We start from the raw sequence: 72,089 nt of genomic DNA on the forward strand, positions 1-72,089 counted from the left end.
CCCCCTCAATGGGAACCAGTGACGGACCTCAAATATCAAAATGTATAAGATCAAAATGTGTAGAAGAAAATGAGTCACTATTATTAAAGGGAAATTTTGTTTGTTTGCCAAAATGACAGAAAGTACAATCAAATTTTAGAAATTGAATTGAACCTAAATGACCTTGAGAAGCTAACAACTGAAGACGAGATAAGGATGTATGACTAAGATGAGCATGCCATAAATTAGGCAAGAGGGTGGTAGTAGTAGCAGCAGCAGAAACAACTTGTGAAAGAATCTTCAAGTCATGAACCTCAAACATATGTCTAACCTTACGGCTTGTCCCTAGCACTTGACCCGTCCAGGGATCCTACACATCCATACCATGATTAGTAAATAAAATATCTACTCCTAATTCATAGAGTTGAGGGACAATTTTGGAATATGAAAAGTGTCACTGATAATGCCTTAAAATGAATACTTGTTATATATTTATGTGGGTGTTATCTCTATGCTTAATTTATATAATTAAGTCATGATTTGCATTAGTCCCTGCTATTTATCTTTACATAATTTCTTGAATAAGATGTCACTCATTGCGTGTAATTTTCTACTTTCAGAAAATCATGTGAAAAAGATAAATTTACAGGAGTTTGTGAGAGAATGGAGGCCAAACTAGAATAAAAGTGGAGCTAAAGGACCATGTTTAAATGTCTAAGAAGGTGCAGCTAGAGTGCTTGGGTCGTCTACCATGTTTGGAAGCTTCAAATAAGGAAAGAAATCAAAGAGGCAGAATCTGAAAAGGAAAAATCATATTTGAGCACTGATCAGAATTTTGGACGTATCTCTCTCCTCAGAACTCCAATTGACACAAGGCTAGGCGGGTTGGAACCGTGACTTAAATATCTACAACTTTCCAGTTTTGATTTTTCCGAAATTCACAAGTTTTGAAGGCTGAAATTAACTCAGAAGTTACTGTTGTAAATCTGGACGAAAATTAAAATAGTAAAAGTTTTATTTTCTTTGGACACTTGGACGTTAGGGTTTTGAAGGGAGGCTATGTAAAAAAAAATTTGGTAGAGAAAACCTAGTATTTTCCTTTCTCTAATGGCAGCCTTAACTCTTTGCTAGGGCTAGGGGTTATGTTTCTTTTATATGGTATGAATATTCAATGTGATTCTCTCTAAGATTTTAGACAATAACATATTTGATTGTTCAATTAGATCTCTTTTGATGTATTAGTTCTTCCATGCTTTCAATAAGTTCAATCATGTTTTTCTTATTGTTTAGATGAATTTCTAATAGTTTCAAATAGAAATCACATTTTAAAGTGAATGGGTTTTTCTGAAAACTATTCTAACCGCATTATTAATCGAGGTTATCATGAGTTTTTGAATTGTCTCAGTTCAACCAAATCATAAGTTTTTAATTGTAGAAAAACAACCAATTATGAAATGTATATTTTCTTAGATCACAAAGAATCTCATATCGATATAGGGAAACACCCCTATGCCCAGGTATTTACATTATTAATTTAAATAAGTTTTTATTATTGTTCTTGTAAACAATCACCAAGAAAAAGTAATTTTCTTCTTCACCCAAATTGTTGTTTAGTAATATTATCTTTGAATTTACCCTGCTTCTTGTGGTTCGACCTCGGTACTCCGAGAATTATATTGCTACGATATCCTACACTTAAGAATGATCAAGCAGTCACTAAGGGATAAACTAGGAGAAGGGTGTCTTATCAGAGAATTGTAATTCATCAGGGGTCATATGGTTACGACATACAGTATCAAAAAACCCAGAATGGTTACCTGAAGTGACAAAAATGGCAGCGAAAGTTCGGGATAAAACTTGTTGAACTACTATCTCAATATCAACTGTAGTAAGTGAGGAAGTCAAAGATGGACCTATAGGAATCGATAGATCTGAGGGACATATAGTAGCTGCCCAAGGAGAAGGAGCTTTATTCTTCTCTTGCATGAATTTCTGCAGTTTGTGACAAACAGAGATATCATGGCCCTTAGCACGGCAAAACTCACAGCGAGTACCTTTCGAAGACTGAGAGGAGGGATGCCCAGAGCTGAATCTTGGAGGAGCAGTGATAGCAGCAATGGAAGGTTGTGGGGGAAGAGAGGGGTGTAGCCAATACATGGTCAGAGAATGACATATGATAAGTAGGCCGACAATTCTCCTCGAAGATGAGCTCTTTGACTGCAGCATCAAGAGAAGGAGTAGGAGACCGGCTAAGCAGCATAAACCCATCATGAAATGCATAAATCGACGATGATCCTGATATTTGGCAAAGAGATCAATGTCCCCAGGGTACCATAATGGAGGATCTGCAGCAAAAAGTTGTTCCCACATAGAAGAAGTCTGAGAATAATAATCAGAAAAAGACTAACTTGTCTCTTGGCGCATTTGATAAAGTTTTGATTCAATGTAAAACTCCAAGCTTCAATCATTAGTCTAATTGTAGCGATTGGACAGAAATATCCAAGTAGCCACAGTAGTACCAAGACAAGGAAGAAGACTATGAATGGAAGTTACAGAGGTATTGATAAACCAAGACAAGATCTTACTATGAATACTTTTCCATTCCTCTGGTCGTGCTTCATAATCATTCTCCGCAACAGTAGTCTTGGAGACATCAGCATCAGTTGTAGCTTTCGATTAGGTATTGGCACTGGCTTGGGAATCTAACCAGTTACATAACGCCACAGTTTGTGACCCTTGAAAAATACAGTCATATTTTAAGACCATGCATGATAGTTAGTAGGACCATCTAGGATAACAGTGATAGGACGTACAATGTCTCGTTCAGTTTCTTAAACCATAACGAAGAAAATGAGCAAGAGGAGGGATTTAGAGGCCTTAAATGAAGAAACGGAACCCAAAATCAGAATCTACGTGACAAACTGAGCAAGATAGGACCTATTGAAAAATTTTAACTTTTTTTTAGTCAAAAGTCAACAAAAAAAGTCAACGATCAACTACAGAAAAGTCAACGACGTGTGCTGACATAAGCCGATGACACAAGGTGCTAACGTAATCTGATAATGCAGATGCTGACGTGTGTAGGATGACATCACCCTAGGGCTGACGTGGAGTGACGCTAACAGGCTTAGGCATGTGGAGTGTGTGGTGTGCGTGGAGGCAGGTGGCTGCGCAGTGACCGGCACGTGTAGCGCATGTGAGCTGCTTGTGGTGCGTGGCAGCGCGTGGAGCGCATGTTCAACAGTCAGAAGCTTCAAGCAGGGCGTGTGGGCGTCCGATCCTTTCTGGTTGTTCTTAGTTAGGTTTTGCTCAAGATTGGTTGTTCAGTCACGCTATGCCTTTACTTCGGTAGTTTGATGAACACAACGATGAGATCCAAGAGTTACAGGGATTGTGGACGTGACGGCAGTAACTCGCTTCTGACAGTGGCTAATGGACGAAAGTGAGGGCAGTGGAAGAGCGTCGAAAATGACCACAGGAACCAGAATGTCAGAGTAATGACTCTAATACCATGTTAAGAGTATAAAGTGAGAAAAAGAAAGACTGAATAGTCTGTATATTATGTGTGAATAACACTGTACAATAGAGAGTCTTATATAAGCTAAGTATGTGTGAAGTACAAATAATATAAGTGTGCTACAAGAACAGTATATTGGGCTAAGCCCAATGGGCTAGACTAAACTAAGCTATATACTAACATCAACCCGTCCCCATATTGGCATGTTACCTCAGCACCATTATTTGCTAAGGCATAATGTCGAGAACAGTGTTTTATATTGTGACCAAGTAATCCACAGTAATGACAATACATGGGAAGACGCTTGTGCTTGAATGTAACCCATGTGCTTTTCCCATCCAAACCAGCCAAGAAAGCACCTTTACGAATGGATTTAGCAATCGGCAAGGCTAATTAACTCTCATAAAGCGGCTCTAGACCTCAAGTTTCTGTCTTTTTTTGACATCTTCCACCGCCCTGAACCGGCTACCCACCTCTGTTGCTACTTTTGGGAAAACCATATCAAATGGTGCCCACCATATTTGCACCCACAAGGAAACAACATCGAACTTTACATTTTTAGCAGTCATTTCCTTTTTTCCACCTGAGCAACATTAAGACCTGGTTATCAAAGATCCACGGTCCACTTCTAAGAACACGATCCATATCAAACTCCGATTGAAACTTGAATCGGAAGAGGTTCGACCCAACCTCCATGACTTGTACTCTATTCTCCAGACCCCACACTCTCTTTAACATACACTGGGCTGCTCTTTTGTTAAATGGTTTGCATGCGAGAAACTTCCCAATTAAGCTCTGAGAACAGTGCTCAATCTCTTCCTTGCGACCTTCATCCGAAATAGATATGACTTCTTCTTCCGTTGTCAGTGTCATCTTTTCCAAATTATTAATCACGTCGTCCGCCATAGTAAAAAGCAATGCAAAAGATAGACCCTTAGGTAACCCAAGGGAGAGAGGGACTCAAATCAAAACGAGAGGGAGAGCTCCTACAGCGAGGAGAGTTAATTATTCTCTGTGATTGATTATTATACTATTAAGCAAATAAAATTTTACGTAAGGTCAATGAAGAATTATGGTGTCAACAATACACCATCCAAGTTCCATTACTTTGACTTATTCGGCCTATATGCCTACTCCAAAATCGCGAGATTTTGATCCAGTGTAACAAAGATGCTTTGTTTTCTTATGATGCAAGCACGAAGAGACTATGCAAGATAAAAAAAAATTAACGGCCTCCCACTTTCATTCAAAGCAACTCCTCTCTTGTTGAAGCTGGAAATTATCAAATCAATGCAGGAGGAATATCCTAGTAGAAACTGTTTTGCATGTTAGTCTATTAGTACGAAATTATTTGTTGAAATTTCAATTTCTGGGATTTTAAATTTCTAATTTTTTTTTCTTGATATCCTTTCATAATATATTCTATATAGTAAGAATTTCAAATTTTAAAATCAATCATACAAAGACAGATTCCATTATTAGATAACATAAATTGCTTACTTTGAAAGTTATAAGGGTTGAATAATAATGGAGATGATTAAATTCAATTCAATCATGTGCTTAAATTTAATTGAGAAATATGATATATATACTGCATCTAAGTTACCTTATGTAAGACTATTTCACAATCCATACATGATCTTGAGATGTCTTTTTATCCAAGATATAGATAATCAATTTTACTACAAGAAAGTATCAACTTTTTAGGTCCATTTTTCATGAGCAGTGAGAAATCCATGTGCAAAGAGGATAGCTTATCTAGATTTTTATGGATTTCGTATAATTTTTCATATATTTGTGACTTCACTTTCTGGCCTTTTTTTATCTACGTTTGATTTGATGTATTGTTAGAAGATCATGATTTCTGTTTTCTAAAGACATCCACTTTTTGGTTCCAAATTTGAATTTGGTAAGCTAGATGCTTTAGAAGGTAGGGTCAAAATAAAGTTTGTAATTAAGTTTCAACTTTAATGTTTTTAAAATTATTTTGTTATTGGGCCAATGCGTGATCATATGATTATAACTCAATCAAGATTAAACTATAATCAAGCTTTGAACACTTGCTTTAGTTATTGCATTGTTTTAAATCAAATATGGCCCGTGAGTAGTCATTTTAAGAGAAAATATTTTTAATATGAGCTAAAATTCATCCTGATCGAACCGTTAAGTTTTTCGTCAAACTCGGATTAACCATGGTCAAACTTGAGAAAAGTGCTTGGAAACATATAATTTGATGTAATATGATAAAATTTGGTGATTGGATAAAAATTTTCCTTTTCAAAGTTTGGTCAACTAAGGACTTTTGGTAATTTTAACTTTGGACCCTCAAAATTTGATATTGGATTCGTAACGGGCAACCCAAACTTAACCAATATAATCAATGGAAATAGGCTTGATAAATATATTTTATATTTTTTGGTTTTATAGGATAAGAAAAACACTCAATAATTTAAATGATAGATAAGCTTACCACTAAAGTAAACCCAAAGGGATACAGATAACACCACCCAAAAGAATTTAGCTAAGGATACAAAACTAGTTTGGCTCACCACTTAATGGGATACAGATTAACACCACCCAAGAGATTCAAAAACCGAGACTCGCCACCTAAAGGAATCCACCCAAGGGATAAAATTTGATTTAGAAGAAATCCATCTTTTAAAAACACAAGGTTTAAAATTATGCAAATACACTCTTATTTTTATTTGATTCAGTCAAAGGCTTAAATAGAGCTTGGAATAACCCCTAAGCATAGGAGAACGTAAATAATAATAAATACATTCACTTAACCTGATCAAAGTCAGATATGACTCTTATGAACTTAGAAACACAATAAAGTACTTGTGTGCCAAGGAGAAATAAATCATAAAGTCTGATTCATCCTAGGAGACACTAAATAAAGACTATTTTACTTAATTAATAATAATAAAAACATTTCAAAAAAAATGGGCTATTATTCTGATCTTCAAGAAAATCTTTTGGGCTGGATTGAAATCAGATTGGGCTTGTTGGATCTTGGGACACTCTAGTACTTCTCATTCTGCTTCCCAATCTTATTTTGGACCTGTTCATGCAATTTCTTTATTTCCTTCGGCCTTTCTTCAGCCTCGCCATTGAAATTCTTGGTAACAGAAAGTGGTGTCAATTCAAGTGGTCCAGTAGGGTTAAGGCCAAAACTAATTCAAAAGGACTAAGACAAGTAGTTTGGCTAGTGGATCGATTATAAGCAAACTCGGCTTGGGCCAAAATAATATCCCACTATCTAATGTTCTTCCCCACAAAACTTCTTAAGAGATTTCCTAAGCTTCGTTTCACAACTTCAGTTTGTCCATCTGTTTATGGATGGTAAGAAGAGGTAAATTGCAGTGCAGTTCCAAGCTTCCTCCAAAGAGTATGTCAAAGAAGACTTACAAACTTCGAATAATGATCAGAGGTGATAGTTTTTGGAACACCATGAAGCTTGACTATTTCTCTGAAATACAAATCAGCAATAAAAGATGCATCTGCAGTTTTGTTACAAGGAACAAGTGAGCAATCCTTGAAAATTGATCAACCACCACCATGATAGAATCCTTATTTCTTTGAGTTTAAGGCAAACCCGAGAGAAAAAACATCATGAGTCAGCTTGTGCCAATAGAAATTTTCTTACACAAGAGCCAAAGTTTTGTCTCTTCCAAAGTGTCTAGCAAGACCTCCTCTATGAGCTTCTTAAATAATTGCTCTTCATAAAGAACATTGGGGAATGCACAATCTGTTGTCTTTGAATAAAAAACCTTCTTGCTTCAAGAAATGATTAACAGAACCTTTGGAACAACTTTTCCACACATCACCCAAGTTTGGATAATCATTATACAACTCCTTGAGAACTTCAAAACCTAACACCTACACCTCTATAGTGTTTAGTAAAGAATGTCTTCTACCCTAGGCATCTGCCACTTAATTCAGCTTTCCAAACTTGTGTTTGATAGAAAAAAGTATAGGATTAAAGAAATTCAACCCATCTGGCATGTCAACTATTGAATTTCTACTTACTATTCAAATACTTCAAAGCTTATTGATCAGATTGAAGTAGAAACTCACTTGAAAGAAGATAATGACTCCAATGATCCAAGGCACAAATAATGGGATAGAATTCTTTATCATAAGTAGAATATTTTTCTTGCATTCATTTAGTTTCTCACTAAAGAAAGCAATAGTCTTACCCTCTTGGCTAAGCACAGCACCATCCCACACCTAAAGCATCATAATCAACTTCGAACAATTTGTTGAAATCTGGAAGTACAAGGATTGGAGCTTCTATCACTTTCTTCTTGAGTAGCTCAAAACTCTTTTGGGCTTCTTCATTCCACTGAAATTTTCCTCCCTTTAAACATTCTATAACAGTGGTAATAAGCCTGCTAAACTTTTTGATAAAACGCTGATAAAAGGAAACAAGCCGATGAAAACTTCTAACATCATGGAGAGACTTTGGCATGGACCAACTCAATATAGCCTTTGCTTGGATCTATCTTAATTCCATCACCTAAAATAACATAGCCTAAGAACACAAAGCTATCAGTTAAGAAACGACATTTCTTCAGATTCGCATAAAGCTTCTGCTCACAAAGAGTTCGAAACACCTCATAAAGATGATTCATATGCTCCTGGTGAGACTTTTTGTACACTAAGATTTCATCAAAATACACAACAACAAAGTGCCCAATGAATGGCTCAAACGTGATTCATTAAACACATAAAAGTACTAGGAGCATTAAAGAGTCCGAAGGGCATCACCATCCACCCATATAGCCCTTCTTTAGTTGTGAAAGCTGTTTTCCATTCATCACCTAGCCTCATTCGAATTTGATGATAACCACTGCATAGATCAATCTTAGAGAAAACTATAGCTCCATAAAGCTGAACAAGAAGATCATCTAACCACAAAATAGGAAAGCAGTATCGAATCGTGATCTTGCTTACTGCCCTACTTTCAATACACATTGTGAGAGACCGCAAGGGGTGCTCTAAAAAAAAGAGATTTGGGTGCTTAGGGCACCTCTCTTTTGGGTAATTTTATGGAGTCGAAACTTATTTTTTATACAAAAAAATTAAGAAGAAATAAGATACAATTACATGACCAAAAATTCCTCAAATGTTATTGATTGATTATGGAAATACAATTACATCATGGTAGAATAACTTTACAAGGCTTTCGTCCTAATACAATGTATGTAAAAATTACAAAACTTTGATCCTAGTTACAATCTACCAAAAACAAAATACAAAACACTAGTCTACCTATCCAAAACCTAAGTTCGGGGGCTAGGTTACGGAATGGGAAGGTGTTAGACGCCCATTCCACCCAAACAAAGTTTGGTCTTCTAGACTCTAATGACCATTATATACCATTTTGTGTGATGTTGGATGTTATGGTATAATACATGTAACAAGCACTTACTTGACAAAAATTAATTTAAACAAATTCATATTATGAATATGACCTCTTCTCAAAGAAAAATCAAATCTATTTTGTAAGATTGAGAAAAATGGAGTTTGATGAATAAAAATCAAATTTATTTCGTAGAAGATTAAAAAAAATGGAATTGGTTAATAAAAATTAGATCTGTTCTAGTAAAGGATACAAAAAAAATTGAGATTTGGTGAAGAAAAATCATATCTATTTTGGTAAAGGACAAAAAAAATGGAATTTGGTTAAGAAATATCAGATCTATTTTGTAAAGGATAAACAAAATGATTTTTAAGAGAGGATTCATATTCATAATTCAAATCTATATTGAATGCATCACATATTTATAAGAAAAAAAAAAAAAAAAAGAACTTTATCCTATCTCTTAAGTCATTCTTTGAAATTTCAAATCTGCAGCTTTATGTTTAAGAAGAAAAATATTTTAGAAAAATTTCAGATCTGTATTTAATGAAAAATCAGATTTGTTTTGTGACCAGAAAAATTTTCACATATTTATTTAATAAAAATACAGAACTGTTTTTTACTCAAAAAAATTTTCAAATTTGTATTTAGTGAAAATACAGATCTGTCTATTACTCCAAAAAAATCTTAGATCTGTATTTAGTGAAAATACATATCTTTGTTTTACTCAAAAAAAATTTCAGATTTGTATTTAGTGAAAATACAGATCTACTTTTATTAAAAAATGTTTTAGTGATTAATTGAAGATTTTGAAATCAAAGAAAAATTAAAACATATTAATCAACTAAAGAACATGTCAAAGAAAATTTCAACTAAACATATAAACATGGCAACTATGAATTATGAACAATATCATGATTAAATCAAACATATATAAACAAAATTCACGCAATGAACAATCTCAACATATTACTTGATGGAAAATAAAAATAGACATAAGAATGAAACTAAATACCTCTTGCATAAGTGTGCCCTTCGATAGAAGAATATTTTAGAAATTGAAGAGAATAAAATTAAGGTAAACGGACTCGTTCAATAAAACCTATCATGGGCGACAGTACTAGGATAATGGATGATCAAAACATAAGAAGAAGACAACGAATCATGTCCAAGGTGGACGGACTCTCCATGATGGACGGATTCCAAGTAGACGGATACAAAGTGGACATGTGGCAAAGCCATGTGGCACCACATGGCTTAAGTGGTCTTCAAGAAACTTCAAATGGAAATGTCTTGTGCCCTACGATTAACCCTAATCAACAAAATCTCTATATGGAAAGGATCCCGTAAAATACATGTATTTATGAGGATCTTCCCTACAAGGAAACATCTTCTTCACCAAAAAACAAAAGTCGGTTCTACACTACTATAAAAGCTCAAAATCCTCAGAAATCAAGGTACGGATAATTTACCCCAGCTCTGGCACTCTAAAGTTGTGAAAGTTCTCTAACTTAACCTTCGGAGGATATTTGTCCGGTACCACACCGGTACTCTCTATAGGGTCTTCTTCTTTTTTGTTGCGCAGGTCTTGTCTAAGAGCACGTAGAGGCCGTATAGCTTACTGACGATTTTCAGCATCATCAATTGGCACTGTCTGTAGGGAATGGACAAGTAAATCATACTACCGCTTCCTAGACAAAGAGTTGCATGGTACTTATTCGCTCGATGGTGACCACCAACAATAATCAAGGAGACAAACTACGCACCACCATCCTTGAGAGACAAGTTCAGACTCTCATCGCGGCAGTAGAACCATGACCTAGAGGAACAACTACGCCAAAAGAACGCAGGGCATAACACTCAAGATGAGGACCAAGATGGTACCAACGCTGAGAAAAAGGACCAAGAAGGGTCGGAGGGCAGTAATGGCCCAAGCAGACAAGAGCGATAGGATACAAGCTGTCCATCCAACGCGGATACGACTCCACCATACATGGTTGCCAAGATGCAGATGATGAAAGAACGGATGGACTTTATGATGAACGCTCTCAGAGGACGGGTGTCCAGCGACCTCGACAAGTTCATCCATCGAACAGATTCACCTTTCACTGCATCTATCACATCATTCTCCCTTCCACTGAAGTTTTGCATGCCACAGGTAGAGGCCTATGATAGATCTAGGGATCCCTTAGATCACCTAGATTCTTTCAAAACCCTGATGCACTTGCAAGGTGTAGTAAATGTGATCATATGCAGGGCCTTTCCCACCACGCTGAAGGGCCCCACAACGGTATGGTTCAGCAGGCTGACACCAAACTCCATCAGTACCTTCAAGGAGTTAAGCACCCAGTTTGCCTCGCACTATATCGGGGGGGCACATGTATAAGAAGTCCACTACCTACCTGATAAACATCAAGCAATGGGAGGATGAGATACTGAGGTCTTACATCACCCGCTTTAACAAGGAGGCCCTCTCGATTGATGAAGTTGACGACAAGATACTCGTGGTTGCATTCACCAATGGGTTACGAAAGGGGAAGTTTTTGTTTTCCTTATACAAAAACAACCCGAAAACCATGTCGGATTTACTTTACAGGGCTACCAATTACATGAACGAGAAAGACGTGTTGCTTGCTCGAGAAGAGAAGCCCAAGAAAAGGGAAAGACAAGAACAAGCACAGCAGGACAGGAGACAGAAGACGACAAGGACTGGAGACAGACGAGAGGATAGGCACTCCAAACCCCCCACTGGAAGGTTCGCAAGCTTCACCCTGCTAAATGTCCCAATCGATCAAGTCCTGATGCAAATCAAGGACAACAAAGCCTTGAAAATTCTTGGCAAGCTGAAGGTAGGCCCCAGTAAGAGGTCCAGATACAAGTACTGCCGTTTTCACCGTAATCACGATCATAATACACCCGACTGCTACAACTTGAAGTAACAGATAGAAGCCCTTATCAAACAAAGAAAATTGCAAAGATTCATCAGCAAGGAAAGGATAGACCAACCACAAAAGCACACCACCCGTAGGGAAAACAAGCATCCTAGGCCACCCCTAGGAGACATAAAAATGATTATAGGGGGTACCACAACCTCCAGTTCAGCTAGGAAGGCATGCAAGACCTACCTTAAGATGGTCCAAAACTTCCAGCTAACGAGTTTAGTTCCAAAGATGGCACACATCGACAACTTTGTAATTGGGTTCACAGAATAGGACGCTCGACATCTCCATCACCCACATGACAATGCGTTTGTAGTTAGCATACAGGTTGGGGACTACAACAATCACCGACCCTTGTGGACAATGGGAGCTCTGCTGATATCCTCTACTAACCGGTGTTCCAACATATGAGGATTGAGAGAGAACAGCTGGTTCCAACTAATGCGCCACTCGTTGGATTCGAAGGAACAAAAGTATACCCCCTTGGTACGGTCACTTTGCTCGTAACTGTCAGTGATTACCCTCAGCAGATTACCAAGGATGTCACAATCCTGGTTGTTGACTATTTGTCCGCTTACAATGCCATCCTAAGCCGTCCTACCCTTAACTCATTGAAGGTCGTGACTTCAACTTACCACCTAATGATCAAGTTCCCCACCGAGTACGGAGTGGGAGAGGCACGAGGAGATCAAGTAGCAGCTCGCGAGTGCTACATTGTCATGCTGAAGATGGACGATCATTTACAAACCATGTGCATTGAATAACAGCGGAAAATGGCAGAGCCCATGGAGGGGTTGGAAGGGGTACTCCTTGATGACTCTAGGCTTGAGTGAATGACCAGGATCGGCACTCTCGCTAGCCTACCAGTCCGTCAGGCACTCACAGCATTTCTAAAGGAGAACTAGGATGTCTTCGCCTAGAGTCATGAAGACATGCCCGGAATTGATCCTTTGGTCATAATCCACAGGTTGAATGTATCACCCTCTTTGTCTCCCATCCATCAAAAGAAGCGAGTGTTCGTACAGGAGCGAGACAAGGCCATAACAAAAGAGGTTCACAAATTACAGGAAACAGAATTCATACGAGAAGTATACTACCCCGATTGGCTAGCCAACATGGTGATAGTCAAAAAGCCAACGGGAAGTGGAGGATATGTGTGGACTTCACGGACTTAAACAAGGCATGCCCCAAGGACAACTACCCACTTCTGCGGATTGACATCCTGGTGGATTCGACAGCAAGACACCAGTTCCTGAGCTTCATGGACGCATTTTCTGATCAAGTTGGATGAAGCTGATTAGGAGAAGACTTCATTCATCACCAGCTAGGGTCTCTTCTGCTACAATGTAATGCCATTCAGACATAAGAACGCGGGTGCCACGTATCAAAGGTTGATGAACAAGATGTTCGCACATCAAATTGGGAGGAACGTTCAAGTCTACCTGGATGACATGCTAGTAAAAAGCCAACAGGAAGATGACCATCTGGACGACCTCAAGGAAACCTTTGATACCCTTCGCTTTTACAACATGAAGCTGAATCCAAATAAATGCGCATTTGGGGTGACGATCGGAAAATTCTTGGGGTTTATGGTATCCCAGAGAGGTATTGAGGTTAACCCGCATAAGATACAGGCAATAATGAAGATGACGCCGCCAACAAACATCAAGGAAGTACAAAGCCTCAATGGCAAAGTAGCCGCACTAAACAGGTTCGTCTCAAGAGCAACAGACAAATGTCTACCCTTCTTCTGCATATTGTAGAAGTCATTTGAGTGGACGGCTAAGTGTCAGCAGGCATTCGAAGACCTAAAAGCATACCTGTCCTCCCCATTTTTGCTAAGTCCCTCCAAATCGGGGGAAGAATTGTTCCTCTATCTAGCCATCTCCCCGGTGGCTGTCAGCGCAGCCTTAGTCTGAAAGGAAGACATGGTGCAGAAGCTTGTATACTACCCTAGCCGAGTGCTCCGAGGTGCAGAAGAGAGGTACTCCCCAATGGAGAAGCTCACTTTCGCATTAGTGACTACGGCTCGTAAGCTTAAGCCATACTTCTAGGCCCACACTATGGTCATCCAAACAGACAAGCCTCTATAGAGAGCAATGTGCAGCCCTGAAGCCACTAGTCGAATGGCACTATGGGCAATCGAGTTAAGTGAATTCGACGTGTGATATCGCCCATGGACGGCCATGAAGGGGTAGGTAGTCACTAACTTCATCGCAAAATTCTCCAACATGGAAGGCTAGGGGGTAGAAGTGTAGCCTTAGTGGAGTATCCACATGGACAGGTCGTCCAACAGACAGGCAGTCAAAGCTAGTATAGTACTCCATTCCCCAAAAGGGGACGAGATTAAATGCATGGTCCGACTTGATTTCCCTACAACCAACAATGAAGCGAAGTACGAAGCTTTAGTAGCAGGGCTGGATCTCGCCAAAGCAGCAGGAGCCATAAATGTGGTCATATACTGTGACACTCAAGTAGTCACGAGTCAAGTAAACAGCAACTATAAGTGCAAGGGTGAATGGATGAAGAGGTACTTGGAGCAAGTGAAGAAACGAACGAACGACCTTCAAGCAAGGTTTATTCAAATTCCAAGGGAGGAAAACGAGCGAGCCGGCCTTTTTTCCAAGACTGCATCAGCAGAGCATATGCACATCCCAAGTCAGGTACTATCCTTTGTCTATATCTCACCATTAATAGACAACGTCAGTGTATAGAAGATTGGTTTCGAAAGCAATTGGACTACACCAATAACCTCCTACTTAAAAGAAGGCATGCTACCGGACAGCAAGGAGACCGCTAGGAAGTTAAAGATTCAGGCAGCATGGTTCGTGCTAATAAAAGGCGTCTTGTACAAAAGGGGCTTCTACCGTCCGTACTTGAGATGTCTTAACTCCGAGGAGGCAGACTATGTCATGAGAGAAATCCACGAAAGAATCCGTAGAAACCATTTAGGATCACGTTCTTTAGTGCATAAACTGATTCGGGCAAGATACTATTGGCCTATCATGCAAAAGGATGCCCATGCATACGTCAAAGCTTGCGACAAGTGTCAGAGGTTTGGCAACCTAATCAGACAACCAACAGAGGAGCTCACCCAAATGACAGCCCCATGGCCTTTCGCTTAATAAGGGTTGGATATCATGGGCCCGTTCCCAACAACAGTATGACAGTTGAAATTCCTAGTAGTCGGTATAGACTACTTCACCAAATGGGTAGAAGCCGAGGCCCTGGCCACCATCACAGAGAAGAATGTGTGAAGCTTTGTATGGAGGAATATCATCTTCAGGTATGGTATACCTAGAGTACTGGTCTCGGACAACGGGAAGTAGTTTGACAACGATTCATTCGGGGATTTATACTCACAGTTGGGAATCAAGAATCACTACTCATCATCTACCCACCCTCAAGCCAACAAACAAGTCGAGTTCATGAACCGATCATTGCTCAAAATCATCAAGACTTGGCTCAAAGGGCCAAAAGGAATATGGACAGAAGAGTTGCCAAGCGTTTTATGGGCTTACAAGACAACGGCAAGGACGCGTACAGGAGAGACTTTGTTTCGACTTGCATACGGAAGCGAGGCAGTCATCCCGGTCGAGGTCAGACTCACAAGCTACAGAGTTGGAAACCATGACGAGAGTAGGAATGATAAGCTATGCATCTTCAGCTTGATTTGGTGGACGAAGTTAGAGCAATGGCTGAGCAAAGGTTAGCGCAATACCAGGAACTCATGGCCAAGCAATACAACTCCAGAGTCAGACATAGAGACTTCCAAATTGGAGATCTTGTCTTGAGGAAGGTAACAGGCGCCACAAGAGACCCTTCCCAGGGAAAGCTAGGACCTAACTGGGAAGGACCCTACAGGATCACTTCATGGCAAAGGAAAGAAACTTACCACCTAGAGATGCTAGATGGGCAAAAGTTACACCACTCATGGAACATGGAGCACCTGAAGAAGTACTACCAGTAGACAAGGGCACGGACAATGACACACCTCATTTCCAATTTATTTCCTTTTAGTTAATCTTTACTGTCTACATTACTTTTTAAGCCCGAAGGACAGTTTTTCATTCTTTAAGAACAATTGCTACACGTGTATTTATCACAATAAGAGGAGTTATTCAGATATGTCATGTGTATGTCTATGTATAAAACTATGTCCATAATTATTAAGTCCATAAGTGGACGGGTTCATCCCAAGGGATGATTTGAATTTATGAAGTCCACAAATGGACGGGTTCATCCCAATGGATGATTTGAATTTATGAAGTCCACAAGTAGACAGGGTCATCCCAAGGGATGATTTGAATTTATTAAATCCATAAGTGGACAGGTTCATCCCAAGGGATGATTTGAATTTATGAAGTCCACAAGTGGACGAGTTCATCCCAAGGGATGATTTGAATTTATGAAGTCCATAAGTGGACGGGTCCAGCCCAAAGGGATGATTTGAATTTTGCAAGTCCACAAGTGAACGGGTCGATCCTAAGGGATGATTTAAGTCTAAAAAAGTCCCTAAAAGGACGGGTTCATTATTAAGTGCTCAAAAAGGATAAATTAGTTACAAAAGATACCATCAAAATGCAAAGTCTAGAATGGATGAAAGCAACAAAGCGAACAGGTGAATTTGCACAAACATATATTGTTAGACATATAATCAAAATATAAGCGACAGATATCAAAATATTATAAAGGCCCATAAAGGGAAAACGTCTACATGCAAGGCCTAGATAACAATAGGCAACAGATAAATTAACAAAAACATTTTTCTCCCAAAAAGATCTTTACATTCAAAAGAGGAAAACACTAATTAAATTAAAATAAAATAAAAAATTTACTACTGGTCCACTGGGCTCTCTCCATCCTTCCCTTCAACCGTCTAGTTCCCCTCAAGTGGACAAGCCTCATCCCCGATAGATTTGGCTTGATCTTCATGAGGAATAGTCTCCCTGTCACCTTGAGGGTCGGTAATGGCGTCATCAGCAAATAACTTGTCGGTGCTTTCGCAGTAGACGAGCTGGGCTAAAGTCTAGGCCTTGGCATCAATAGTTATATGGGACACGTCCAGATCCAGGAAGGAAGCCTTGACCTGACGGAGGCAATCATCGAAGCCATAAGCAAAGGAGCTGCCTAGCTCGATTAATAGAGTGTCAGAGTCACGGTATTCCTTTATCGTGTCCTCCTTAGCCCGAAGGAGTTGCTTCTTGGACTTAGAGATTTCATCTTCCTTGTCCTTAAGCACTTTTTTCAATGCCTCTATCTGCGCCTCCGCCTCCTCTAGGAGTTTTTTCATTAGATCGAGCTTGTTTTCTTGGATGACCTTCCAAGCCTTCAGCTCCCCCAACTCTGCCTCCGTCGCCTTCACCTTCACCCTTACTCAATCCACCACCATGTCCTGGGATAGGCAACGATCCATTAGGCCCTTCATCATAAGCATCCCCTGCAAAAATCAAAAAACAAGGGTTAGAAAATTAAAGAGACAACTTGACGGAAAGGAGAAAGGGACTGATGTACATACCTGTGCAATGCTAAAAGGACTTGTCTCTCCCATAGCCTCGGTTGCATGGTTGCCCAAGTCCTCATAGTCATCATCTTTGATGATGAACGAAAGTTGCCCAAGTGCATACAAAGAGTCCTCACGGAGGAGGATAGGGAACTTTTCAGTGATGGGACCCTGACCTTTCCCTAGACCAGGCAGAGGAGGCAGCTTCTTTACGTCAAGATTCTCCCCGACGATTGACCCTGCTATCATTTTGGGTTTCTTGGGGAGACAGTTGGCCTTGTCTGATGGTTTCCTCTTTGTGGACAGGTTGGCCGGACCCATTCCCTTGGGAGGCAAGCTTCCCTCCTGATTCTTCCATGCAGCAACCTGTTGCTTGATGAAAGCCTTCCTCTTGCTGTCTTCCATTTCTGCATCAAAATGGACTGGAAGAAAGAGTTGGGTAAATTACAATAAATAAAGGAAAAAGTAAAGAGCAATGAACTTACATCTGCGTGCTTGACTATCATAGCGTTGGGCAGCTGCATTAGGTTCAGGACCATTATAGTACCAATGGATCGTGTCCAAGGTAACAAGTTTTGCCTAGTTCCTCTTTGCCAAATTGATCTGAAAGATTTTTTTCCAGAAAACTCCACTGCTCCAAGGTCACCTTTGGACGGTCTCGAGCTGCAAAAAGGGGAACGGTTAGGCCAACAACGATAAATGATAAGAAACAAAATTTAGACCAGACGGAGGAATTATACCCCAAGTTTTGTCCACAAGCATGTACTCCTGATCATCGAGGTGACACATCCAATCGTCCCCCTGAATGAAGAAGTTCCGGCTCTTCCAGTTTCTGTTCGAATCAGGGGTGTCTCACACTAGCCTAAGTACAGGCTTCCTTGGTAGAAAATTGCACATACCTTTAAACTGGTTGAATTCTGATGGACGGTTGAAAACTGTACTCCTCCACTGTTATCCTACGCTCCCCATTAGACAAGACTCATACAAAACTTCTGCGCCAAGGAAGACTCCCCAGGTATTGAAGTAGACGACGGTGAAGAGCATTTAGAAGGAATCTAAGTTCCGCCTTAAACATCTGCTCGTAACCCCGACATCCTCGACACCCTAGTAGTAGCACTTTTCGGATTTGAAAGGTAGACGAATTGGATGGGAGGTTCAGCGTAGTATACGTCTTCACTGTTTGAATCCCCACCTGAATCACCCTCTAATCTGTCCATGTCCACGTCCACATCCATGTCCTTATCCTCCTCTGCGAAAGGAGAATTGGCAGACGGAACCTTTTCATCATAAAAGGTGTCAGGATCATCCTGACCTGACGAATACAACTCATCATAGCCCGCTCCTTCACAGACACACGATTGATCACTCGACGCCTCACTAGACATCTATCACCTACACGTGACAAATAAACCCTAAGACTCTACAGGTCTGCATAGGCGATGGGAATGCAGTATTTAAAGTAAATAGCGAAAAGAGTTCAGCATAAGGTGAAGGATACTTATAGTTGAAGGACGCAAAAAAAAGGAACAGAGAAGGCATGGCGGATGGTTGCACCAAGTAGACAGTCGCACCAAGCAATGGAGAAGACGTGGCTGAGAAAGCAAGAAGACGGCAACGCTTTGGCACTGGAAATTTGTTGTGGAAAGTAAAAATGAAAGGGAGAAGCAACATATATATAGAGGGAATGGCACAGAAGATGAAGGACGCTTCAGTCCAAGTGATTAACCACTAAAAACATGCCATGTGCTCCTACTGCATTAATGGCTCTAGGCTAGCCTGTCAATCTGAACACATTTCCCAAAGGTTGAGTTAGACCATCACTTCACGAGCTTGTCCGGAAAACAAGGCGACGAACCCATAGAGTGAGGGGGCAACTGAAGAAGATAAAATTAAGGTAGACGGACTCGTTCAATAAAACCTACCATGGGCGACAGTACTAGGATAATGGATGATCAAAACATAAGAAGAAGACGACGGCTCATGTCCAAGGTGGACAGACTCTCCATGATGGATGGATTCTAAGTAGATGGATACAAAGTGGACTGGTGGCAAAGCCACGTAGCATCCACATGGCTTAAGTGGTCTTCAAGAAACTTCAAATGGAAATGTCTTGTGCCCTACGATTAACCCTGATCAACAAAATCTCTATATGGAAAGGATCCCGTAAAATACGTGTATTTATGAGGATCTTCCCTACAAGGAAATATCTTCTTTACCAAGAAACAAAAGTCGGTTCTACACTACTATAAAAATCCAAAACCCTTAGAAATCAAGGTACGCATAATTTACCCCAGCTCTGGCACTCTAAAGTTGTGAAAGTTCTATAACTTAACCTTTGGAGAGGGTATTTGGCCAGTACCACATCGGTACTCTCTGTAGGGTCTTCTTCTTCTTTGTCGACAAGGTCTTGTCTAAGAGCACATAAGGACCGTATAGCTTACTGATGATTTTCAATGTCAATAGAAATCAAAGAAATTTTCACTTCTTTGAGGTCTAAAATACTTTACTTACAAAAAAGAAGTTCTTAAAGCCAAAGCTTCCAAAACGTCTTTAACGTAAGGAGAGCAGAGAAGTCAGAAATGAAGGCCCTGAATTCTGATCTTTTTCCTCTATTTATAGAGTTTGGGATGCTTAAAAAATAAGCTGAATGAGATCAGACACAAATTGGAACGCATCCTTATCTCTAAAAATTTGAAAAAGGTAAATTTTATCTCAATCAGGAGGTTCCCGGACCGGGCCAGGCATTTAGGCCAATCGACGCTCCAAGAGCGAGGATAGGCCATCTTGGGTGCCAGGCCCACTTTTCAGTTTTGGTTTGATTTGAACTCCTTTTTTGAGATTTTCTTAGCTAGGAATTGCACCTAGACGCGTTTTTAATTCGTATTTTAAAAATTAATCATTTTTCTTGATATTCAGGTCTTTAAAATAATAATTATCTGATAGATTAATATTCTAAAAAGACTTAATTATCCACAATTTCTTTATTAGCGGATTATCTACTTTATTCTCATGCAAGAAGGCCTATTTTTGACACTAACCGACAACCAATCACAGAATTATTTAATTAATTTTAATTGTTTAACCAATCAAAATTAATTTAAATTAATCACGTGTGATCGGTTCCACCCAAACAAAGTGCATGCAGACTATGAAAACTTGATCACGTGATATCTTTCAATCTGACAGTCTGATTTGGGAATCGAACATACCGTCGCGACCGTTAGAATCTCAAGATCATTTTTATGATATGCAATGAATGAATTAATGGCATGTAATGCAACTCTAAATTTTTTGGGTATATGAATGGTCACTCTAGACATCTTCCAAGATTAAATTATGGGTGCTAAATTGAGTGTCTACACACATACGCCATGAGCCATCCTTTTTTGGAACAAGGAGGGCTGGAACAGCACAAGGACTTATATTCTCTCTTACAAGGCCTTTTGCTATCAACTCTTCAACTTGCCACTGCAACTCTTCATGCTCTTTTGGATTCATTCTATAAGCTAGTTTATTAGGCAAAACAGAACCGGGTACAAGATCAATGTAGTGTTGCATATCTTTCGTAGGTGGAAGACCAAAAGGAATTTCATCAAGAATGACATCACCAAATTCCTCAAGAAAGGGTATCAACAAGGAAGGAATATCTTTTGGATCCTTCTCTTTTTAACCACAATAGCAAAACCCTCACCACATTTTGTCAATACTCTCTCTACCTCAGTTCTAGTCAATAAGATGCTTCCCTCCCTAAATGAAGGTATGGGAACATGGACGATTCTTAATAGAGCCAAAGTTATTTTAACCCCATCTATTTCAAAAGAGTAAGTACTTTTGAAACCATCATGACTAGTATTCCTATCATACTGCCATGGTCTCCCAAGTAATAAATGACTTGCATCTATGGGTACAACATCACAAATTACTACATGATTATAATTCTTGCCAATAGAAAACTGAATTAAGCACCTCTTATTCACCTATACCTCATTGCCTTTGCGAAGCCACTAGAGTTTGTATGGCTGAGGATGATTTTCAATTTTTAGCTTCAACTTTTCCACCATGGTTGCTGCAACAACATTCTCACAACTTACTCCATCAATGATAATGTCAAAAAAAAATTCCATGAGAACTGCATTTGGTATAGAATATATTGTTCCAAAACCATTCATCTTCTACATAGGCTACCTTGAGACTTCTTTGAACAACAACAAGCGCTTCTCCTTGGTCAACAAAGACCACCTCCTCATCATAAACAACAGGTTCATCAACATCCACTGCTGATTAATCCTCATCTTATCTCCACATCTCCCTCCACTAGAGAAACTATCTTGCGATTTGGACAATCAGAAGCAATATGTCCAAAGCCTTGACATTTGAAACATCTACAGCATGTACCAGCGCTGTTGGGATGATTAGAACCTTATGCAAATTCATTCTTTGGTGGTTGCTTTACAATGGTTGTTTTGGGTAGTGCGACAACCTTTGAAGTGGAACCACTCCCTTGGTTAGAAACACCCGCTCAATTATAGGAATGAAAGTTACTGCCACACCTTTCCTTCAGTTGCTTCTCCACTTTCAAAGCAAGCTTGCAAAACATAATTGTACGTCCAATAGGTTTGTAGTTGGACCACATCACTGAGTTCAACACGTAATCCATTAAGATAACAGGCTATCATCTGCTCCTCTAGTTCTACAATATCACATCGAGTCATAAGATGATCAAACTTTGTTGTATACTTCTGCATAGAAAGCTCATTTTGTTTGAAATTATGAAATCTCAAAAAAGTATCTTTCTTGAAGTGATCAGGTAGGGAAGTAATTTTTCTTGAGCTCTCTTTTCATCTTTTCCCAGGTCATAATACAAGCCCTTCCTTCCCGTTGTCACTTCCTCTTGAGATGCTCCCCCCAAATTGAAGCATATTTCTCAGCTTGATTGCAACAATCTTCACCATACAATTATCTGGAACATCTTTGAAAACAAAGACTCGCTCAACAGTAGTAAGCCAATCAATGAAATCATCAAGTTGCATTTTCCCTTCAAATTTTGGAATGTCCACATTTATATCATAACCTCATTGTAAGTTTCTGAGATGAAGAGGATGGGGTGGAGTGCTTCCACCGAAGGAATGATCAAGGGCACGGTGAAATGGATTCTCCTCTTCATCGTTGCTAATTGTGAGAGACCGCCCAAAAGGGGAACCCTCAAAAAAGAGGTCTGGGTGCTTTTTTAGGACACCTCTCTTTTTGAGTAAGTGGTGTGGAGTCGCCACTTATTTTTTATATAAAAAAAAATTTTTAAATACAAATACATGATTGAATTTCTTCATTTCATTGATTAAGTAAGTGAATACATATTTGAAAATTACATGGCTTGGGGTCCTAGTTACACTCTACCAAAAATACATGGCTTTTTGTCCTAGTTACAATCTACCCAAATAAAAAATAAATAAAAAAAAATAAAAAATAAAAAAGATAAAGCCTAGGTCTACCTATCCAAAGACACTAAATTTGGAGGCTAGGTTACGGAATGGAAAAGTGTTAGGCACTGATTCCGCCCAGACAGAGCCTGGTCCTCTAAACTCTTGTTACCAATGTACCATTTTTATGCATGACATGAATGATATGTTGAACAAAATTAAATCACATGAATCTATTTTATGAATATGCCCTCTTCTTTCTAAAAAAAATTCAGATTTGTTTTTGTGATTAAAAAAAAATGATTTTAGAACAGTCAGATCTATTTTTGAAAACTTAAAAAAAAAATGGATTTTAATTTGTAAAAATCCAGATCTGTTTTGTAAAGACTTAAAAGAATCAGATCTGTTTTTTGAGAGCTAAAAAAAATGTTTTTTTATTTTGTAAAAATCCAAATTTGTTTTGTAATGATAAAAAAAATCAGATTTGTATGTTTAAAAAATCAGATCTGTTTTTATATGTTCAAGAAAATATGAAAAAGAATTCTTAAGAAGAGAATTCATTTATGAAATAAATTCTGCTACTATATAAAATAAACAAACACAACAAATAAAACCATTCATGGTCCTTTTTTATTTCCAAAATCTATTATGTAAAAAAAAACAGATCTGCATCTAATGAAGATACAGATCCATTTTAATTTTAAGAAAAATTCAAATCTACATCTAATGAAGATGTAGATCTATTTTAATTTTAGGAAAGATTCAAATCTACACCTAATGAAGATGTAGATCCATTTTTATATTGAGAAAAAGAATTAATAACATGCAGATTTTTAAAACTAAGATAGTGATCACAACAGTAATAAAAGAAATCAAGAACATGTTTTAACAAAATAAATCAACAACTTATGATATGAATACTTTAAAACAACTAAACTAAAAATATAAACAAACACACATCATCACAATAAGAGAAGTATAAAGAAAAGAAAAGGGTAATCAGAAAACAACCTCTTGCATGGAGCGCTCTTCTTCTTGAGAGGATATTTTAGGGTTCATAGAAATTTATGCAATTATCTTTGAAACCTAAAAACCATAGCTTTAAGAGAGAGAATATTAGAAAGGGGAGTCAAAAATATGAGTAATTTGAGAGTGTAAAAACGTGTCTCCCTTGAAAGCATAAAAGAGTGTCATAAATTCTAAGACTGAGTTCCTATTTATAGAGGCTGAGATGCTTAAAATGCGAAATTGAGTCGCATCCTTTTGCAAAAAGGTTGAAATTGATATGCATTATCGTCACCTGAAGGAAGTTGGGCCAAAGCCCAAAAGAGTGCCATTCAGCACTTTGAAAGTGCCATTCAGTACTCTAAAAGTGCCGAATAGCTCTCTTGAGTGCTGATCACACTTTTGTGTTTGGGTGCCTTTTGGACTCCCTTTTTATGGTTTTCCTGCGTCGAGCCATGCACTTAGACATATTTCCAATCCAGATTCCAATTTTTTAAACTCTTTTTTGGATAATTCCGGTCTTTTCAGCAACAATTATCTTCTAGGTAAATACTCTAAAATAAACCTTGATAAAGTTCAGATTATCCACAATTTTATTATTATTCAATTATCCATTTTATTCCTATGCAAGCAATCCTATTTTAAATGGTAATTGTCAACCAATCACAAAATTATTTAATTAATTTTAATTGTTTAGCCAATAAGAATTAATTTAAATTAATCATGCGTGGTTGACTATTCTTGGACACAATGTATGTTGACCGTGCAAACTTGATCGTGTGATATCTTTCAATCCAACAGTCCAATTTTGAAACCGAACATACTGCCATGACCGTTAGAATCTCAAGATCAATTTTATGATATGAAATGAATGAATTAATGCATGTAATGGGTACATGGATGGTCACTCCAGTCATCTGAAGGAAAAAATTCTGGTTTTGCATCTCATGCAAAACCCATAGCAGAAGCGACGAACAAGGATCTATTTCATTCATGATTGATAACGTGTACAATGTAAATTTCAGAATTTACGCCCAAGATGTGTGGTCTCTCAATCAGTTTTTCAAAGGGAGAATGAAAGTGTGTCTAACACTCTCTCACACACCGTTTCTTTTTCTTTTCTTATTTCTTCTTCTAAAAATTATGTATGTTTCTCCCTTTATAACTAACTGATTATCTAATTGGGTTGGCCTATTGGGCCTTTCCAATTGGGCTTTAGTGTGTGGCTTGGAGTGGGACCAAAAGGGACCAATAAGACACTAGCTCCAATGGGCCTTGGGCTTTTCCGTCAACTCTTGACAAGTCCAAAGTTACCATTAATTATATTTAATACCACTATATAAATATAATTGCACTCTAGGCCTTATTAATAAATTATATCCCAAGACTTTATTATACACGTAACCCCTTCATAAAATATTCGTAGTAACACAAAGTCATAAATGTAGACTGCCACTTTGTAAATTACTACATCTTATCCTTGAGTACCCGGTTTAATTCTTTAAAGTTATTCATTATATATTTATGAAATCCAATTTCATAAATATATACTTTAGTAATTTCTTACTAAAGTGGTTAGGCCTAACTCTCTGAATAACTGAAACCATTAAACTTATCTCAAGGGAATATTTTATATCTCCATCAAGAGACTATGAATTCCATCTTGAGAATATATGTTCCATCAACACTAAATGTGACTGCCCAACATACTGAGGTTTTGACCGTTATTTCAGATCTCACTCCTGATATATCAAAGCAACCTACACTTCATGATCAGGTCCATTATTCTCTCAGGATTAAGAGTTCATGCAAATAGAAGTCGTGAGATTTATTATTCATTTGACAGTCATTAGGAGAATAATAAATCTCACAGCGGTCCTGTTCAATATGTTTTAACTCTTAAAACATATCAACATATCAACTAGAAGTTTCCACTTCCATGATCAAGACAAATCATCGTAGTTGACACGTTATAGTCTTCGCAGATGAAATGCCCAATTTCATCACCGACTACGAACTATTAATTCTGAGTTTACAAAGAACTTGTGATTTACATCTTCTGTGACTTTTCACATAAATCACATACAATGCATCTCATGGACTATATGATAATGTCTCATATTCATGTTACCATTATTTTAGATAATAATAAAACAACTTTATCAAACACAATATTAAGTCATACATCATGTCATACATAATGTCATACATAATATCATACATAGCATCATACAATAGGATTTAAGGGCACTAATCCTAACATCATCTTCCTTGATTAAATCATGGGTGCAAAATCAAGTGTCTACACTAACAGCTTCAGATTCTGAATTATGATATCTAGGGCCTCACCCTTCATTCTCGTAAAACTCAAAACGCTCTTGGAGTTGCTGAAGTTGTCTCCTTAAATCATCCATTTTAAAATCTCGATGATCCCTTTCAAGTATCTCACCATTGTTTCCATGTTGACAATGTCAAGCCATTAAACCAAAGCTCTGATACCAACTAATACTATATTCATAAGGGGAAACCCAAACTTAACTGATATAGTAAAGGGAAATAGGCTAGATGAATATATTTTATATTTTCTGGTATTATGGGATAAGAAAAATACTCAATAATTTAAAGGATAGATAAGCTCACCACCAAAATAAACCCAAAGGGATATAGATAACACCATCCAAAGGAATTTAGCTAAGGATACAGAACTAGTTTGGCTCACCACTCAATGGGACATAGATTAACACCACCTAAGAGATACATAAACTAAGACTCGCCACCCAAGGGATAAGAGTTGATTTAAAAGAAATCCATCTTCTGAAGACACAAGGTTTTTAATTATGCAAATACACTCTGATTTTTATTTAATTTAGTCAAAGTCTTAAATAGATTTTGGAATGCCCCCCCCCCCCCCAGCATAGGATGACGAAAATAACAATAAATACATTCACTTACCCTGACCAAAGTAAAATATGACTCTTAGGAACTTAGAAACACAATAAAGTACTTGTCTACCTAGGAGAAATAAAACATAGAGTTTAATTCATCCTAGGAGACACTAAATAAAGACTATTTTACTTAATAAATAATAAGAAAAAATTTTAAAATAAATTGGCTGTTATATTGACCTTCAAGGAAAACTTTTAGGCCGGACTGACATAAGATTGGGCTTGCTGAATCTTGGGTTACTCTGGTGTCAAAATTGGATAACATGACATTAAGAAAAATTAGGTTAAATATGACATTTCTATGATTCCAATGAATATATACATACATACATATATATATATATATATATATATATATATATATAATTTTTGCATTTAAGTGAAATTCTTTACACTGAAAATGAGGGGAAAAAATGCGGTATCGACAAATTTTATATGGTGAAAGTGGATGAGAGTGAGAAGTAGAGTCAGTTGACGGTTTTGGATACAAAATAGAAACAATCAAAGGAGAGCAAAAAAAAAAGCAAGCGAGAGAGAGGTATCTTCGAGCTCTCAAGTTGTATTTCTTAGTGCTCATTTTCTTTTGAGTTAACAATGAATATATATTAGAGATATTTTCTCTTTTTGTATATGGAGGAATCCATTTTACAGGGAACTTTTTGTTTTTCCTTACAAAGTTGATTTGGTTTATTCTATTTTTCTTTGAGCAATACTAATTTGGGAATTTGTTATAGTTTTTTTGGTGTTTGGATTTGAATGAGCTTTTTATACCCGAAAAAAAATGGAGTTATTAGCCCAAAGAATGAGTGAATGCTATTATTTTTGAGTTCTTTGAATTAATTGATTTTTTTATTGGGTTTTCCATAATAAATTTTAAGATTCAAGGGAGACCAAAGTGAATTCTACCAATAATTTTTTTTTCCTTAATATTCTTTGGGGGGGGGGGGGGGGAGTTGATTTACATGTTATATACTATTACATGAAGTTTATCAATTTGGTAGTGCTATAAAGGAAATTTTCAAAAAGCCAAGGGTGCCATGGCCCCCAACCCCCTCTAGCTCCGCCACTGTCGTTTGGTTCAGCTTTTTGGGCCCAAATCAACTGTTACAAAAACATGATTTCATTGTATGGTAAACTTTTATCATCATGCTTTTTGTTCCCCTAAACATAAAATTACAATATGTGCTTTCGTATAGCACCCGCTAAGCTGAAATTACAAAACTCAAGAAACACAATAACTTGACAACTGATGCCTTTTATCACTCAAATACCCTCTGCTTCTCATGAACTCTCTAACCACAAAATACACACATAAAAAATCATACAAAGAGAACAAATTTGCAATGATCTTGGTCATCTAAGGGTTTAGGGATTACAAAGAAAGAGAGAGAGAGATATTGGAATTGGTTTTCGGGTTATAAAAAGAATTTGGAAATGGTTTTGGGGTTATGGGGTTCAGAGAGAGTGTGATGGTTTTGGTTATGTTTTTTGGTAAAATGGGTGGACGAAAAGAAAAAGGAAAAGGAAAAAAGAAAGGAGGGTTGGGTGGGATACGTATCTCATGTAATTAAGGGAATGCAAAAAAATAAAAATTAAAGTTGTGTTAAGGCACAACAAATTTTCACAACATCTTAACAACTCGCAATAATTTTTCCCTTATACACACTTTGTCCTTTATGGTAATTTACACCTTCGAGATAAACAGGACAATATTTGGCAAGCAAAAGTGTGTAGCTATGTTGTAGCGCTAGACAAGAATTCAAGATCAATGTTCAATACCAAATCCATCGAGTTTAGGGATTTTAGCTTAGTTGACATTTTTTTTAGGTTACATGGTAGAAATTTTACATAAGAAATAATAGGGGTAATTACATTTATCTCCCTTGCGATTTGAACAAATGACACTCCATCCCAAACTTGAAGGGAAAACACACTTCCCCCTTTGACATCCAATTGATCAAACTTTGTTAAATTAATATTAAAAATGTTGTGTACTAACCTACCATTTGCTTAAGGGTAGGTTTCCAAACTTATCTTATTCATAATTAAAGTTCACTGTTTTAAATTTTTAATTAGAGTGTATTTTAAAATATTAAGTGAATGCTTCTTTCTTTCTTTTTTTAACAGGTTATGGAGAGATTTGTTGTTGCAAGTGTTTTGGTGCTTGATAAATTTTTCATTTTTATTCTAAATTTATCAGTTATTTTTTGTTAACCATGATTAAACTTTTGTAAAGAGTCGCTTATAAAAATTTAGAATATTTTATTACTAATTTTAACAAAATGGGAGAAGTGTTAATTTCTTCAAATCTCAAGGAATTGGGTGTTTTTTCCTTCAAGTTTGGGGTGGATTATCATTCTCCCAAACCTCGAGGAAAGAGTGTAATTACCCCCAAATAATATAATATTACCATTTATTTCACATTAACTTTTCATCCTTCACTTATCAACAACAATTATTTTCACAATAATAAAAGTTTAGTAACAAAATAGACACATTTAAAACTTTAGGAACCATTTTGACACATTAACAGACGTTACAAACCAAATGATAATTAAACCTAGAATTGAAATTAATTACATGAGTTGGCTCAATAACCTTCCTTTGGTAATCACAGTTTCCATTCAAAAAATAAATAAATAGCCAATAACTTTTGTAATGTATAGTAAGACCATAAAAATTGGTGTAAATGATATAATTGGAAATTATGTGTCCACAATAAGTCATCCAATTTTCATGTTTGGTTACCAAAAGTCATACTTGAGTCCACCTAGCAACACAACAAAAATTTAAAATAATTTCAAAATATTCCAAAAATAGCCCACCACTTTACCAAAAATAGCCCACCACTTTACACATGGGTTATCAAAAAACTTTGAGTTCCAGATTGTGGTGTCCCATGGGTAAGGTGATAGGTTGATTTAGGAATGTTGTGAGATTATTGTTAGTCTTTGTTGTGTCCAACTATCCATAGCTTTAATGTTGCAGCTTGTTACTTATTAGCATTTACTGCTCTCTCCTTACAAAGAGAACCATGGTTTGAATACCCTCTTACCTATTGTTTTTATTAGAGAGTTTCAACATATAACGTCCGCTCTTGATGATAGTTTTTTATCATCAGATTAAAACATCAATCGGTTTTTAGTGTAAGAGAGAATTGAACCTCAGATCTCTTATTCAACCATCAGCAATTTTATCAGTTAAATTAACTGGAACCCTAGATCTCTTACCTATTGTTGTATCCCAAAAACTAAAAACCAAACTAGAAAAAAAAAATTAAATAAATAAATAAACCCTTAATGCTTTGTTCTACAAAAATAAAGTTTAGTAAGCAATAAGCAATCGGTTGCTATGAATATTTCAAATTGAATTAAATTCAAATAAATGGCTAATCAATTTTTACTTGCTTAATTGACAGTGAACTCTAATATTTAATGACACATTAATGAAGATCTAAATGTTCATTATGTTGCAACTTTCTTTCTAAAGCTGCTTTGTATTACAAAATTTTCAGGGGATATATTGCATGCACTCCTTGAACTTATAGTAGGCTAATAAACCTCTAGGAGTACAGATTTTTTCACATCTACATGAAGACTAAACATTTACAAATATTCTCTTTAAAGAGAAATAAAGCAAACACACTATTGTTCTAAGTTCTAACCATATTTAACGCAATATATGTTTCCCAACTTACATGCACAAGTAGAAATTAGTATAGCTTCACACACAATGCTTCTTCCATGGAAATGAGTGAAGGCGAACTCAAAGACAGAAACTCTGAAGGTACTTTGAGGACACAGCATCAAATGGATCTGAACCAATGGAAAATCAACAGAGTACTTGTGAAGCCTGATGTGGCTCTTGACCGTATGTTCAAATTCACAAGAGCTGAAGTAGAACACATTTTTCAGAACCTAGATGCCGAAAAGGTTCAGAAAGCGAAGGGAGGACAGGATGTGCGTGTGAAGATGGTGGATTTTGATACAGGAACTGAGCATGAATTATTGTTGCGCAAGGTCAGGCATGGTGATGTTTATGGGTTCAAACTTGGTTGGCTGACACATTTTGTAGTTAGGATGCGGCTCAAAGTTGGGGAAGGGATTGGGATGTTTGTTGATCAAAATTCTTCAAAATTCTACTTCAGTACATTGTCTAGAGCAGAAAGATAAAGAGCACACCATCTTTGGTATCAAAAATTGGCATGTCTAAAATCTAAATGCCATAGCATTTTAAGTCTACAAGGTAGTCATTATTTCTAGGTGCTAACTTTCTTCTAAATTCTGCTTTTTGTGAGAATAAATTGTGAATGTGAGGAATCCAGATATTGAAATGTTGGATTCCACGAAATTTGCCTCCTTACGATCTGACTTCTGTGTATATTTGTAACAACGGGGTCAAGTGCAATCCAGAAATTCAACAATTGAATTCTTTTTTTTCTCCTTCTAAAATGAATTTGGGTATGGAACATCTGGATTCTACTTTTTTTTTTCTCCTCCAAAGTGCAATCCAGAGATATTGAATATTCAGATTCCACTTCGCACACTTATGTACATAATCCGGTTCTTTTTTTTTTTTTTGGAAATTACAGCAAACCCACTTGTGATTAGACCCGTTTTCACTTTCCCTACCCGTGATTCAAAACTTAAGGCTCCGTTTGGGAGTTTATAAAGGAATGGAATGAAATGATCATTAAAGGAATGGAATGGATTTAGTAGGGAAATGAATGGAATGGAATTTAAAAATCTTGTTTGGATGTTATAAACTAAAGGAATGGAATGGAAAATAAGTAACACCGTTTGGAAGTAACATTGGAAAGAATGGAATGGAATCATTTTATAATAACATTACTATTATACCCCTCATTTTAAAGAACATAAAAAATAATCAATGAGAACTTATAATTGCTTTGACATGATTAGTATTCAGTGGATGATGTGAAACTAGTTAGCCACAATTGGGTCTATGTTAGATTATTGAATTACAATATAGTTTTGTCAAGGTGAATAGATTGCATCACGCTAATCAATAATTTAACAGATGAAGATAATGGCATGAAAAATTGACAATAGCACAATTTCTTCATTCCAATTTGCAAAAAATATTTTAGGGGCTGCTAGTTTTAGATTAGATCTTTTTTGGCTGCTATACTTTACAATGGATTTGATAATTTAATACATCTCCATCTCCCAATTTCTTATACTGAGCAACATCCCTCTAAGCCCAGAGGTGATAGAACTATTAACATATCAATTTCCTGCTATAAAACTAAAATAATTCTAGTTTAAGGGAAAAAGAAAATTTTATTGTAGCTACATAACAAGTTATGTATATTTTTATGTTATAAAGCAATTCATGCATCACATAGTTATTCTCAACAAAATAAATAGTCTAAAAATGCAAACAAATATCTTTTAAAAAAAAAAAAACTCCAGTAATGAGTCTTGCCAAAACAAAAGAAAATGACATAATCCATTCCAAAACTAAGGTTGGCCATAAATCCCACACTTTTTTAATTTTTAGGCCTAGACATCAGTGTCAATAAGACACATTTGCGCTCATGATCTGGGCAACCAAAGAACATCTCCTTATATGTTTGATTTTCCATCAAAAATATGTAGGCCTCAGTCTTTGATATTGGATCTAAGTCCAATACGTCGAAAGCTGCGTGAACTTCTGCTCCATATGATTTTGAAAAGCACTTTGTCATACCCTCAGTCACCCTATCAATTGCCTTTGATACATTATCAAATGACTGGGAAATTACGTTCCCGAGTTCATCATCTTCTGCCAGTCGTCTTTTCTTGCTTTTAGAAGACATTGCATCTTGTGATGTCACTCGAGAATGTGCAACATTAATTTGAGGTGAACTTTGATCATCTTCCACTTCAAAGTTCTCCAAATAAACTTCATTTTGAGATATCAAATTATCAATCTCATCAATAGTGGTCGATGCAGCATACCTAGCACGTTTCTCCTTTGCAGTTTCAGCATGATCACCTTTTGCTCTATCTTTAGCCCAAAGTTGTGCCATCTTAGAGTAGTTGGGTATAGGTGTTGTCATCCACTTCTTGGCTGCAGGTTTGGACTGTTACACAACAAGACAAATGGTTAAACAACAGATATAATTATGTAATACAAAATTAAACTCACAAAAAAATGGTAATTTACCGCTATGAGTGGCTCCCACAATTCTGGTTCAGCTGTCCACATATTTAAAGAATCATTCCATCCAAAACCACTCAATCCATCTTTAAATATGTCATAGCATTCATGAAAATTCTTCTTCAGTGTATTTTGTCGATTTTTCACCTTATCCTTGTTAATCTCCATGTGAAATTTTTCAACCAACTCTTTCACTATGTCATCATATCCCTTAGAGGTAAAAGTTCCATTAACTCTACCACCTATGTTCACCTGATATAAAAAAGCATCCACTAAAGCATCATCCATAGCACTACTCCATTGTACTTCTTTGCTTGGATCTCCACCATTCTTCTTTGATATCTTACCCATGCTATATTTAATAGAACAAAAAACACATAAAATATTGTGTAAATATTAATATTAATTATCAAAAGATAGAGAGCAATATCAAAATGAAAAGAGAAATTTGCATAACATTTAGGTCTAAGTAATTGAAACATAGCATAGTCTTAAGCGACATGACAACAATAACACAACAGCTATCACATTTGGACATAATTTTGCCACATGGCTAATGCTATAGAATCTCTTATAATATCTCCTTGCCTAGCATCCTCATCATCTTCTCTTGGAATAGGGGCCACACGTTCATGATGAGAATGTAAAACCTCTTCATCAACTTCAGCAATAAGACTTTCATCAGGTTCGACACCCATTAAATAATTATGAAGTATGAAACATGCTAAAATGATTTCATTTTGTGTGTCAACACAATAATTAAGCTCTGTAGTACTTGCTATGATAGGAAATCTCTTTTTAAGTACACCAAATGCTCTTTCAATAGCATTGCGCAATGACGCATGTCGCAAATTAAACAATTCTTTAGCATTTTCAGGGAGATGAACAGAGTACTCTTTTAAATGATAACGCACTCCCCTATAAGGTGCAATCAGACGACTTCTATTCATGTATCCCACATCAACAAGATAATATTTACCTAATAAACAATAACAACCATTAATTATATACTACAAAATTTTTAATTATAAATAATACACCCTAATAAGTATTTGAATTAAATTTACCTTGTGGGATTTTCAAGTTATCGTTTCTAGTTAAAGCACTCTTTATTATTCTTGAATCTGAAGCAGTTCCTTCCCAACCTAGTAATACGTATGTGAATTTTAAATCAAATGAGCATGCGGCCAACACATTTTGTGTGGTGTAACCCTTCCTACCCCGATATCTTGGTGCATCCTCATTAGACACTTTGACACAAATATGTGTTCCATCAAGTGCCCCAATACAATCCTGAGATTAACATTATCTCTCAAAAATATTTACCTTAAAATATATTTGTACTAAACTATTATCAAACATAAATTATATGCATGATATATTTACCTTAAAATATGGGTTGAACCTACTACTTTGTAGTATTTCAAGTGGCACTTGGGTTCCATCAGGTTGTCGAAGGAATTGATCCTCTAACATAATTATTGATCTTAACACGTTATGAAAATGACGACTGGTGGTCTCACTGAAACGACAAAAAAAGGACATTGTACGAGTCGTCTGATTATGTGCTAGCATGTGAATAAACTTGCTAACTTGCTCTTCAACCGTGGCACGCTGTGTGTCTTGAAGATCACCATCTCTCCACAAAATGTCACACAAACCTTGAAAAGCTTGTGGACCCATTCGTATTACATCATAGCATTTTTTACTATTCCTAAGTCGAGACATTATTTCATCATGAACTTTTTGCCTTTCTATGGTTGATTGTGTAGGAATGTGGGGAACATGTTTTCTTTTTAGTCGTTGCCTTTGATGGATAAAGTAACACAAATAACGACATGCAACATGAACCAAGGCTAGTTTCCGCATAAAGTCCGAAAAAATTATGGTCTTAAGTACCTCATCATTCAAATCCATCTAAGTTTTAAAAAAAAATAGTTATGTTATCAATCCAACTTAGAAAATTATGGCACATGTTCTAAAAAAATAGTTACGTTATTAGTCTAACTAATTATGAATGTGTTACAACTAATCTAAAAATAAAATTGTTAAACTATAAACATTAATTTTGTTTGGGATTCAAAGTGTTAAATTATAACATTATCTCTCAAAGACTAATAACATATTCATAATTCTATTGCACAGTAGACTCATAACTCAAACACATTTTATTAAGATATTTGGACTTAATTTTAAATTCAAAAACTAATAATCTAATGATTTAATCTATTACACAGTAGACCCACCACAATTGAGCTCCCTCCCTTGTCCATTCACCTTCCATGCATGGACACTATGCACGTAAAAGTGCATTATTTATAAAGTGTTTTCAAGAAAACCTGTAACCAACTATACATTGATTCCTTCTATTAAAAAAAACTATATACTGATAAAGACTCAAACAGTTTCTTCACAAAAAAAAAATAATAATAATAATAAATAAATAAACCTATTGTTCAAGGTGTTTTTTTTTTTATAAACAATTGCATGGGGCATGTGGCATATCAATTGGTTGGGCCTAACATTTTGTTCTTGCCTTTAAAATTAATGAAAACACTGTGAAACATTATCCATATTAATACAAACATGGTTCCTTTTGACGAAATCATAAGATCCACCAAGGTTACAAGACTTGCTTTGATCAAAGTATCAACTATTGAGTTCAGGACATGAAAATGGGATATATAGAATGGACCCGTTAGGCCTAACAATGGGAAACATCCAAACCTGATACAGGTTAATGAAAGGAAAAAAAAAATGTTACTTTGTTCTAGCATGCCGAATACAGGGGAATGAAAGGAAAAAAACAAAAACAAAAACACTACGATCCAAATCCAGATAACATGTCAACTAATCAACTAATCAAGTAATATTGATAAGCAAATGTATTACATAGAAGTTTGATCCCTGTTCCAGCATATCGAATACAGGGGAATGTAAGGAAAAAAAAATGAAACAATGAAAGCAAAACAATTGAAAGAATTGAAAAAGTTTTTAATAGTAATTAAATCAATGAAATCAAAACTATTGAAAAACTCACAGTTGGGATTAGCAGCAGTGTGAGAACTAAGAAAGGAGCGGCAAAGAGAGAGTAAAAATATTGGTACGACTGGTTGTGATTAGTAGCAGCGTGGGAACTGAGAAAGCAGCGGCAAAGAGAGAGCAAAAACACTGGTACGGCTGGTTTAGCAAAAATATTGGTACGGCAAAGAGGTCTAAAGATTCAAGGGTATTTTAGGAATTTCAATAAAATTTTCATTAAAGCTAAATCCATTCCCTCCTATTCCTCCCAATTTGGGGGAACAAAAATTTGAGATTTTGAGGGCTTAGGAGGGAATGAGTATTCCCTCTTAACCATTCCATTCCCTCCTACATAAACTCGCAAACGAGGGAATGGACTTTCCATTCCCTCCGTTAAAACTCCCAAACAAGAGGGAGGGAAGAATATTCTAAAAATATTATTTTTATTCCATTACATTCCCTCCTCCCAAACGGACCCTAACATTTTGTCTACCTGAGGTAACTTCTGTTAGATATCTGTTACCCACCTCTCTCTTTGCCTTTAGAAAAACATTATTTTTAGGGAAAAACAATAATAACAAAAATCAAAAAGTTAAGGTTTTTGATTACTTAATAACTTCTATGAGAACAAAGTGGAGGAATAACACTAATCAAATATAAATCAAAAAAAGATCAATGGAAATTTTGTATAAATCATTGACTTATTAATCTTTTTTTCAAAATTCTAGCCCATTTATTTTTTCCGTGTTCCTTGTTTGTGACCCTTTCTCATTTCTACATGTGAAAACAGGGGAGGCAATAGCTTTGGGTTTCCAGCACTACGTTTTGGCCTTAGGAACTACTGTTATGATCCCATCATTCCTTGTTTCATTTCTATTCTCCTCCACTTCTCAATGGACTCCCGCTGGCGATCGACCTCCAAAGCCACCACCGCACCACCACCACACATGAAAATGGGAGTGGGTCTACATCATAATGACAAAGAGCCCAAGGCCTTAGATGCTTTGCCACTCCCACTTTACCTCACCAATCTTGTCTTCTTCACTTTGTTTTTCTCTATGGTCTACTTCTTGCTCACTCGCTGGCGTGAGAAGATTCATAACTCCACCCCTCTTCAAGTCCTTAACTTGTCTGAGATCATCACCATTTTCGCCTTCATCACTTCCTTCATCTACCTCCTTGGTTTCTTTGGAATTGATTTTGTCTAGTTAGTTCTTCGACTTTCCACTAATCTCTGGCTTAACGAGGACAAAATCAACGATGCCCAGAACACAAACGAAATCATTCTTAAAGAAGACTCTCGTAAAGTCCCTTGTGGTGCTGGCCTCGATTTCTCACCTCCTTAGAACTCTGCCTCTCTCTCTCTCTCTTTCTCTGCTTTTTGATTTATACAAAAGTTCCGTTGAGCTTTTTTTTATTTATATTTGATTCATGTGCTATTCCCCCCACTTTGTTCTTGTAGAAGTTCAATCAAAACCCTAACTTTTTTATTTTTGTTATACTTGTTTTTCCCTAAAAATATGTTTTTCTAACGGCAAAGAGAGAGGTGGGTAACAAAGCCCTAACGGAAGTTACCTCAGATGTGCAAAGCGTTAAGTTTTGAACCACGAGTAGGCAAAGTGAAAACGAGTCTTATCACAGGTGGATTTACTGTAATTTCCCCTTTTTTATATTATAGATTAAATCAAGTTCTTAACTTGAAGAGCCGGATTTCATCCCATTCTTCAAAACATATGATTTCCTCATGTTATTGTTCAAGTTTGACTTGGGCTAGTAAGTCCAAGAGCCTAAATGAACACCCAATTTAATTTGGGCTGTTAACAAGTGAACTATGTCAGAGACATGGAGAAACCAAAGCTCATAAAAATAAAATAAAAAATACAAAAACCAAAAAACAACAAAAAACAAAATCCTTGTGAAGCAGTGATGATATGCACCAAAAAAGTAAACAACTATTTTTTTAAGTTTTCCTAATGTGCTTTATGATTTGATGCTACTGTCATGACACAAGAACATTGTTCTCATTAACTGACTTTGTTAAAGTCATATTCTCTATGTAATTGGCTAATCCTTTGACAAAAACTTTACCTGTAATTGGGTAGATCAAAGTTAGGCTTAATGTATCAAGAAGTATGTTGTTCAAACATATCACGTGGTATCATTAAAGACATGAAGTTTGATCCAAGAAACAAGTGAAGAAAAGCTGTTTCATTAAAGTTTGACACCAACTGCTATCGAGGATTAATGAAGAAGCTCGACACAAGCTCGAACTATCGAGAATTACGATTTTATAATTCTCAGATCTGAAATTTGCCCATAATGACTTGAATTATTAGGGTTTCTCTCTCTACAACCCTAGTCATATATAAGGCTTACTTGAAAAGTCATCAAGTACGAAAACAGATACTCAGAACTCACATACTATATGTAAAGCTAATGCATTTGTACACCTTAGAGTTTTATAACCAAATACTTCCTAATCATCAACGTTTATGAAGTGAAGAATTTTGTAGCCAAAAACAATCAATCAAGTTACTGGAGTTAGTCACGTACTGGAATTCATGCAAAGGAGCTAGTCACAAATTGGAAATTTGTGCAAAGCAAAGAAGTCTACTACAATATCAAGTTCAATTGGGCATTGAAGCAAAGGTTCAACTGTAGGTTGGTACTCTGAGATAGGCTAAGGTAGTGGTAAGATTCTTCATACTTGTAACCACTTGATTATTGATTAGTGGATTCTTGGGAGTGGTGACCTGAAATTCACCTAGTGGGATTTTTGACTTGTGAAAGGGTCTCCCCATTTTTCAACAAATCACCATATTACTTATTTTTTCACTGCATAATAGTTATTTGGTAAATTATTGGTGCCTCCACGATTTGCATGTAATTTGACCTAATTAATTAACTTGGATAATTGAATTAATTAATCGGGGTCAATCTATTCTAACCCACCAAGTGGTATCAGAGCAGGCACACTCTAATTAGGTTTTTAATCTTTGCAATGTGATTCATTGACCCCTGTTGTTATGGATCGTGGAAAATCGTTGATTATACATCCTCCGTTTAATGGTACTAACTATGCATACTGGAAAGTATGCATGAGAGCTTTTTTGCAGTCCCTAGATAAAAAGGTCTAGCTTGCTGTGTCAAAGTTGGATGGATCAAACCAGCTAAACCGTCGCCATCTTGGGATGACGACAAGATCAAAGCTGCAAATTCCAATAGTTAAGTGTTGAATGTCTTGTTTAGTGCTGTGACTAATGAGAAGTTTAAGAACATCTGATCAATTGAGAGTGCTAAGGAAGCACGAAAAATCATTCAAAACACTTATGAAGGTACCAAAACTGTAAAAGATTCAAAGCTTCAAAGGCTTACCACTAGCGTTGAAGAAATAAGGACGGATGACGATGAGATGTTCGATGAATTCTATGACAAGTTCAAGGACATGATGAATTCGGCTTTCAACTTAGGTGAAAAGAATCCAGAACCTAAGATTGAATGGAAAATCCTCACATCACTTCCAGAGCAGTTTCATGCTAAGATTACCGCCATAGAAGAATCGAAGGACATTGACACCATTCCATTAATAGAGTTGATTGGAAATCTACAAACCTATGAATTAGGTTTAGTGAGGATTGGCAAGGGGGTAAGAGCATGAACATGGCTCTAAAAGCAAAGAATGATGAAGAAGATGAGACGTCTAAAGATGAAAACTCAAAGTTTAAATCTTTCATCACTAGACAATTCAAGAAGTTCATCAAAAATGCAAATGTCAAGGCAAGTGACAAGGATTGCAAACAATCTAGATTTCCTCAATCTAAATCTCAAGATAGATTTAAGAGAGAATCCAAAGAAATTGGATAAATTAGCAACACTTCGGCCGGTCCAAAGTACTATGGCTATCAAGGGTACAGACATATGAAGCAAGAGTGTCCAACTTATCTCAAGTCTACTGGCAAAAGCAAAGCATTAGCTGCTACCTTGAGTGATACTGAACTAAAAGCAAATTTGAAAGATAGTGATCAAGAAGGAACATTCATGGCCTTTATAGCAACTATTGAATTTCCCAAAGAATCTGAAGAACTGATTCACGAGGAAGAGGAAGAGGAATTGATGGAGTCGAACGAGAAGATGGATGATAAAGTTGACGTCCAAACTTCCTTCACAAAGCTTTATAAGAATTCTGGGAAATATGAAAAGATTTACAAGCTAGCTACAAGGAAGCTAAGTGAAGTGGAGTTGGAATGAGAAAAACTTCCAAAATGCTGCATCTAATAAAACTGGTCTCGGGTATGATCACTCTCTCTCCTTTTTTAGCTCTTCTAGTACTTTACATAATACCATTTTTGTTCCTCCTGCTTCAAATGCTAAATTTGAGATAGATAAGCCTAAGATAGAAATAGTCATTGAGGACAAAAATGATAAGCGCAAATCCATTCTAGGAGCACCCCCTAAAATTGTTAAGAAAGAGACAAAGTAGAAAAATCATCACTCCACTAACAAGAAGTCTCAACCGAAGAAACCACACTTCTGACAACATAGTGAAGTGTCGGGACACACTCATCCAAATTGCTATAAGCGGCTTACTACTCAACAAAGTATTAGTGTGTCATCCTTTGGAAGCCAAAATCAATTCCAAAATTATTTGGCTCCTCTTGGATAACTTTTAAAGGCTGTTCTTTTCCTAACTAACTTAAATGGGTTCAATCATCATTCTTATCCACCTAAGTAGAGGTCTCAGAAGAAGAAAACTTCTCCTCCCTCCAAATCTCTTGTTTGGAAGGAAAAAGACTACTCTAAGTAATTCATTCACTTATCTTGCATCCCTTATGTGTTTTTGTTTGTTTTAAGTCAGTCTAGTTTTACTTCTTTTTAACATATTTTTTGTTTTCAATAAATAAAACAAAATAAAATAAAAAGGGAAAATTTGAAAAATACAAAAATAGTGTGGTTTGTGTATACTAATACTTGTGTACCTTTGGATGGCCAATGAAACAAGATTTCTTAAACTTTGTATCACTTGTAGTTTAGATGAGCATCTTCATGCATAACGAAGCAATGTCAACTTTGTGACTCGTTATGTGATTTATATGATTTGGTTAATCTTTTATCATTCATAACTTTATCACTCTTTTTGACGGGAATCACTAAAAAATCCTAAGAAAAAAGCACAAATAATTATCTCACCACTAAAACTCGTCAATCATAAAATATTTGTGTGCAATTCATAAAAGTCGTGCTCAGTAAGGTGTAGCACAGTAAGAACAAGATGTTTGGCTAACATAACTGGGTATTTCTTTTTTCTCTCTCATATGTCCATGCATGATATGTCTTTTTATACTTAAAAGATAAATATACAAAGAACTTGAAAAGCAAAAAGAATCAAAATGTTTTTGCATATGGTTGCAAGCGTGTTTCTAGGAGATGTGTGAGCTATATGATGTACCTCAAAGGTAATGGCCACCATCAAACAGTTATGATTATGTGTGAATAAATCTTGATTCTATTATATCATTATTCTCATATGATGAAAAAATTGTGCTTTCTTGCAAAAGTTTCATACACAACACGTAATTCTTTGCTACTCATGATACTATTGTATAGGTACAATGTAATTTGGTCATCACAAGGAATACATATGGTATTATAAGCTTACTAAATTGTCTTAACCTATTTTTTGAAAATATAATTGGTTAGACTTGTTTAGTGTTTTGGATCAAGGAATGTGTTGCATCTAAAGTTTTTGTTGTGTTTGAGTGCTTAGCATGCTTATATGATGTTTGGTGTGGTGTTTATCTTTTATGCATTCATATCATATCTTTTTTCTCTTGCAAATTCATGTTTGTGTGCTGCTCAATACAAGCTCGATAGTAGTCTTCATACCTCTGGACACAAGCCTCTTCTATCGAGGTTTTCCGAGCCTTTCTTGATACCTCTCGACACATAACCTGATACATCAAGCAATTTTTCTAAACTCTTTGCCTACTCGACATCTATTTGACACCTACCTCGATACATTGAAGTTTTAAGTCGTCGACACCTCCTTGATACCTCTCGATCTATCAAGATTTTATTCTCAACACCTCCTTAATACTTCTTCAATCTATCAAGAAACCTGTTTCTATATATAGTCGAGGTTCAACCTAATTTTGCTCAAACTCAAATATCTCGATCTCACACTCTTCTCGCTCGATCCAAAACTTTTCTTTTCATAAAAATCTTTCATCCCTTCAAGATTTTGGCCCATTCCAAGCTCCAATCTATTGGTATGTGATCTAAAACTCTTCCTTTACTCTTTTCTCATGCATTTCATGCATTCTGTGACCTAGGTTTTAGACTTTTAGGAAAAATTCAGGGTTTTGTTGTAATGATCTCACATGAACATGTATTGCATTTATTAGCATTATAATCATGTTTCCATGCATTCTAGGTTGTGTGCTTGATTATGAACTATGAGTGTTGTAGTTTGGATTGGGTTTTCGCCCATGATGCAAATTGTTTTGCACATAACATGCTCATGCATTCCCATGCATTGCTCTTTATTTCTTCTTTTCTTGAGCATCTCTTCTAGTTATGTTTTCTCTTCCTTCTTTCCCTTAGTTTCCTGCTATGGCACCCAAAATGTCTGTCCCTTCTAGAAACCCGATCTCTAGTCGTGGTTCTTCTTCTTCTTCTTCTTCTATTCCTTCCAAAGATAGGTTCCACGATTCAGAATCCCAAAAAGATTTTGAGGATAACTTTTGTGATAGGGCAACTCACTTAGAACGCCATGTCGTTCTATCTGACTTTCTAGACACTCCTCTACCTGGTGTGTTAACTCTCGCGGTTGGGAATCTCTCTACAAGAAACCCTCTAGATGTCCAAGCGTGTTTATATAGGAGTTTTACTCCAACATACACGCTATCGATACCTGTATTCCTCAATTTACTACAACATTCCGAGGAATACGTATCATAGTCACATCAGAGCTCATTTACTACATGTCCCTAGGGTAGCTCATTTGGACTACCTTAATGCACCTTGTCTCCATTCTATCTCTCGAGATGAGCTCGCCTCAAGCTTTTGTGAGTAGCCCATGTCATGGAATGATACTCTTAACTTCACCACTCATGATTTTGCTAAGGGTCCAAGGATCATTTACATAGTGATGACCTTTGTTCTCACTCCACGGTCTCACTATAACACCACCACTAAGCCTCATGCTCATTTTCCATTCTCTCTTGGATGGTCTTTCTATAGACTTTCCCTTACATATAATATTATCTATGATAGATATTTATCGAGACATTGTTACAAGTGATAAGCTAATCTTTCCTTCGGCTATCACATGCATTTTCACACACATGCACGTTCCTATTCCTTTTTCCCATTTCTTTACGATCATGGGTGCTATTAGCAAGGAATCTATGCGGAGGAGCGCTGCATAACTAGTGGCCAAGGCCAAGCGGCCTCATCAGGAGTCTACTCCTGCTCAGTAGGAAGAGGCTTCTTTCCGAGCTGCAGAGGATACTACCTATGCCTCTCAATCTTCTTCCTCATCTACTCCACCTTCTTCTTCTAGAGCAGAAGCATCTCTCGCTGCCATCATGGATCAGTTTCAGCTTATGTGTGCTGATTTTGGTAGTTGTCTAGACCATCTTACTGATGAGATGTGTCAGATAAACACCAAAATTGGTCATATCGCTCATTGACAATCTCGCCTCAATGGCTTCATCCTTTCTCCCGAGCATGATCCTTCTATGGACTCTTCCTTTATTAGAGATGATGATGGTGATGATGCTTCTGGCTCTAATTATGATGATGAGATGATGCTCTCTCAGTGATTCACCCTTTATCACTCGTGGCAAAAAAGGGGAGTAGTTTTGGTTATAAGAGAGTAGTCTTGTTGTTATGGGTAAAGAGTATTTTTGAGCTATGTAGTGAGGTTTTTGTTGTATAGTTCTCATTACACGTACCTTGGTCTTGAGACCTTTTACATACATTTTACTTCTTGATATATAAATATATATATATATATGATGATGATGATGTATGTATGTTTTTCACCTTTATCTCACATGTGTTGTTTCTTTTCTTTCTTTATACACATATTTCTACTTTATATAACTTGTCTATATTTCACGCTTGATGCCTTTATGGTTCTTGTTTAGTGTTTTAAATAAGATAAGTTGCAAGTCTTTCATACCGTGATCTCTCTTCTTGCAAATTTTTTCAAGAGTTCATTGTATTAGTTAAACTTATGTAATTTTCTGTGTAATAATTAGGGAGATTGTTGTTTTATACTTCTCTCATAATTATGCTTGTGGTTTTGTCGTAGATTGTCAAAGGGGGAGATTGTTAGGGTAATATTTTCTATGTAATTGGCTAATCCTTTGACAAAACACACTTTACTTGTAATTGGATAGATCATTGGGTTTAATGTATCAAGAAGTATGTTATTCAAACATATCAAGCAATATCATTAAACACATGAAGTTTAATCCAAGAAACAAATGAAGAAAAGTTGTTTCATTAAAGCTCAACACTAGCTTGACACTAGCTACTATCGAGATTTAATGAAGAAGCTTGACACTAGCTTGATCTATCGAAAATTACAATTTCAAAATTCTCAGATCTAAAGTTTGGCCCATGATAACTTGAATGATTAAGATTTCTCTCTCTACAACCCTAATCATATATAAGGCTTATTTTAAAAGTTATCAAGTACGAAAACAGATACTCAAAACTCATATACTCTGTGTGAAGCTACTGCGTTTGTACACCTTTAAGTTTTGTAACCAAGTGCTTCCTGGTCTTCAATGCTTATGAAGTGAAGAACTTTACACCAACAACAATCAATCAAATTGCTAAAGTTAGTCACGTACTGGGAACCGTGCAAAGGAGTTAATCACATATTGGAGATTTGTGCAAAGCGAAGAAGTCTACTACAATATCAAGTTCAATTAGGTATTGAAGCAAAGATTCAACTATAAGTTGGTATTTTGGGATAGGTTAGGATAGTGGTAAGATTCTTTATACTTGTAACCGCTTAATTATTGATTAGTGGATTATTAAGAGTGTTGACCTAAAAGTCACTTGGTAGAGTGGTTCAAGAATTATAGCTTCATTCGAATTTAAAAGGACAAAGAATTTTGTGAGATTCTAAGTCCACATTGCAGCCTAGATGGGCATGATTCCCACTTACTAGTTCTTAGAGGATGTCTCTCTGCGATTGATTATACTAAACTAAATAAGATTGACATATGGTTAATAAAGAATTATGGTGTGAGGGAGTCTTGGATTAAAGGATACACCATTGAACCTGAGATTTCATTTAGTGGACTTATTCGAGTATTACAAATTTGCTTTGTTTTCCTATGATGCAAACACGAAGAGGCTATGCAAGATAATAAATGACAACCTACCCCCTTCATTCAAAGCAATTCCTCTTGTTGAAGCTTGAAAGTATCAAATCAATGGAATGTCCTATTAGCAGTAGATAGTAGAAAACATGTTATGTTTTAATGGGAAAACATGTTATGTTTTGATAGTGTATTAGTACAAAAATTATTTCTTGAATGTTCAATTTTTGAGTTTTAAGTTGTTTTGTTACCGTTTTATTCTTTTTATAAATATAAGTTCCAAGATTAGGGTTCTTGTCTTATGTATAAAAGAAATGCTTGCTAAGCAAAGGTGGAGATTGCTGCAAGAAGATGATTCATTACTATACAAGTACTTCAAGGCTAGATATTTCCCACAGTCTAATTTTCTTGAAGCTGTTGAGTCACCTAATTGCTCCTTTTTTTGGAGAAGCATAATGGTGGCGCTCCCCATTCTTAAAACTGGCTGCTGTTGGAGAGTTGGAAAAGGTTCTTCCATTAGAGTTCATTGGGATAGGTGGATCCCAAATCATCCAACAAAAAAAGTCCTATACCTGGCTAATGAAGAAACTGAGGGCCTACTGGTGTCTGACCTTATTGATCCGGAGTTACATTGGTGGAGAAGAGACATTTTCATGTCTTTGTTCCTCATCGAAGATGCTGAGGCAATTTGCAAAATCCCTTTGAGCCATAGAGATGTCCCAAATACAATTATGTGGATGAAAAATAAGAAGGGGTTGTTTTTGGTAAAATCGGCATATAGAGTGGATATGCAGGTTCGAAGAAGTGAAGGGTGGACTGAAAACTCTAATGGCTATGCAGGAAAACAAGTCTAGATTGCTCTATGGAAACTTAGAATTCCTAATAAGATCAAGGTTTTTGGTTGAAGGGCATGCCATGAGATATTGCCAACACGGATGAATTGTTGATGACAATGTATGCTTGAACTGCACCATATTTCTAGAAACGGCTATACATGCCTTGTGGGTTTATGAGGTTGCAAAGGATGTGTGGTCGGGAAGCTTATTAAAGCTACAGAAATGTTCCCATGGGCAACCTGACATGATTGAGCTCATTGAGTATCTGCTTAACAAAATCTCATTGCAGGATTTGGAATTATTCTTCATTCAATCATGGTTCATCTGGAATCAAAGGAACAATTTGTTGCATGGGAGTAAGCTTTGAGATCCTAATTGGCTAAGCAAGAGAGCTGCTGAGTATTTGGAGGAGTATCGGGCATCACAAGTTCAGCTAAGTGTTGCTTTGGTGGTGCACTCCATCAACGAGGTTTGGAAGCCACCTCCTCTATCGGTCTTCAAACTAAATTTTGATGCAGGTATCTTCTCGGAGAGTCACAGGTCTAGGTGCGAAGCAATTATCCGAAATGACAAGAGGAAGTGATGGCAGCCATGTTTGCTAAAGGCCCATCAGTGAGCAGTAGCAACGAAGCCAAGTTGCTAGCCTGTAGGAAAGCAATAGAGTTTGCAACTAATGCTAGAATTTCAGAACTTGTTATTGAAGGGGATAATGTTAATGTGATGAAAGCTATATCTTCATCTGTGGCCGACCTGTCTTTGCTTTATCTTGAATAGAATTAATCTTTTTATTTTATTTTAATTTGTTTATGTGGCGTGAGGTTAGCAGATATAGAAGTCCCTTAATTTGTATGCTTAGAAAAAAAGGCCATGCAGAGAGAATAGAGCCCTATGATTGGCCATCACGCTTAAACCCTTTTTTTTTTTTTAAAAAGATGCTTGGACAACACGCTTAAACCCTAAAAGCCTCAAATCTCAATCCTTTCTCTTAAAGCCTTAAACCCTAAGAACCTCTAATATAATCCTAAAATCACAATATCTCTCTCTCTCATAATGGATTCTCTCCCACCAGAGATCTCTCTAAACATCTTTTCACGACTGCCGTTTGTCTCCCTCATCTACTGCAAGCGTGTATCCAAGTCCTGGAATGCATTGCTGAAGCATCCTCACTTCCCTTACTTGCAAATAGCCTTTCATGATTTCCAAAACAACTTGTGCCTTATCCTCCATTGCTCTTCTACTTGTTCACCACACGACCATATTTTTATTGTCAATAGTTGTAGTCATCTCAGCGACCCCGATGAACACTGGAAGGATAACATGGATATCAACGTGCCGCTGCAAAATCACAAGTTTAACTCTATCGTAAACTGCAATGGTTTGCAGTTCTTGTCCTATATTGAATCTGATAACATCATGATGCATAACAAAGGTTTCGTTTACAATATTCTTGCGGCTGAGTTGACAAATTTGCCTAATTCTCCCACCTTCTTTAAGGAATTCAAGGTGGCATATGGGTTTGGCTTCCATCCAAGAACCAAGGAATACAAGGTGGTGAGAATTTTTGAACAAGAATGTGTAAGCTATGATTTTGGACGTTTCAAACTATCTTTAGACAAAACTATTGAGGTGTTTACTCTGGGAACATATGCCTGGAGAACTAAAAGAAATAACCCTTTCTTGCTTCAGATGCAACCTAGTGAGGCATTGGTTAATGGAGCTCTTCATTGGTTAGGCCAAGCCAAGGTAAGCCACTCACAACTCATTATATCCTTCAACTATGAAGGATTTTATCAGATTCCAAGCCCAAATTGCAGATTTGATATGCTACAAAGCCATTTACTATTATTAGGTGGGTGTCTTTCTTTGACTGTTCATACTGATAAAAAAAATATTGATATTTGGTTGATGAAGAACTATGGAATACAGGGGTCCTGGACTAAAGAATTCACCATCAACTCTAAAAGTCTATCATTAGGATCTATTCGGCCTCTATTCCTCCTGTCAAACGGCAAGGTTTTGATTGAATATGCAAAACAGAGCCTCTTTTTATATGACACAAACAAGAAGATGACCAAGAAAATAAATCTTGGTGACTTCCCGTATCATTTCCAAGCAGTTCCTCATGTCAAACCTATCAATTCAGTACGGCCTTAGTTCCAAATGTGCACTATAGGTGTGTAATTCTTTTAATCATATAAAGAATCAAGAAGGAATTAGTTAATCAGATACAATCATACAAGATTAGACAAGTAAGGTTCTTGGATTTGGTATCCTGCTAGGTCAGAGGACTTGGTACCCATTCAAAGCAAGTTGAGCTTGTTGGTGATTGGGAGGGAAGACAAGCCGATTTGGTGGAAGCTATTATGGTTCTCTAAAACAATCCCTAGACATGCTTTCTTTGAGTTATTCATAATACACTCACAACTAAAGATCGATTGATGATCTGGGGCATTGTTATGGATACTCAACTTGTTCTCTACAAGTCGAGGAAAGAGAGCAGAAACCACTTTTTATTTTTTAATGCTCTTTGTCAAAAAGGATTTGGAAAACCTTTTTTTTTTAATTCCCTTTCTTGAAAAGGATTTGGAAAACTCTGGTATCACAGGATTTAATAAAAAAAATCCTAAATATCATTGGGTGAATCTCAATTGAAGGGTAAAAGTTTGAAAACCCTTTTATGCATGCTATCATTGCGGTCTACATTTGATCAAGGGAGGATTGATTCTGAAGAGGGTATAGTGAGGGAGATTAAAAATAGAGTAGAAAATGGAGGTCAATTTTGTAACTGATCTTTGTTGCTTTTGAGGTATTTCCCTTTTTGTTATCAGACGAAAATCTGATGTATAGGTAGAGTAACTTGAGTTGTTCTTTCTTCATTCAGCAATCTATTTTCCTTTTCAGATCCTTTTGATGAAGTGCCAATTATCTATTTTTGCATTCACCATCCCCCAAATGTTAGTTTGATTAAAGTTACTACAGGAGTTGGAGCGATATTACTTTGTTTCATAGAAATTTAAGCTACAATTGCTGTTAATAATTCCAAATCTCTAGTATTTTTGAATTAGAAGGTGTTTTATGTAAAGAACACAATCAGTATGATCAAATCTCAAATGCCAAGAGCTTTGTAACTCAACTAATACTTTTTAGTATTTCCAACGAAAACATCAACAGTACAAATAACCTCTTCCCTAACTATCAAATTATCAAAATATTTGATCAAATCTCAAATTTTGAAACAATCATGCTCTAATGGGAATAAGATAGTTGTATTTAGTATAAGTGCCTATTCAGACAATAATGATCAATATCCAATAAATGCATGCAATGCCAACAATGAAGGGAAAAAAAAGGAGAGAAAATAGTAGGCATGAATTCTTTTAGAAATTTTAAGAATACTTGTATTTTATCACTCAAGAAAGGAGACAAGACCGTAGGTGTTATGGGCACAATAATCTTATTAATTAGTTGATGTCATTTACAAGATGAATGATCTTTAAATTTTGACTATGAAGGCTCAAATTGTGGGTGATTTTGGTTTCTTTTTTCTTTTTAATTTCTTAACAGCTCTTAATTTTATGATAAACGTAGTGACTATCATGCCCAACTTGTACGCTCTCTTGCTAAGTTTCTTGATAAAATCAAGCCCATAAGGAGGTGCATTTTCCTTTTTATAGGTAGATAGAGGGGAATGGGGGAGGTAAGGCTCGAACCATAGACATGGGGCAACACAAAGAATGTTATTACCATTAGACTATCACTTGAAACCCAACAAAAAGGTGTATTAACCCTATAATATTAGTGTTAGTCCCACATTGATAATAGCACGAATCCAATTAGGAATATTAGTCCCACGTTGAAAAGAAAAGAAGTAGGGAGGTGTGTCAATCCCTATAAATAGAGTGGTGCTGTAGCTTCGTTTAGTGTGTGAGAGTAAGAAGACCAGACTTGGTCTTGTGAGAGAATTAAAGATTATTCTTTGTCTAGTGTGTTAGTGTGAGACACAGATATTGGGATTTAGGTTAGCTTTTGTGAAGATTTAGTGAGACTTTTTGAGGGCGGTTTTAATCCTTATAATTGATAATAGATTTTGGTTGGTGTTGCCCGTGGATGTAGGCACAAAGTTTACCAATCCTCGTTAAATATTGTGTTGTTGTGGTGCTTACAATTTCCTCTTTTTTTGCATGTATTTAACAACAGTTCTCTAGTATCTATCATCTCATAACTGGAAAATGTAATACCAATAGCCCAAGGCAAAAATGCTTACCCTCACGGTACAGCATACTTAACCAAAGCATTGGTCTCATGGAGCAGCATACTTAAGCAACAGAAGTTTTAAGTATGATGAAGAATGCCACCATTCTGTAGGACAAAGTCAATTTCTAATCAGATATAGAACTTTTTTGCTTTGGTGGGGAGGGGGGTGAGAAAGAGTTTCTTTTCTGCATAAGATTAATGTTTCCTTTTGTCCTATAGCTGATTTTTAAAATAGAGTTGTTTATGTGTCTAAGTATACTTCTGTATAACACTTTACAAAATATCTACAAGAAATGAGAGACTGGATACGTTATGAAGGAACATGGTACAGGTTTGTGTGCTATACATTCTTGAAGAAATGATGGAACATTGTTTATGGTCAAATATCCAAGCAAGTTGATAGTTTACCCCAGACCACCATTGCTTCTTCGCAAGCACTCCAGCACATCCTTTTGGCCAGTGAGATATTCGATCAAGCCTTCCAAGTGACAAAAGTAGATTAATATGATGAAAAATATAAGGTACAAGTTGAAAAGTACAGAGAGTTAGGATCTCAATGAATGATCTAAACTTAAACCAATATGCTGATGTGATTCTAAACTCAACTACTTGATTATATGGACGTAGTAGTCTTCCTGATAGCCCAATTGCATATTGTAAAAAGGAACAGAGTGACACACACACATAAACATATTAAAATAACAAATAAATTATTACCATTGGTATAATCTCGACAGTCATGGTGGCCAACCCTCAAATCAGTTTTCCAGCTTTTGTTGAATTCACATGCTACATCTACGGCATCAACATTGGGAGATCCAACATACCAGCATTTGCTTCTTGGTACTTCTCTCAACTTCCTCATAAGAAGAACTCCTAATGGTAGGGAACATATTAAAATTCTAGCATTCAGGAATTGAAAGACCAATGTCAAATTGTAGAAACTATCTCCAAACTTCTCTTCGATTTTGACTTAAACTTCAGCAAGGGACAAGTCAAGTTTTATTTACACCAAAATGTATTAGGCAATTGGCATAAATAGCAAGAAGATGTGTGTGTGTGTGTGTGTGTTGGGAACCCAAAAGGGAGCAATTTTCTTTAGGAAATATAACTAAATCCTTGGAGCTCAGTTGATGCTATCAGTTAGTCAGATGAACAAATTGGTAGAAACTTGCAATCATTAGAAAGGAGCATCTTCCGATCAACATCATATTAATAGTTAGCAACTTTCAAATTCTCTTAGGTAATCTCGAATTTGATTGGACAACAGAAAACAAAATTTAAAAATAAATAAATAAATAGTAAGAGGATTATGGATATATAGCATTTGACAAAAACTAGTGACGCACTTCAATAGCTTGGTACTTATTCTAGGCAACCCTTGGTGCTGATTCCTTGGTTTTGTTTTCTATGGCTGGATGCTGATCCCTAAGTCTATTTTTATTTTTCTGCTCTTGTGTTTATTTTCAAATCGCTTGAGAAATTTGTACTGTATCAACAAGTTCTATTAACCAATTACTTAAGGAAAACAGACTAAAGAGTAGAATGAGGCTTCCTTGACCTAGTTTTGGAGTAGTACTATTGACAAGTCCAGTAGGATCAAACATAGTTACAGGATTTCAGCCACAGATTAGACAACAAGTGTTCTTTACCTTTTTGTATATTGAAATTTGCATCATGTATGCTACAAAAATTTCAAATCTGATGAAGTTTCATATTCCAAATTCATATATAAACTTGTTAACTTAGTGGCGGCTCCAAGAATTTTTTCCAAGATGGTCATTAATAAACTTAAATTACACAAAATCCAAGAAAAGAGAACTTCATATATTAACAAGAACTATTCAGGGATGAAATATCTGGAAGAATAAAAAAACCTCACCAGGTACTGGTCTACCAGCTATGACATCAAGAGCAACATATATATTTTCAGGATCTTTAGGTTGAAAATCAAAAACCAAAGCCTGAAGAAAAAAAAAAACAGTCTGATTGGAACTTCTAGATTGCAATATGCAACTAGATTGAACATTCTAGCCCTAAAACAGACTAAGCTAAGAAAACCTCAGTCCAATAAAAGTTTTGGAAACCCTGAACCTATTATCCTCTGGGACTACGCCTTTGTAAATCCAACTTATACAAGAGGAAGCCAGCTGTTTCCCTTATATATTAAGAATAAAAATGCTTCTGAAAAATTAGTGATATATCTTAATATATGCCCTTTAAAAGGAATTCCAGGGTTGAAGTTGAAAAATGGATATAATGAAACTAAAAATTCAATCTTTGCAGGATTAGAGTTATATTTAAACTTCAAATCATGCACTCATATAAGAAGGGAATGTTATGATTGTTATCACAAGTGAAAAAATAAATAAAATTAACAATTATTATATCAGAAACCCATGTGTACATGTACATGTAATGATTGGATAGGAGAGCCTCTGAGCCACATAATTCCTATAACCCATCACAAAAAATAAATAAATAAATAATTTGCAGTTGATATAACAAACACCCATGAAATGAAAGGCCCAGATAGCCAGGAAAAATTCATTATTTTTACCACCTTCCTTAACAGAATGATATATAAAAAATGAAAACCGGGTGGGAATTGGAGAGGATAGAAGAACCTGAGAAGGAGGAGGTGGTGAGGAGGGTTTAATGAGGACCATAAAATGGTGCAAATCCCATAGATTGAGAGAGTAAGCAGTAGACATAAGCAACTGGGCTGGTCCTTTTGTGGCCCTTAGAGGCACTGCCATTACATACACTTCATCTCTGCCTTTTGTTATTGCTGATTTTGTTAACAGTGAGACCAGAGCCATTTTTGCTTTGCCAGAAATTGAAACGTTGGACAAGTTGAACTCTTTTTACAATTACATTTGAAAGATTGGGCAGCATATGTTAGCCCAACGGATACTGCTAGTGTATGTACCTCTTTATTGGGTTTGCTTGGGCTTTTGGGATAAAAACATGATTTTAGTTCCAAAAAAAATTTGAATGTAATACCAATAGGGTATGTACAACAGTATTTATCCTTATCCTTAATTTTTGACACAAGTTTCAAGCGAGGAATAATTTTAAATTTTCTTTTGATGGCACGGTATCTCCCTAAGACAAGTCCTTTGGACCCGCCCTTATCTCTCGAATGCACAAACCATAATTTGCACAGACCCATGCATCGGCTGGGTTCAAATAAAACCCGAGTTAAGGGTCAAACTTGGGAAGATTGGGTTTACAATTTGTTTTGATGCACCCCTTGACCACTGAGGCAAACCACATAGCAGGGGCTTCATGATTCTAGAACAATTTAATTTGATGAAGAGAGATACTGCAGGCTGATATATAATGCAAGACTAAGGTCAGACTACAAATTAGAACTTGGATCATGTTTGAGTTTGAAGTAAGCATGAGCTCAGTTGAAATAGAATTTCACACAATCATAGCATGGAATTCGGTATAGGTCACTTTTCTAAGTTACATACCAACTTGGATTTTTATCAAATGATGCTTTGTCATCATATTAGAGCAGGGGGGTCATGCCGTGTGACATATCATAATTTTCTCTCAAGGTAAAGAATCTTTTGTAGAAGACGCAAAAGCAAAAAAAGAGTATAAAAATCAAATAACAAGGTCTTTGGTGTCACTTATGATGATGACTGGTTTTTCTTTTCTTTATTTTGATGTTATCTTGGTATTGTCACTTTCAAGACTATCACTTTTTTTTTTTTTAACTAGTTAAAAGCACCAAAATTTTCACAAGTTACGTAGTTGCTAAATTGTTATTAGACTAATAACACACTCACGTAAATTTATTATTAACACCACTTTTATAATGCACTCATCACATTAAATCAATGAAAATAAGTTGAGAAAACTTGTGACATTATGATTTTGCTTCTGTGTCAAAATATGATATAATTAGTCATAACAAGCATATAAAGTATAAAGAAGTAATACATAGTGACTCGCTAAAGGGCTAACTCAATACATTTTGAGACCTACTGCAATAAATTTTAGTTAATTTTTTAATATTTAAATATTATGTATTCAACTTTTTTTTGTTTTTGAGAAACAAGATTAGTAATATAGTTATTTGAATTTAAGTTTATTAATATCTCCTTTACCAATTGTTTAAATAATTGATTTTAAATTATTATTCAGCACCTTCATAACAAATTCATAATAATTTGTTGTTATAAAATAACTTAAAATTTTAATTGTGTTGGGTTTTTATTGGCTCAATATTTTAAAGCCTTTTTTGAAAATGGTGAAAGAATGCAAGACTGAAAAAAAAAAATTCTTTTGAAAAAATTAGTTATCGTTTTAAAATTTTGGTAAAAAAAAAAATCCATTCTAGGGTTTTTTGTTTCTTTAATGGACCTTAAAAGCTAAAACCTTTAAAAACAAAATACGTAAATGCACTTTTAGTCCCTACATTTCACATCTTTTCCATTTTGGTCCTTACATTTTTATTTCACCACTTTTAGTCTCTAAATTAATTAACAAGTTCCATTTTGATTCTTACCGTTACTCACTCAATAGAAATTGCTGGTGTGGCAAACGAAGTCCATTGTTGGCACATTAAATGCTGACATGACCAATAAAATAATATTAAAAAATTATATATTATTTAAAATATGCCACTTCAACATTTTAATTTAAAATCTTAAAAAAATAAATTTTAATTTTGCAATTCTAATTTAAATTTAAAAAAAAAAACCTTTTTTCTTTTCAGTTTTAAAGATAAGAAAAAAAATCTTGTAGTAACTATCTCAATTTTTCTTAAATTTTCTTGTCAACCAAACACAACATCATCAATAAACACAAAACTCAAACTCATTTTCATTTTTCTATCTCTCTCTCTTAGGTCAAACACTCAAACTCCGCTCTCTCCCTCTTTGCTTTCTCTCATTTCTTTTTCTCTTTAAGTTCAAGTTGTAGTTTTTGGGATATGGCTTTGATCTGGGCTTAGAGAAAGAGAGGTTGAGATGTGGTGGTTTGGATTTGGGTTGAGAAAAAGGGGTTGAGGTCGGCACTGGTTTGGATTTTGGTTTAAAGAGAGAGGGGCTAAGATCAGCGGTGATTTGAAGCAGATCGATGGTGAACCCGGCCCTTTCACTCTTCAACCTTCGCACCGTTCTCCTTTGAAACCGTCGTCGACGATCCTCTTTGCCACGCACCATCTTCACCATCTTCGATGCGAGACATCTCAGTCTGCCACGTGGCAAATGTGGTGAGAGAGGGGAGGGACCTAGAGAGCTATAGGGGAGGTTGCTAACGGGTTTCGGATCTGGGATTTGGGTTTGGTCGTTCAATTACCCATATCTTTGGTTTGGGATTTGGCTTTTGTTATTGGGTTTTTTTTTTTATTTGAGCTTGTTTGTACTAGGAGTTTATGTTGATGGAGGTAAGCAAATTGGGTTGTTGCTCATTTTGCTGAAGATGGATTGATGGGTTTGTGTTTGTATTCTTGCTAGATTTGTGTTTGTGTTCTTGCTGGATTTGTCTGCATTTGTGTTTGTGTTCTCACTGGATTTGTGTTTGTGTTCTTGCTTAATCTTGTGTTTGTTTTCTAAGAAAAAAAATGTCAAATAAAGGAAAATTTTCTTCTTGTTCTTAAATCTGGATTTGTGTTCTATTGTTCTTGTTCAAGGCACTCTTAGATCTCAATTCACATGATTTTTTGTTTTTAATTCTGTTTTTTAATTTTTTTTTATTTAGTTAAAATTAATAAATTAATTTTTTTAATTTAGATACTAATGTGGCATTTTTTAATGCCAAAATATTTTTTTTTTTTTTTTAATAATGTCGTCAGCCACATCAGCTTTTTCCATTAGTTGGCTGATGGCAAGGACTGATATGACACACGCTAATTGGTTTAGGGACTAAATATGGTAAAATGAAAATGCAGTGACCAAAGTAGAAATGAGACCAAAATCTAAGGACTAAAAGTGCATTTATGCCAAAACAAAATTGGGACAAATAAGGGGCCAATGCCTAGGCCTAAGTTGCCAAGGCGGTTTTACAGGTACTGATTAGCTAGCACATCAATGTGGGAAATGTTAACCAATACTCTTAGGGTATTGGTTTTAGAAACTATTTTTAGAAACATTTTTTTGAGAGTTGATAAAACAATAAATGTTATTGATACTAACATGTGTTCTTATGACATATATTAGTAAACTATTTTAGGGAACTTTTTATAGAAAAATAAAAAAGTTATCAACTTTTTTGAGATTCAGATTCTCTTGATTTCCTAGAATACTCCATCAGTAGATTTCTTTAAATCCTAACAACTTTTTTAGATTTAAGAGTTAAAATTCTATCATGTCAGCATTCCATTAACAATACTCTTAATTGTTTTGTTTGCAACATTATTTTATTATTTTAAGAGTATTGTTAGTAAAATACTGACATGGCAAAATCTAGACCCTTAAATCATAAAAGAGTGGTTATGATCTAAAGAAATCTACTGGTGGAATACCCTAGGAAATCTAGAGGATCTAAATCTACTTTTTTGATAGTTTTTTCAATTTTTCATAAAATATTTCCAAAAATAAATGATTAATATATGTCTTTAAGGGCACACATTAACCAAACCCTATATATTGGAGCCAATCTAGGAACTCTGTACTCCATAGACACTAGTAATTATTAACTCCCAATCTAGCAAAAGTCTCAACGTGTCACATGTTGCGTTTGCTACATCCATGTGCAACCCATATTTCATCTACAAGTTGACAACCATTCCAATTAACTCTCATGCCCAAATCAATGATCACAATCCAACATTGGTGATATATAAGGGTAAATTACATTTTTTGTCTTCATCCTATACACTATATTTCAATTTTATCATAACCTTTCAATTTAGTCAATTTGGTTTTTAATCTTTCAATACTATATCAATTTAGTCTATGCCGTTATTTTTAGATGAAAATTGATGGCATATCCAATGGCCAAAATAAAAAATAAAAAATTAGCTTCCATTGATATAAGAATAAATTAAAATTTTATTATGACTGTTTGTCATATCAGCAATTCTAATCCAAGATATAATGATATGAACTAAAATTATACGACACTAAAAGGTTATGAACTAAATTGAAATATGGTGTAAAAGATATGGGTCAAATATATAGTTTACCATTTATATAAATACATGTATATGTATATATATATTTATATATTTTGTTAAATTGATGACTGTGAAGGATCTAATCCACCCAAAAAATTTTGAGATTAATTAAGACTTCACTGTTGCTTGGAAAGAAAATGATGCAACTAAGTGTCGTTTAAGAACAACTTATTAACTTTTTGTTGAAATATTTTTACAATTTTTTAAAACTTTTTTATTTTTATTTTTTCAAAGTACATGTATATTTTAGAACATTTTTTTTTTATAAAAAAAAAAAAAAAAAATCAACAAAAAGTTGTTTCTAAATGAACACACAAAAATAAGCAAAACTAGATGGGTAAGATTTGGAGGAAAAATATTATACAAAGAAAGTAGTAATTATCATATAATTTTATTCAAACCAATTGCATCTTGTAATGAACATACATAAACATTATATATATATATATATATAATAGGATTCATCACCCTGCTTGGAACCCACAACCACACTCCCCACGTAGCAAACTTCATCATCCGTCAAACATTTTTCTCCTAGCTAGCTACAGCAGCCGATGCATGTTAGCCACGTGGCAAGTGGGTATTTGTGAGATCCAAGTGGGTCATACATCCATACCTAAATCATCCTTATTAGACCACTAAACAGCAAGAGAAGAGCCTCATTGAAGTACTTGACAATGCAATCTAAAGATACCCACTAAGACAAAGTCACAAACTTTGGCCAATGCTCACAAGTCATCATTGACCTTATTACTCAGCCTTCTGCACTGGGACTTCTGTATCAACTTTCTCCTTACTTTCAACTGCCTTCTTTTCTTCTTCCTTAACAGCCTCCTCTTTTGGAACTTCAGCTTCTGGTTCTGGTTTTGCTTCTGCTTCTGCTTCTGGCTTTGGTTCTGGTTCTGGTGCTACAGGGGCTTCATCAGTAGTAGCTTCTTTGGTGTCTTCAACAACAGCCTCAGGTACTTCCTTGGGGGCCTCCTCCTCTTCAGTCTTCTCAACTACTTTTGGCTCCTCCTCAGTCACAACCTTGGCCTCTTCTACTACCTCTTTAGTCTCAACTTTGGCTGGGGCTTCAGGTTCAGGTTCTGGGGCCACGGCTGCCTCAGACACTTTAGCCACAGTCTCTTCTGCTTCCTTTGCTGGCTCTTCTTTGGTTGGCTCTGGTGCAGGTGGTGCAGTCACTACCTCCGCTGTTGTCTTAGTCTCCTGAACCTTGATTGATTCCTCAGTTGCCTCCTCTGGAAGAGCTGTCTTTGCTGATACAACCTGTAGAACCAATACTCAGTGAATTATTAACTTGTGAAATGCTATTTAGAAGGTTTATCTTGAATCTAAAACTAATAGATAAAGAGCCAAAAATCCATTAATAGAGATTGCTATCAAGAAGTATATATAAAGGTGGAATACGTACGTGTGTGTGTGTGTTTTGTTGAAGTACTTGGCTTTTGTCATAAGCTCCCTACTAGTAGTAGTTTAGCAATATTTATTATAACCTAATATAGGCTTCTTGAAGTAACAACTATATATAGAGCAAATTCATGTGGCAGTGTTTTAAGATATATAGCTTCTAAACTCTAACACACAAATAGAATTCATTGTTAATGTTTCACTTTTTTACATTAAGCTTGAAAGTTGAAACAGATCACATATAATCATGTTGCATATAACCATATGAGCTACTATATATATATATATATATATATATATATATATATATATATATATATATATATATATATATATATATTCCTTATTCCTAGTAAATAATATTTTTTTTCACTGCATTAATAGAACTGGTTTTCAAGAAAAACCAAATTGGCTGTCCTTAAATTGGCCGGTGGTCTAAAAACATATAATTATCATGAATACTGTTTTATGAAATTAATAAATAGCAGATAGCGATCAGAATCAATGTAGTGATGAGCTTATCACCATAAGTAGATTGGTGTCTCAAAGTGGAAAAACCATATGGCTTCAATTTTTATTTGTAACTATTTAAAAAGCCATATCACAAAAGAGTAGATGGAATAACTAAGCAGTTACATAAGCACAAGTGGATTCCATATGAATCCTCAGAGTAAATGAAAAAGCTTAACTACAAGTTGAGAAATTACCTCAACAGTGGCCATTTGAACTCCGAGGAAAGTGTAATTGAACTACTAATAATATGATAAGCAGAAGCAAATTAGCTTAGTACAAGGAAGTGGTAGAGAGAAGAAAGAACTCTTGAGATGAAAAAAATGATCAAGAAGAGTGGTTTATATAGAGCATGTTCAGCCATCAAGTTGAGAAATGAAATAGAAAGAGAAAGTGAATGCATTTGAAGAATCTTGGGATTGTGACACCTCATCTCACTGAATTCAAGAATACAAGCATGTTTGATAATAATGCTAAAGTTAAGTCTAGAAATGAGGTTGCACTATTTTAAAAAATATCAATTTGGAAGAATAAAGTTTCTCTCCAAACTATTTTGGAAAGAAACCCTACAAACTCATCATATATTTTTATATTGAGTGTGAATTTTGAAAATCTAACCGTTAGATTGCATGTTCTTATTACATTCTTAATGCTTACAAAATTTCAAGAAGATCAAAGATCAATTGCTATGTCATCAAATAAATGTTATAATTTCAAGTTTTTGTGATCTAAAGTTGTATATAAAAAATAAGTTAATTAATCAAATAGTAAATATTATCCAATTTGAACGAAATTTGATACGTATGTTAAGAACATAAAGAACATGAAATTCAACAATTAGATTCTCAAAATTCACACCCAAAAAAGAAATATATGAGAAGTTTGAAGAGTTTCTCTCCAAACTAGTTTGGAGAGAAACTTTGTTCAATTTGTAATGTTTTTTATTGGAAAGAGCACTATAATGGAGGCCATTTTCTATCTAAACCATCATCTTTCTTTTGGTTGTGTGCTCCTGTGCTTTGTGCAGTCGGCAATGTAGGTGACCGTACTATCATTCTTTTTCTTTTTCTTTTTTGATGATCGACCTTACTATCATTCACTCATGTTAAAGCCTAACCATTCGTTTTCCTTTTCACTAGCCGTTTTACCCACTTATCGATTCCAACTGTGCTACCATTCATTGTACTCATCAATTCTATACTATACTGTCTATACAGCAATTATCTGGACTATAAAAGCATCAATTCTACCCACTTTCCATTTTGCATATTTAAAATCTATTTTTTTCTATTTTATATACTTATTTTTATAAAACATCTACATCAGTTTGTCTATTATACACATTTATTCAAATAAAATATTCATTTTTTTAACACTATGAACAGTAACCGTGAGAGTGAGGTGAGAAAGGAAATGAGAAAAAGAGAGTGAAGAGAGAGAAAAAAATAATAAAAAAATTATTTGCACGGTAAACAATAACCGTGTATATATATATATATATATATATATATATATATATATATATATATATATATATATATGCACGGTTATTGTTCATTTACAAGACCATTGTGTACATTTAAATATTTTTACAAAGACTGATGTGTGGGGTTTTTGGGTTAAAATGTGCAAAATTGAACACTTTCTGTATTTTAGAAGACTATCCATGAGCTGAAGTGGTTGCTCTAAGACCTCAAAATTTATTCTTCTTAGCAAATGAAAAATATATTTTGCCATACGTATTGTTACAGTATAAAAACATCAACATTTTTTCCTTCAATCATACTTAATTTTGAAACTAATTCAAAGTTTTCCTTTTTTAATTTTTTCTAGATTAGTCTAAAATTGTGGGCGATCAAACCTCGGACACAAAATTCATATAGGAGACGGAATATCATCAAACCATTAGCCTATTAACCTAACTCAAATCTTTTTTGTATAACTTTATTTGTCTAAAACCTTTTTCAACCAAATAACTATTCACTTATTATTCTCTAAGTGAGTTCCAAAATTATGTAACTCAAATTATTCTCTAGGCCTTTACCCTTTAGGTTATTGAACTAAATCTTTTGGTATAACTTCATCTAAGAAACTATATAACTATTCACTTACTATTCCTCAAGTGAGTTTCATAACTATGTATCTCATGCATTCCCCTACTTTTTCCCCCCTTTTCCTGATTACAAGGATTATTGGCATAAATTGGTGTATTGCTCTGGTCATCCACTAACATCATATTAAAAGTTCCGCTTGAGGTGATATTTCCAAATTTTGTCACTTCAACGTATCATCTTCTAACATATGATTTTATTTTTTATTTTAATCTCTCTCTTTTTGTGACTCTACTTTTTAGGATTACCTTAAGGTATGGTTTTGTTCTTAAATTAGAAATAGATACTCAAACAATTAACATAGCATTGAAGTCATACATGCATGTACAATTAGTTTGTTCAGAAATTTTTTGTATTTTTATATAATAATAGGAATTAATATTTCTATCTACTAATCCAGCTTTTCACATCAGTTATCTATTTCTAAGTTATTTTGAGAGCAAAGGCAATTCTATTAACTATGTAAAATAGAATTAAAGCAATTTTATCCTACTTTTGAATATTAGCAATTTTATAGGTTTTGTATTTTAATAATCCTTTCATCCCAGCAAAAATAGGCAAAGTTTGACAAATCAATCATGCCCAACAAAATCCAAAAACTACAAAAGAGAATCAAGTAATTTTTTTTTTTAGGCCGGTGGCAATTTGTTGGGTCCCACATAACCAATGGGTATAATTTACTTGAAAGAAACGAATAAAATACTGACGTGGCACGTTATACGGTCCATGACCTTGTGCCTCATCTGGGGAACCACCTTACTTTGATCTGATCAAAAGCTGGTGGCCCATGGGATATACGACTGATTTCGATCCGCATGACTCAGGACCCACTTTTCAATAATCTTTGCTTGTGGCTGAATTGGAGGTGAGCCAAAATTAGACGTTTTTTTTTTTGTAATATTATTTTTAGTAATATTGTTTGTATTTTTTAAAAAGATATGAAGGTAAAAAAGTATATAAAAATGCTTGTAATGTTATTTAAAAATTAAAAACATGTGTTTAAATATATGTATCAAACGATTTCTATATTTTGAAAATATTTTCTTGATGGGAGGAGTAAATCCATTTGGAGAGAGTATCTAACGAAACTATTCTCTCATAGCATAGCATGTAAAATTCATATGGGATCCATATATGTTGTGAGAGAGGGTTTGATAAATAAAACTATCTTATAAGTTTTTTTTTTAAAGAGAAAAAGTGAATTTAATAAGTAAAAAATACGTTAGCATTGTAACAATGTTTTTTTTTTGAAACTTGTAACAATGTTATTTGCAATCTTTTATCAAAAAAAAAATGTTATTTGCAATCAATTTGAGCTAATGGACCCATCAAGGATAGTAAGGGATTTGTATATAAATATACAAGAGAAGATAAACATTTATGTTTTCCAATTATGATTATGCACTAGTAAAATAACTATTGCTTCGATTATTTTACTATAAAAAAAAATCATATATAAAATATTTTTATATTTGCTGTAATATATACATTTTTTTTCAAGTGCAAATTGCCAAAATAGGTGGCTCAATCATCAAAGGCACAGATGTTGGAGGCCTAGTGATCTGACCGAAAACTCTGGCGACCAAACCGCCGACACTAGCCAGTAGATAGGAGCCACTTCATTGGAGCTCCTACACTAGCGACACAACTACTAGATTTGGAGGAGAGTCAGTGTATGTTTTTGTAAAATATTTTACCAAGTTTTAAAGGTAAAACATTTTACAAAGGATCCTATCGTCAACGGAAAACATTTTCAAATTTGACCAAATTTTACAATAAAGCAAACACGGCAAAATGTTGAAACTATTTTTCATAAAACATTTTATAGCGAAACCAAAAACTCAACGTAAATAACAAATTTATTATAAAAATTTAGACGATCCATTTGGAAAAGAAGAAAAGGCAATGAGAATCAATGAATGGCATAAAGGAATGCTCATGCTATTTCATTCCCTCCTAGCATTAGCAATGATGGTGCCAAATTACCAAATTTAACAACCTAAATAACAAAAACGGGGTTGCATCAATGGAGCCATTGCTAAAAATTTTAACTCTTGAGCTACAGTGAACTGTCATTTATGGCAGTGCACTATAGCTCAAATGTTAAACCAATATATTATATTTTATTTGCTCCCTCCAATTAAATAATATTTCTTTCCTTTTTTTCTCTTTCTGTTTTTCATGTTTCATTTTTCTTCTCATTGCCTCACTCTCTCTCTCTTCAATTTAGTATCACCCTCTCCTTTTTTTTTTTTTTTTCTCTCTTCCTCCACTCTCACCAACCCAAGCCCCATACCTCTATCTCACCTACCTAACTCCGACTCTTCTCTTCCTCCACTCGCCGCCGACCCAATCCCCAAGCCACCACCCTTCTCTTCTCCCTTTCATTTTTTTTTCCTTTCTTCCTCCACTCCTCACCGACCCAACTCTCTTGCCCAGATGAAAACCCATCTCTTCCTCCACTCGCCATCGACCTAAACCCCAAGTTATCGCCGACACATCTCCTCCTCCACTCGCCGTTTCTGTTGGTTGTTGTGGAGCAAACCATAGTTTGGGTTGCTGTTGATCGAGTTGTGGTGATGAGTTGTTGCAGTGTGGGTCACACTGTTGATCATTGATCGGGTTTGTGTGGTTGGCTCAGTGTGTCACTGTGTGAGGGGTTTAGGTCACTAGGTTATGATGTGGTGGTGGTCGGTGGTGGTGTGTTTGGTGGGTTTGTAGTGGTTTTTTTTAAAAATTATAATTGCAACGTTTTTTGGTGGGTTTGATATGGAATTTTTTTTTTTTTTGGGACAATGAGTTTATGGCCGTGGGTTGTGGCAGCTGGCCGTGAGTTGTTATTGCTTCAAAGAAGAGAGGAAGAGAGAAAGTGATGAAGAATTTAAAAAAGAAAAAAAAAGATTATTTAAATGAAGTGGTTGCTAAAATAAAACCATTAATGTTAGGTAAATTGTAAAGTAAGGTGTTAAAATAGATAAAGTAATTTTTTGAGTAACTAAAATTTTAAAAAATATGGCTCCACCAATGTGGATGCTCTAAACATGTATTCTTAAAATGAGTAAAACTCTCATTCTATGGCCATATATGAACTAAATTATTGATTTTATACTTATTTTCGAAAATGAAAAATAAAAGGGGAAGGGAATAGCAGTGAGATTTCTTTTATTTATTTATTTACATTTCTCCTTTTATAAACTCGCAAACATATATACTATAAAAAAAAAAAAAAATAGGTGGTATTCTATTTCATTTCTTTATGATCTATCTATGACATTTTTTTTTTCTTTTATTGAACATCAAATTTCATTTTATTCTTTTATAAACTCAAAAAGATAGTGTTTAAACTAGAAAGAAAGCATATCGTTAATTTTTTTTCATTGTCTTTGAAGTAGAATGAAAGAATATCATTAAATGTTTTTTTTTCATAGTCGTTACCTTCTTGGTCTAATCCTTCGTTTACAAAAATATATTATATGTTGCTTTCTTCACTTGTGTTTTGTAAATTAGATAGTACGTTGTAATAAACTTTAACTTTAAAATTTAGTTTAAAGAAGTTTTTTTTTTTTACTACACGATCAAAGTAACCAACGAAACGATCAAAGTAACCAATACTTCTCATCTTCTTTTCTTTTTGTGCTTAAAAGTTAAAACTGTAACTAAACTGATTGTTTTTTATTGTGCATTCCTAAACAAATTACATCAGTTAAACCAATCCCTTCAAAGCCTATTACTCAAAAGAAATGTAAACTCAATAACCAAAAATGAAGACTTAAAAAATTTATAAATAAATACCCCTATTTGTATATGAAATTTATATTGCACTACGAATATATATAACACGATTATCATTCAAGTGATCCTTATATTCATAGGTCTCACATTTACGTTCATATAATAAAATCCTTTCTTTTTTTTTCTTTTTTTTTTTGATTCATCACATTTACATAAAATAAAAATCTAACGCAAACGTTACATGATGCATTTCAAACAAATCTAGGCCCGACTAATCTAATGATATTGTAGATCTCAATAAGCAAACAACTAGACAACTAGTAGCTGAAAAGCTCCGTACGCCAGCAGGCACCTGATCCTGCCTCGGATTCGTGTGTACTGTATAGGCCATGATTGATTTACATGCTGGTGCTGTACTACGTGCCGTTCCATTCAAATCCTCATAGTCATTTGGGCAAAAGTTAGAGAAAGTTGTGTCAAACATCTAAGGTAGTCCACGTGACTGGCACCAAAATATAGAATAGGTGAACCCATAATCCTAGGGATTCACTTAATGATGTCACTCAATTTTATAATATGTTGCTTCTCAACAAAAAAAGAAAAATTTTATAATATGTTGATTTATGTTTTGGTTAATTATTTAGAGACTCACCAGTCAATAAACTGTGAAATTAAGGGGTGTTCGGTAGAATAATTTAAGTTACTTTGTTTGGGTGTTTTTGATATACATGATGGTGAAAAAGTGTATAAAAATATATATAATATTGTTTAAAATATGAATTATTATGTTAAAACTCACATGCCAAATAGATCCTATATAAAAAATAAAATAAAAAAGTGACTTTGTACTATTATTCACGTGATAGTAATTGTACTTAATTTATATTCGTCTACTCTATCAAGCTGACATAAATTGTGATACCTTTTATGTGTGATTAAAAAAAAAAAGTAGTGAATGTCTATGAAAATAATTATATACCACTCATCTTGTATCATGATTCTCTTTTAATATAAATGGATGAATGCTTCAGTTTAAAAAAAAAAATTATATACCACTCATACTCTATCAATCTATCAAATTGTGGAAAAAAAAAAAAGTAGTTATAGAAAAGTTGATAAAGTTATTATTTAAAAAAAAATTAAGGGGTGTTCGGTAGAATAATTTAAGTTATCTTGTTGGGGTGTTTTTAATATACGTGATGGTGAAAAAGTGTGAAAAAATATGTAATATTGTTTAAAATGTGAATTATTGTGTTAAAACTTACATGCCAAACAGACCCTAAATAAAAAATAAAATAAAATAAGTGTCTTTGTAGTATTATTCACATGAAAGTAATTGTCCATAATTTATATTCGTCTACTCTATCAAGCTGACATAAATTGTGATACCTTTTATGTGTGATTAAAAAAAAAAAAGTAGTGAATGTCTATGAAAATAATTATATACCACTCATCTTGTATCGTGATTCTCTTTTAATATAAATGGATGAATGCTTCAGTTTAAAAAAAAAAATTATATACCACTCATACTCTATCAATCTATCAAATTGTGGAAAAAAAAAAAAGTAGTTATAGAAAAGTTGATAAAGTTATTATTTAAAAAAAAATTAAGGTCACTGTTTGGTTGGCAAGCATGACTTTTGGGGTTTGGGTTGGGGAGGCCTGGGGCGGTGGGACTGGCCCACCAAAGTGGAGCCCACAAGAGATCCACATCTGCCCTGCAGTGTGCTTGTGCCAATAAGAGAGCGACACATGTCAGGCACATCACCGACCACGTGGTGGGCAGTTGTCTCAAGTGTCTTTGTTGGATGTGATTGATTGGGTTCATTTTGGTTCAAATGTGTAGGGCCTAGTGATTGAATCATAAAACTTTTGACAGATCGGAGAGTATGGTTGCTCGTGGCACATCAAATTCAAAATCATCTCATCTTTAAAAGTCTCTGTGGCCTTTTTTGGAACCAGTTGTTTTTGTTCAACGCCGTGGATGATTGTTTCATTTGGGTTACTAGTGGAGGAGGATCAACTTAAAAATATATATTATATATTTGTCAGCTTCTTTCTTTCTTAAGATATTGATTTCTCACCAAAATTTGGGTGAATAATAAATGGGGTAAATATAGTACTAATTATCATTGAAATTTGAGCTAAAACTAATCAGGTTCAAAACATTTTTAAATTGATTAATTTGGTCTTTAAACACAAATGGTGTGTAACTATGTTTATCACTTTGACGCTCTCTTTTGACTATTTTACTGGTAAATGACATTACAACTAACTTATATGATGGCCAATCAAAATATTACACTAATATAGACAAATTTTTTAACTGTTTGTTAGTATTTAAGAGACCAAATTTGTCTGTTTTGAAATGTTTTGAATCCAGTTGGTATTAGTTCAAATCTCTTTTTACCCTAATAAATTCCATAACATGTTATCATTTAGGGATAGAGTTAAAAATCTTCCCTTAAGGGGGCCGTAGGACCAAAATTATATTGTATGATCCCATATCACAAATGAATGAATACATACACATAGAGGAGGATTATATACTATGTATGTTTTTATTGTTTTTCTTGAAAAGGTGAGAGAATTTTTTTATATTTTGTGATAAATAACTAAACTAAAATTACAGAAAAATTATTAATTCAATTTTTTTTATTATAGATTTTTAACATCGTAGATTTGTTTAGATAAGTCATATGTTATTCAGTAGTTGAAAAATCTATAAGTTTTATATATAAAAAAATGAAGTTTAAATTGAGCACTTATATTGTATTTGTAATATACTTTTAATTCTATTCACGTGTTGTAAGATTGTTTTTGTTTTGATGAAATTTTTTAGCTTTTAAACATTTTTGAATTTAACTAAAAAAAAAATGTATTTACCACTAACAATATAATCAAATTTACAGAATACACCAAATACCTAGCATATATAATTATTAATTGAACCACAAATAACAAAGCAATACACCAATTATCAAGAATCATATTAGGATTAATAATAATCATTTTGGAAACTATCATTACAACCAATTTCTCAAAAACTTTGATTTTTTTTTTTTCCAATTGACATCTCATGTAACTTTGCATTCTTTAATTACTAGAAAAAAAATAAAACAAATTGAAGTTTTTTTTTTTTTTTGGAGATATAACTATGCATATTGAATACATAGTTCAAAAGGTGCATTGCTGGAACTAAGGTGACAATATTAAAACTCCTTAAACAATATTTTAGTACTCATACCAAATAAATTTTTTTTTGTGACCAAAATAGGTCTTTTATTTTAAATTTGAAAATGAATTATTTATCAACATACCTTAAATACAATTGTAATGGAATCACTAAAGAATATATAGTCATGTATTCTTTTCAAAAAAATAATGATTTTGAGTGCGTTTCTGTATAATTTATATACTCTATTTGTAATATCATTATTTTTATGAGGTACTATAATTTAGGGAAGACAATTCATATTTTTTTAGAAAGCTAAACTAGTAAATTTTTTAATTATTTTAAACATGTTGGGTGTACTTACCACTCAAACATAGGTCAAAGTTTGATAAAGAATTTTGGATTTTGTTTGCTAAAAGAAAATCTTTTATTAGAGATCTATATTCCATATTATAATGTAATTGAATCTTTACAAGAATCCAATGGTGGGACAAGTTTGTTGATATATGTTCCGTATGACATAACAACAGGAAAAAAATCATAATTGCTACTAAGAAGGCACCTGTAGTCTCTTAAAAATAAATAAATAAATCAATCAAGCGAAAGATAGATCAAGATTTTTTAATAAAATTTCATATGGCCTATCAACACTTTTAAATTTTAAAAATTTAATCTCAAGTGTGAAATGAATTCTCCCAAATGAATTGAAGGCATCGTTTTAAGTTATCCCTATATATTTGTACAGTGATTAACTAGTAGCACCAATTTTTAAAAAAACATAAATAATTATACTTTAAAACAAATAAATTAGGGTATGTTTCAAATTAAAATTCATACTGTAAGGGCACGGTTTGGATACTAAACTCAAAAGGTTATAGGATTAAAGCCCAACGAACCCAACACAATAAGTTTGTTGAGAATGAGTTGGAAACTAGGTTTTAATAAGTTGGACAATAATTATAATGGATCCAGATGACAAGATAAACAGGTTTTATGTAAAGTAACTCTTCTTCGGAAAAGTCCAAGGAGAATAACTCTTGTATATATCTCTCTTAAACTTGATTACAATTTTAGTTCTTGTTGCTACAATATTTTTCTACAGATTCTCAAATGCCCCCCTTGCAATGGGGTTTTTCTTTCTTATATTCCCCTGTTTTGCTTCATCTTCACCCTCCACGTATAGGTCAAGTTGCTTGTTTTGATCCTTATCTCATCAGCACCTTCCTGAAGTCTTTGGGGGTAACTGTAAGGCTGAATATCATTATTTAAGTATCACCTCCACATTAATGCGATCAGAGAATTAGCTGTAGAGCATTTAATGCGGTGGTAACAACTTTTTCTTAGATATTTCTTAACCTCCCTTTGTCCTATTCCCTTCTGATGTTTATCCTTATCAGCAAAATCCTCTGGAATATTGCTTTTGATGGCATATCAAACCTTTTGACATTCGCTTTGCTTAGCCAAGGAAGCATTCCTTTTTGAACTACCTTCCCAAACCTTCATGACCAGAATCCTTCCATAATTCGTTGATTTGTACTCCCTCGCTAACGTCTACATGCCCTCGGACTTCTAAATGTCCTCGAACAAGGCCCACGGTCCAATATACATTCATGGGCCTTTTATCCCTACACATACTTTCAAATTTTTTAAATTAAACCCAATTCTTTAATAGAAATTTCAATTTAAATTAAAACATAAACTCATTACGCTTAAAGTTGTTAATGAAAAATACTCAAATAAAAAAGGCATTATATGCTTAGAGTGAAATAATGTTCACATATAATAGACATGTGTATTAAAATTGTTGGTTAAATACATGTTTGTATCACATACAAAACATACATTACAGAAAATTAACGGATCTACTTCATTCGCAATTGTTAACATGTACTACGCAAATTTCAGAATTCAAGAACAAGAAAGCATACCTTGGTGCAGTGAAATTCAAAACAAAAGATCAAAAGTACTCAGAAACACTTTTAATCTTCACTCTAATTCCACTTTATGCCCAAGAAGTGTGCTCTCTCAATCAGTTTTTCAAAAAGACAATAAGAGAGTGTCTCACACTCACATACACACCGTTTTACAATGATGTCACACACCCATATAAAATTATGTATGTTTCTCCCTTTGTATCTAAGTGATTATCTAATTAGGTTAGCCTTTTGAGCCTTTCCAATTAGGTTTTAGTGTGTAGCTTAGAGTGGGACTAAAAGGGACCAATAAGATACTAGCTCCAATGAGCCTTAGGCTTTTCTGTCAACTTTTGACAAGTCCAAAGTTACTATTAACTATATTTAATACCACTATATAAATATAGTTGCACTCTAGGCCTTATTTATAAATTATATCCCAAGACTTTATTATACATGCAACCCATTCATAAAATATTCGGAGTAATACAAAGTCATGGATGTAGATTGCCACTTTGTAAATTACTACATCTTAATCCTTAATTACCCAGTTTAATCCTCTATGTTATTCATCATATATTTATGAAATTCAATCTCATAAATATATACTTTAGTAACTCCTTACTAAAGTGGTTAGGCTTAACACTCTGAAAAACCAAACCCATTAAACTTATCTCAAGGGAATATTTTGTATCTCCGTTAAGAGATTATGAATTCCATCTTGAGAATATATGTTCCATCAACACTAAATGTGGCTGCCTAACATACTGAGGTTTTAATCGTGTCTTTAGATCTCAATCCTGATATATCAAAATAACCTACATTTCATGATCATGTCCATTATCCTCTCAGGATTAAGAGTTCATGTAAATAGAAGTCGTGAGATTTATTATTCATTTGACTCACAACGGTCCAGTTCAATATGTCTTAACTCTTAAAACATATCAATATACCAACTAGAAGTCTCCACTTCCATGATCAAGATAAATCATCTTAGTTGATATGTTATAGTCTTCGCAGATGAAATGCCCAATTTCATCATTGACTACGAACTAAAATTCTAAGTTTATAAAGAACTTGTGATTTATATCTTCTGTGATTTTTCACATAAATCACATACTATGCATCTCATGGACTATATGATAATGTCCAATATTCATATTACTATTATTTTAAATTATAATAAAACAACTTTATTAATTACAACATTAAGTGATACATAATGTCATACATAACTTCATACAGTAGAATTTAAGAGCACATATCCTAACAAAAATAACCACATTTCGTTGTTTTTGTTTAAACATATATCTATATATATATAGGCAAAGTTGAGAGAAAATTCAATTAAATTTCAAATTAAAATTTAATTAAAGTCTAATTTTGTGGCTGTGTCCTATCTAATCTAAGTTTTTAAATTTTTGTGCCAAGTGAGTTAATATATATATATAAGCAAAACTTAGAGAAAGTTCAATTAGAATCCAATTTTGCGCCATGTGTCTAAATTTATGTGGAAACCATACCATAATTATCTACTTAAGTTTGTGTCATGTGTCCAGTTTAGTTTTTTTTTTATCTTTATGCCAAGTAAATTAATGAGTGCAAAATACTAAGAATTTAATATTAATAAACTATAATTTTTTTTAAAAATAATCACATAATTAACTCAATAAAAATCACCACACAACGAAGATCACCACATGCTCTATCTTATTCAAAATTAAAAAAAAAATGATTATAAGTAGTATTAAATTTAGGCAATCATTTTAATATGTGACTAATTACGTTTACTTTTTTTAAGAAAATAATT

At 34.9% G+C, this 72,089-nt stretch overlaps 5 protein-coding genes across 5 annotated transcripts; 2 read left to right on the top strand and 3 right to left on the bottom strand.

Annotated features, from left to right (window-relative positions):
• Positions 1 to 30,422: 30,422 nt before the first annotated feature.
• Positions 30,423 to 30,845, top strand: LOC142639754 (putative B3 domain-containing protein At1g78640). The gene has a single exon (XM_075813893.1). The coding sequence runs from the start codon at positions 30,423 to 30,425 to the stop codon at positions 30,843 to 30,845; it is 423 nt and encodes a 140-aa protein (XP_075670008.1).
• A 1,320-nt stretch (positions 30,846 to 32,165) lies between these two features.
• LOC142638401 (uncharacterized) lies at positions 32,166 to 33,186 on the bottom strand. The gene is made up of 2 exons (XM_075812436.1): positions 32,845 to 33,186; positions 32,166 to 32,761 (listed from the first exon to the last, which is right to left on the bottom strand). Exons 1-2 carry the CDS (start codon positions 33,124 to 33,126, stop codon positions 32,186 to 32,188), a joined length of 858 nt encoding a protein of 285 aa, XP_075668551.1. The 5' UTR covers positions 33,127 to 33,186; the 3' UTR covers positions 32,166 to 32,185.
• Positions 33,187 to 47,086: 13,900 nt separating this feature from the next.
• LOC142639755 (F-box protein At3g07870-like) lies at positions 47,087 to 48,190 on the top strand. The gene has a single exon (XM_075813894.1). It carries the CDS (start codon positions 47,087 to 47,089, stop codon positions 48,188 to 48,190), a length of 1,104 nt encoding a protein of 367 aa, XP_075670009.1.
• A 2,099-nt stretch (positions 48,191 to 50,289) lies between these two features.
• Positions 50,290 to 53,272, bottom strand: LOC142638402 (uncharacterized). Its single transcript, XM_075812437.1, has 5 exons — positions 52,918 to 53,272; positions 52,173 to 52,254; positions 51,008 to 51,166; positions 50,699 to 50,768; positions 50,290 to 50,395 (listed from the first exon to the last, which is right to left on the bottom strand). Exons 1-5 carry the CDS (start codon positions 53,110 to 53,112, stop codon positions 50,353 to 50,355), a joined length of 549 nt encoding a protein of 182 aa, XP_075668552.1. The 5' UTR covers positions 53,113 to 53,272; the 3' UTR covers positions 50,290 to 50,352.
• A 4,514-nt stretch (positions 53,273 to 57,786) lies between these two features.
• LOC142640640 (uncharacterized) lies at positions 57,787 to 59,724 on the bottom strand. The gene is made up of 2 exons (XM_075814822.1): positions 59,546 to 59,724; positions 57,787 to 58,697 (listed from the first exon to the last, which is right to left on the bottom strand). Exons 1-2 carry the CDS (start codon positions 59,558 to 59,560, stop codon positions 58,179 to 58,181), a joined length of 534 nt encoding a protein of 177 aa, XP_075670937.1. The 5' UTR covers positions 59,561 to 59,724; the 3' UTR covers positions 57,787 to 58,178.
• Positions 59,725 to 72,089: the final 12,365 nt, after the last annotated feature.

Source organism: Castanea sativa, chromosome 6 (genome assembly GCF_040712315.1).
Source record: "Castanea sativa cultivar Marrone di Chiusa Pesio chromosome 6, ASM4071231v1".
Classification (NCBI taxonomy): domain Eukaryota; kingdom Viridiplantae; phylum Streptophyta; class Magnoliopsida; order Fagales; family Fagaceae; genus Castanea; species Castanea sativa.

Coding starts and splice junctions, on each gene's coding strand:
- LOC142639754 (XM_075813893.1), top strand. CDS start 30,423: ATGAGTGAAGGCGAACTCAAAGACAGAAACTCTGAAGGTACTTTGAGG.
- LOC142638401 (XM_075812436.1), bottom strand. CDS start 33,126: ATGGATGATGCTTTAGTGGATGCTTTTTTATATCAGGTGAACATAGGT. Junction 32,762..32,844: donor TGTGGGAGCCACTCATAGCG/GTAAATTACCAT, acceptor GTTGTGTAACAG/TCCAAACCTGCAGCCAAGAA.
- LOC142639755 (XM_075813894.1), top strand. CDS start 47,087: ATGGATTCTCTCCCACCAGAGATCTCTCTAAACATCTTTTCACGACTG.
- LOC142638402 (XM_075812437.1), bottom strand. CDS start 53,112: ATGGCTCTGGTCTCACTGTTAACAAAATCAGCAATAACAAAAGGCAGA. Junction 51,167..52,172: donor AGCTGGTAGACCAGTACCTG/GTGAGGTTTTTT, acceptor CCCTACCATTAG/GAGTTCTTCTTATGAGGAAG. Junction 50,396..50,698: donor AGAAGCAATGGTGGTCTGGG/GTAAACTATCAA, acceptor TTTGTCCTACAG/AATGGTGGCATTCTTCATCA.